At 37.9% G+C, this 72,089-nt stretch overlaps 2 protein-coding genes across 7 annotated transcripts; one reads left to right on the top strand and one right to left on the bottom strand.

Moving 5' to 3' along the window:
- Positions 1 to 1,437: 1,437 nt before the first annotated feature.
- On the bottom strand, positions 1,438 to 10,478 carry MRPL15 (mitochondrial ribosomal protein L15). The gene is made up of 5 exons (XM_081116350.1): positions 10,290 to 10,478; positions 9,086 to 9,240; positions 8,347 to 8,512; positions 5,368 to 5,491; positions 1,438 to 4,664 (listed from the first exon to the last, which is right to left on the bottom strand). The coding sequence occupies exons 1-5, from the start codon at positions 10,395 to 10,397 to the stop codon at positions 4,327 to 4,329; spliced, it is 891 nt and encodes a 296-aa protein (XP_080972476.1). The 5' UTR covers positions 10,398 to 10,478; the 3' UTR covers positions 1,438 to 4,326.
- A 5,637-nt stretch (positions 10,479 to 16,115) lies between these two features.
- On the top strand, positions 16,116 to 71,544 carry LOC308547017 (transcription elongation factor A protein 1). Of its 6 annotated transcripts, XM_081116616.1 has the most exons (17): positions 16,366 to 16,558; positions 17,410 to 17,441; positions 22,513 to 22,578; positions 24,436 to 24,483; positions 26,114 to 26,184; positions 28,664 to 28,737; positions 30,836 to 30,937; positions 32,371 to 32,547; positions 52,362 to 52,424; positions 55,189 to 55,294; positions 57,762 to 57,849; positions 60,998 to 61,143; positions 62,217 to 62,273; positions 63,278 to 63,432; positions 65,131 to 65,277; positions 68,753 to 68,824; positions 70,758 to 71,544. In XM_081116616.1, the coding sequence occupies exons 1-17, from the start codon at positions 16,490 to 16,492 to the stop codon at positions 70,764 to 70,766; spliced, it is 1,482 nt and encodes a 493-aa protein (XP_080972742.1). In that variant the 5' UTR covers positions 16,366 to 16,489; the 3' UTR covers positions 70,767 to 71,544. The 6 variants fall into 6 exon arrangements, with proteins under 6 accessions (XP_080972740.1, XP_080972738.1, XP_080972742.1 ...); XM_081116611.1 differs by lacking the exons at positions 16,366 to 16,558; positions 17,410 to 17,441; positions 22,513 to 22,578; ... (3 more) ...; positions 30,836 to 30,937; positions 32,371 to 32,547 and adding an exon at positions 42,053 to 42,315; XM_081116614.1 differs by lacking the exons at positions 16,366 to 16,558; positions 52,362 to 52,424; positions 55,189 to 55,294; ... (5 more) ...; positions 68,753 to 68,824; positions 70,758 to 71,544 and adding exons at positions 16,116 to 16,212; positions 35,902 to 37,857.
- Positions 71,545 to 72,089: the final 545 nt, after the last annotated feature.

The raw sequence follows: 72,089 nt of genomic DNA, 5'->3' as shown, positions 1-72,089 counted from the left end.
ATTAAAATAATTAAATTAACCCAGGAAACCAATAAACAGGGAATCCCTAGTAATTATTTCTCAGGTGTTAAAGAATCTTTTTGAATGCTTATCAACTCAAGTTTTTCTGGTTTTGGACACAGACCATGTATATTGAAAACAGGCTGAAGCCACACACCAGGAAAGGACTTAGATCTAGATCGAAAGCTTCTTGCTTTCATACTTAGATTTTCAAGTGATGTGAACTCAACAAGAAAAAGTTAGTCTGCCCTTGTTCTCTCCCTCATTACCCTTGGGAATGACCAGCAGTACAAGAAGCACCTTAGGGTCCAATGCTGTTACACAACTAAAATAAACTTGTATCTCCCTGCTATATAGCAACTTAAAGATTGCCTTTATAAAATAGAATGGACAGATCCTGTGGGACATGCCTGTTTTGGCTGAGACCTGCCTGCACAGTTATAATAGTAAAACCAGGATACAGCTGTTAATGACTAAGTCCATGCTCGGCGAGTAAGTGCTATGGAGCATTCCACGTCACCAGGCATCTGTTTCCTGTTTTCATTCTTCCCTTTATCACTCTATCCCAATTTCCTTACACCTGTAGGTCACCTAAGACAGCAATTAAGCAGCTCTGGTGTTTGCCTGTGTTCTTTCCCATCTTTAACTGCTGCTCGGGATAGCTCAGTCATTCTATTTGGAAAGGTAGGGGAAGGGAACCTAAGGTCCCTCAAAAGCACATTCTGAGACTGGAGGGCTATTGCCTGTGTCATCTACCTTGACCTAACTTTCTCCCTCATTTCCAATTAAGAACTTTCCTGTTGAGGCAATACCAGCCCCTCCAAAAGGACACTTGTAAACTGAATCACAAATGGAAAACTCCAGCAGCACAAATAAGTCAAGGCAATAACTGACCTAGAGCGATGCCCCACTGTAACAGTGGGGAATTACAACCTACCCCACCATTCTTTCAACATTGTTTTTGTAACTGCTGACTCTGACTGATGCATAGCATGTAGATAAACAGCATGTTTGTATAAGAATCCTAGGAACTTGGAAGTATCTTCAGAAGATACAGACTGACCTTCAGGCATTCCAGCTCTGGGAGATTTGCTGACCTTCAAACAAAAACCAGGAGGATGCACACTAGGCCATTGTTTGACCAGTTTCAAGGTCCTTATCAGAACGGACCTTGCTGGCCTGCACATAGAGAACTTTTCAAGCCCCTCCTGATTTCATTCTGCTTTTTCTCCCTCCTTGTAAAAACCTCTGCCTGCACTGAGGTAGGAAGATGGGCTTTGGAACAAGTCTCTCATCTTCTCAGGTGGCCGGCACTTGAATAAACCTTTCCTTTCTCACCAGCACCAGTCTGATGAGTTTAGCTTTCATTGTGGCAGGCAGCCAAACTTGGGTTTTGGTTACATCACTTCATGCCAGAATACAGAATAAGATGTGTTTAAATTTAAGGCACTTCATTTCTATGCAAATAGATTAATGTCAAAGTTTTCCTCAGTCCAAGGTAGTATCTTTATCATCATGGTATATTAGAATTTACAGACTTTAGGTCACTTTACACAACTCTTGTATCATACAAAGATTAGGTGTCACTGCATTTTACAGTTAAGAGAGGTTAAGTGACTTGTCTAATGGCCCCTATTTCAAATGGCTTAATAATAGGATACAAAGCTTAAATACCCTAATGAAAAATACTCAGAAAAGGTATCTTTGAAATACATTAAATGCAATAAGCAAATTCAGAATGTGCAAATCTACCCTTTTGATTGGGGAAGAGAAAAAAAAAAAGGACCCCTAACTAAGTGGTTTAGTCACCTCTAGGAAATGGTTCAGGCAAAAATATGGGAATATGGACTTTTACTTTTTACACTTCAATATTAAATCATTTCAAAACAAACATGAACTACATTGTTTTTGTTGTTAATCCTCACCTGAGGATATTTTTTCCATTGATTTTTAGAGAGAGTGGGAGGGAGGGGGAGAGAAAGATTGACGTGAGAGAGACACTTCGACTGGCTGCCTCCTGCACATGCCCCAACTGGGGCCAGAGATCAAACCAGTAACTCAAGTATGTGCCCCTGACCAGGAATCAAACCCATGACTCTTGAGTCCATGGACTGATGCTCTAACCAGTGAGCACAACAGGCCAGGACAGAATTACTTTTAAAATGATCTCAAGTTTTTCCCCAGCAGTGACTTAAAAAAAAAAAATTTAATGTATTCTTCTAACTCTTAGTGACTATCACTGTCAATAAAAACATTTTCTTTGTGGCATTTTTCTTTGCAACCTATCATCTCTCTTCCTCCATACACTATATTCAAATATAACTTTAGAAAAAGGAGGCACAGAAAAAAGTGAATGATTCTTCTCAGATGGTTTCTGGTGCTATGTCATCACTCTAATTCAAAAACATTTGCTTACCAAGATTGACGAATTAACCAACTTACCGACTTTTATAACTTACTGAACTCAGCATTCCAGGATAGTGGATATACTAAACATAAAGTTAAAAAACTCTGCATTTTTCTGTCTATTGTAAGTCAATTAACCTAAGGATTGAAGTGTGGTCTATTCCAAATTAGGTGTCAATTTCCCTCCAGTTATGCAATACATACTCTCTTATTCACCTATCATAACAGAATTTTTAAGAATATAAGCTACCAAAGCAAAGGCTTCAGGGTGCTTTGCAGAAGAAGACTGCATCCAAGTTCTGGCCAATAGGATTTCAGCATAAGTTTTGTATGGCAGCTTTTACAAATCTTCCTTAGAAAAAGCTGAGTCCTTGTTGATTTCTATTTGGATCATCAAGACACACATCTAACTCTAGAGACGAGAGAGCTACACAGGGAGAAGCTATGGGCTCTGAGGCTTTGTGGAGTAGAGCCAGCAATCAGCCCTGAACTAGTCTCAGCACTCCATCTGTGAGAAAAAGATAAACTTTACCTCACTCAAGCAACTGTGATTTGGGGTTCCTATCAATGGAGCCAAAACTAATCCTAACACCCCAACTCTGTCACTTAGGGTCTCAGAAAATTAAAAACATGTTTTTAAATTTGTGCCTATCCTCTGAATTCCTTAGGTGGCTATCACAGAAGATGGTCCTAATAGTGATTCTCTTAAGTTCTATATTAGGAATGGTTTAACAACAAGCCAAACTATATAATCCTAAATTAAAACTGAAATACACTCTTGGTACATAAATTACTTCTTTATACATTGAATCTCAGGTCAGCAGTATACGAGGTAAGTTAACAAAACAAAATATTGCACCATTTAGATTTTTTAATTTTTAAAGAAAATATATAGCTGGGAATCATTTTATTTCTACTGTAGTAGATATAACATACCTTTGAAAACTTAAATAAGCTTACTGACTGCTGAATCTTTTACATTAACTGTGCTTAATTTTCACATTACCAATTGTTTTTATGGCTTATATTCTCACTGAACAATTTTTCAACATCACTTAAAATGACTGAAAAACAAATGTCTCCATTATCTATGAAATAAGTAAATTATATTCATAAGAATTAGAACACATTTTTTTAAAAAAGAATGTTTTCACTTCCCTTTAGTTACAGTTTTTTGTGTGTGTTTTTTTTTAATATATCTGTATTGATTTCAGAGAGAGGAAGGGAGGGGAAGAAAGAGAAAAACATCAATGATGAGTCATTGATCAACTGGGGATCGAGCCCACAACCCGGGCATGTGCCCTGACTGGGAATCGAACAGCGATCTCCTGGATCCTAGGTCGATGCTCAACCCCCGAGCCATGCCCGGCTGGGCAGAACACTACTACTTAGAAGCCATTCACCAGTCTTAAACCTTAAACTCACATCCCACATCATAATCTCCTTAAGTTGGAGGCTTACCATCTTTAATATTGGGTAGCTGGGCTTCCTTGAGGCTACTGATTAAGAGGGAGCACCAACTCACTAGCAACTGTTCTAACCTTGACTAAGCAGGCCTACAAATCAATCTCATCCCATTTACATATTCATTCTGATTTGCAACAATGATAAGACCAGACCTAGATGAAAAGATCATGAAAAAAATCAGCTAAAAGTATTTAAGATATTATAATCTTCCTATGGCATACCACCAGGGAGTTTGTATCTTTGAGATAGAGCCTACGAAATCTTAATTCCTCTATGCAGTCCTACCTTACTACATTTTAATTTTAGATAAAAAAGAAAAGATATGATTATACCGAAAACATTAAGAAAAAAAAGGCATCTGGAGAATCACAAATTAAGAAAATACAAGGAGAAATACATGTTTCATTCCCTTTTCCAGTACTCTCTTCCAACTCTGCTTTCTTGGAAGAGAATTCATGAGCTATAATACTTGAGCAAATTCTCATCTGTAGGTTTTAGAATTTTCTTATCTGCCATATTTACCACCCATCCAGGAGCAAGACCAAAGAAAATCTGCCTTGGATCCTTCCGAGTACTAAGCATTTTGAAGAGTTCATCTTTAGTGATATCAGGTAAAATATAACCATACTTCTTGGCAAGTTCAAGTCTTGCTTCAGGAAATTTGGCAGGATCCGCCAGGTAACCACGATTCTTTGCATCTGTGTAGTATGGGACCAGGGCTTCAGGTGGAAGCATTCGTTTTGGAATGGGTTGTCCCCGCAGAAAGAATGGAACAGGTTTGCACAGAATTTCTAAAAAACATTTTTAAATAAAAAAAAAGATGCAAATATTGGCTATATACATAATAATCTTCTTTAATAATTATTTTCTTTTCATTATTAATTTTTAAATATTACCAAGATCAGAAATTAATTCTAAGAACTATTTTTATAAATAAGTTTGTCTTAAGTAAGCAAACAGAAAATCTTCACTTTCAAAAGTGTGCACCTTAAAAGTCAAAGTTACTCCTGGGTTACCAACGAATAATGAATTTTTTATATGTAGGCTAACATCATATTTAAGCCTCATGTTTAAAAACAAAACCTAAACCTGTTTATGATATACTGGCTGAACTATATTAAAAGAAGATGGAGCCCTACTAGCCACACCACTAAAAAGAAACCCTAAAACAGAAAAACCAAGGTGCCTGAACAGCAAGTTAAAGAACTATGAGGCCTTTTTTTTTTTAATATATCTTTATTGATTTCAGAGAGAGGGAGAGAGAGATAGAAACATCAATAACGAGAGTCATTAATTGGCTGCCCCCAAAGGGGATCGAGTGCACAACCCAGGCATGTGCCCTGACCAGGAATCAAACCATGATCTGCTAGATCATAGGGCGATGCTCGACCACTGAGCCATGCCAGCCGGGCACCATAAGGACTTTTAAAATCCTCATATGGAAGCCAGGGTGAGACAAAGAAAGGGAAGAAAATGACTGCAGAACAAGCTTACCCAGACTTCTTGGATCATAGAAGGCTGTAGTAACAACACCGCCATTTTTTTCAACTGCAGCAATGGCTAATTCTGAAGCCAACTGTACTTCAATATTAATTTTTGCCTTAAAAGTATCAGCACCCTATAATATGTCAAAACAAAGTCTGTTAGTAGATAGTTTGAATTAAAGTAAATTAGTTACGGCAAGCTTCCTTTTTACACTGTTTTCTCCTCCAAAGTGCCTACAATGTAACAGTTATCCCTACTTTATTTATTTTTAAATGTTTTTATTGATTTTAGAGAGAGAGGGAAGAAAGAAGAGGAAGAGATAGAAGCATCAATCAGCTGCCTCCTACACACCCTCCACCTGGGGATCCAGCCTGCAACCGCAGCATGTGTCCTGACAGGGAATCGAACTGGGGACCCCTCGGTGCATGGGACGATGCTCAACCAACTGGGCCACAGCGGCCAGGGCATTTCCTACTCTATTTTTTAATTTTTATTTTTTTAGTCAGTCCTACTTTAAATACCTCTGCTTTGACATCCTATCAAACAACATGAAATTCTTTTACATTTTTTTAGACCATCTTGTTTTACCAATTTTCAAGGATGACTGTACTTTCATTTGATGTATTTAGTAGACACCAATATAACTTCCCAGTACTTCATTAATTGTAGACTGCATAATCCTCGTAACAACTCTATAACAGAATTATTGCTAAACCAACGCCAAAGATGGGGACACAGAAGCAGAGAGGTTAAGTAACTTGCCCAAGATCACAAAGCTAGGTTTCTAATCCTGGGAGCTTAGTCACAAGTGTCTGTGTTCTTAACCACACTGTGCCATAAGATAGAGATAAAAATTTAACTTCCTTACCCCTAAATAAGCAAGAGGCCAACAGATGGTTTAAAAGGGGGACGAGTGGGCTGGAACCAGCAAAACAACCAAAGATCTGACAAGCATATCTTAGCTTTGGAGGGGTCAGTCCCCTCTAGGGAAAAAGACAAAAGAGTACAATAGAAATTTACTTTGCATTCACTACTAACTTTATTATAGTCTCTAAGCTATAATAACAACAAAAATAATAATAAAATGATAGTCACCTAACTTTCCCGAAAATGGTTAATACTAAAAAATGTGGTATTAAACTTTAAAGTTCTGGTTTTGGTCACTTTAGTTAGGATGTGCTATATTTTACTTTAATTTCAAAACATTCTGACAAAAATAAAAAGGTGGTGGAATTACCTTCCCTTTTGTGGTGACAAAAATATTTAGTTAATTTGATGAGGTTGAAATAAGCTGGCTCCCAATCATGTTTCTTAATTATAAATGTTTAATGTATTTTTAAAAATATTTCATCAATTTCAAGATACATTTTCTTGCATTTTTCTTTGTATGATTCTGGTCTGCATTTGTATTATCAATGGCACCTCTGACTCAATAAAACATTTTTACCATATTATTTGTGATTTTCAATTACTATACCATAATTGCTGAACCATTTCCTTACCTTTGGGTACTGGGATTAGTTCCACTGTTTTCAGTGTTATATAAAGCATTTTTAGGATTATCTTTGTATCAGTTAGGGTTTTTCCATTTTTCCTTTAGAACAGAGATTTTCAACCAGTGTACCGCAGCACACTAGTGTGCCACAAAAATTTTTAAAACATGTAATACCTAACTATTTAGTTGGGGGCACTGACCTCTTTTCCCTTAGATTGTTAAATTTCAAAATGACAACAGCCAACACAGCAATAGCCGTCCGGTGTGAATGAATCAAAATTATACCTTTTTTTGTGTGTATGTCAGATCGGCAGAATTTTAGTAATTAGTTTATGTGTGCCATGAGATGAAAAAGGTTGAAAACTGCTTTAGAACATATATTCCCAAATTGGTATTTTTGTGCTGAAGGATAGCAACAGTCTTAATAGCCACTATTTGTTGCAAATCTGAAATCCAGAAAAGGTAAACCAATTTACAAAGCTGTAAATGATGTGTAACGGTACTTATTCAACCACTGCCCTGGTGCAGTTTTCAGAACTATTTCTGCTAGATTAATAGACACTAATTTAAAAACTATTGGGTTGTACCGTTTAATGGCTGATGAAGCCATGGATTTTTCCACAGGTTAATTACATGTGTACTTCCTTATACACTCAGAGTAGCATACTGAGGCTTAGCTATGTATTTGGTATTCTCTTTTCAAATCATTTTATTTGGAACGCTTTATCCATAAGGCTTATTTTTTCAAAGGAATCTTAAAAGGTTTTTCCATAAATACATGCTTCCCTCTAGTGGACACAGCTATATTATTGACATATAAGAAATAGGAACAGTAGATCAACACAATGTACAAGTTTATCTGCTTTTGACACTCCTGGTAAATTACTATAAATAGAAAATTTCTATACTGAAATTAGAATTGGATCTGATTTATTCCTTTCCTTCAAAAATATTAGTTGAGTGATTATCATCAGCCAATATTGAAAATATAGCAATAAATCAAAGTACCTGCTCTCAAAGAACTTACATAATAGTGAGTAAGACAATAAAAAATAAACACATTACTTGGTAATAAATGTCAGGTGTTCATATATTCAAAGAAAAATACTTCAGGCAGGAGAAGGCAGGCAAAGGATGACTGCCGGGGAGGGGGGGCCAAGGGGGAGGTGGGATGTGTGAATGCTCCCTCATAAAATAATGACATAAAAAGTCTTCCTGGTATGATCACATTTGAACAGAGAACCAAAGGAAGCGACGGAGCAAGCTGAATGGATGGATATACAGAAGAGCATTTCAGGATCAGGGACCAGAAGTCACACAATGAAAGAATGCTAGCTTTCTAAAACCACAATTGAGTATAACACAATCACTACTACATACTGGTTATGACAACTCAAAAAAATAAAAATAAAAGAAGGCGCAGTGTTGATTAAATGGAAACCAAGAATAGCTTTCTATGTAACTCCCAAAAAAAAAATCTAATCCAGATTTACCTCCTCTACCAGCTGGACACCATAATCCCTTTTATATGGCTGAATGGTCACACCTCTTCCATTGACAAGCTGGGTTAAGTCAATAGGTTGAGTAGGATCAACTCGACCCAAATCAATAAGATATTGCAGTCTGTTGAGACTCAAAGGTTGATACTGACGTCTGAAGCTACAAAACAACAAAATATAAGTTAAAAAACTCAGTCAAACTTACCTATCTGTAAGTTCTCCAGATCAACTCAAACCTTTGTCCCATGCTTTCCTCCATCAATTCAGGTGGTTTAACAAAATCAAACCCTTCTGAATACAACAAAAACATGTAATACTGCTTGATTTTGGGTAACAAAACAAAACCAGTACCTCCTTTTTTTCACTAAAAGTAACTTACCTCTCTAAGCATTTCACTCATTTACACAAGTAAATAAATTTGTGGAAAATTTAACCCATTATCTGAATTATGCATTATTGGATGACTACTATGGGCCACATTTATATACATATTTTGCTAAGCCTCTGAACAAGCATGAAAGCAGGCATTACTATTTCCATTTTGCAATTCTGAGTGCAACGTGTGGGGTTTTTTCCCTATTAATCCAGGCTAAATTTCATTACCAAAAATGTTTCAGAGGAACAGAAGCAAAATTTGGTTTCAAAGTGAATTTAAATTTCTACCAAGCTATTTTTTAGGTGATTCTCAGTGAAAATTAGAGATTTTTACTTTAAAAAACAAAAGGAAACTTACCTATGTCCTTCATTAAACCCATATTTGGGGATTCGGAGGTAAAATGGGGTCTGGCCTCCCTCGAAGCCCAGTCGGGGCCGGGTGCCCCTCTGCCGTTCTCCTTTATGGCCTCTGCCACATTTTCTACCTCTTCTCCGACCTCTTGGTCGTCTTTCCTACAACGAAAGAAGAGTTTTATGATCTACAGACGCATTTTTAAACATCATGCTTTACTTTTTCACTGTCTATTTTTTATGCCACTTATTCATCCAACCAACCAGTACTAGCTAAAACTCCTAAGTGCCCAGCACAATCCTAGCTGCTCTAATGTCTACACACTCTAAATCAGTCTCTTTTCCCCTGAAGATGTAGCTGATTCTTCTCGTTCAAGTCCAAGTTGTATTTCCAAGGACGGAATGGGGATAAGATTCCATGGCAGGCTGGCACTGAGAAACGCCTAGAATTAAACATCCACAACAAACAATGATACTGGATATTCAAGAAAATGTATTTTGCAATTAATTGTAAATATATAATTGTTACATATATTATTTTAAGATTAACTTACAGAGAAAAATAGTGTTTCCTATCACCTCACAAAAAACAATGTATTGAGTTTTTAAATGACAGTATATCGCCCGGCCAGGCGTGGCTCAGCGCTGAGCACTGACCTAGGACCCAGGGGACCCCGCTGGATCCCGGGTCACGCACATGCCCGGGCTGCAGGCTCCATCCCCAGTAGGGGGCGCAGGAGGCGGCCAATCAGTGACTCGTCATTGATGTTTCTCCCTCCCTCTCCCTCTCCCTCCCTCTCTCTGAGACCAATAAAGATATATTTAAAATTAAAAATTAAAAAAATGACAGTATGTCAACTAACAACTTTTCAGGGCTGTATTCAGTGATTTTTCAAAAAAGACATTTAACCTAACAAATCCAAATCTTTCCCATGAAGACAAAAATAAACTGGAAAAGCACTTTATTTTAAATCCAGTTTTGAATAAGGCAATCGTTTTGTAGTTCTTGCGACTTCGCTCCTTCCCCCTCATTAACTTAATTACGCTTTTAAATGCAAAGCTTATTAAAAATCGGGACCGCGTGGGAAGATTTTCCTCCGAGCAGTCAAGGATCACGGGGGGAAGGGCTCTTCCAGCACCACCCGCAGCGAAAGGCCGCTTTCGCCGCCCTCCATCCCCCAGCGCTTCCGGCACCGCCACCAGCCACTTACCGGTCTCCTGGAGCCTGGATTCGGCTTTAAGTTGGCCAGGCTCACACGGGGCAGGCCCCGGAGCAAGTCCAGAGCCCTGGACCCACCGCCGCGCACGGGACCGGCCATGACCCGCACGGCCGCAACCTCCACGGGCGCCGCGGCGCACCTCGGGGCCCACGTGACCTCAGGGCGCTGCTTTACGGCCGCGGCCCCGCCCCTGTCGTACTGCAGTGTCCTCCGCGCCAGCGCGCCCCTAGAGCCTGGAGTCCGGCTTTTTTTTTTTTTTTGGCCTTGTGATCCTAACTTGCGAGTTCTTGCGTCGACGCCGGGCTCTTCCGCCGCGCGGCGCGTTAGCGACTCTCTGAGCTGGTGTCCCGCCCGCTGGTCCCTTCGAGGCAGCGTCTTCTCTGAGCTCTTCGTGGGGCCCGGAATAAACCAACGCCCTGAGTTACTAGCTTTGCGCTTGGGTGGTCACGTAGGGTAAGATAAGAAAATAATACTGAATACGGTATGTCCAAATAGGTACGGACAACCATTGTATGTTTTTAATATTTTTAACAAATCTTTTTCAAAGGAAATCCTGCGGGCCGGGCCGGTTAAACGCCCTGCTAATGCCGCCTTGAGAAGAGGAGGAAGCCGCGTTCCCGTCCGTGCGGCCCGGACCGCGTCGCTGGGCGCTAACTTCGCTAAGTGTTAATGAGCGTAGGAGCCCTCCCCGGGCTTGCTGAGCGCCCGACCCTGTGCTGAGTCGGCCCCCTTGGATTTCTCTCACCCAACCACCGCTGGGAGAGGCAGATGTCACCCAACCTTCCAAGGCTCGGAAAGGCGGGCCGGCAGCTTGACCAAGGCCTCCCAACCATCGGCCGAGCCAGATTCAAACTTACACCGCCTCCTGGGATAAAACTAGTTCATGTTGGCCCTGAGAAGTTGATGTGGAGAATATACATAGTTCCAGACTGTTCTTGACTTTTAGAAAAGCTAAGGCAACGTGAGTGAACCCGAGCAACCTGAAATCTTGGGTAGGGAGAAGGAGCTCGTTTTTCTAGCTCTGTAAACGAGGCGAACACTATTTCCTTAGTCTCAGAGGGACGGGATGGCAGCAAGGCTCGGGAAGGCTCTCGAAGCCCTCCTGTTTCTATTGCACGCCTGCCAGAGGGACCAGACCTAACACTGCTGGCTTTACACAGCTGTGGAACTCTTGCCACTTCCAAGCATGTGTCTATAGCTCTCCTCCCTTTTCATTGTCCCTTGTGAATATGAAGGACTATGGTAGAATCAGATATTTCTGATTCTCTGCCTTCTGGGACATGGTGGGATTGCATTTCCTAGATTTTTTGTTTGGGTGGGGTCTTGTGAGTAGTTCTGGTCCATGAGCTGTAGGTGGAAGAGTTGTGTAATTTCCAGATTAGCTTTTCATTGCTGGCTGAGACTCTCCAGAATCCCCTTTCCATTTGCCACAGCAACCTACAAGTGTCAAGATGGTGGTTACTCTTTCAACCTGCACCCTAGAAGATAAGCAGCAGAGTTCCTCAGTGGGATTATGATGTCATTGAGAAATAAACCTTTGTTTAGAAAATGCTAAAAATCCCTTTGTAGGATTCAGTTCAAACGTCCTTTCAGAGAGGCAATCCTTGACCACTCAGTCTAAAAAACAGCACAAACATGAGTAACTTTCTAACATATTGCCTGTTTGTCTTCATGGTACTCCTTACTCTCAGAGGTGATTTTATTATTTTTATGTTTTAAATGTTTTGATTGACTTTTAGGGAGAGAGGAAGGGAGAGGGATAGATAGAAAGATGGATGAGAAACATCTGCCACCAGCTGCCTCCTGCACGCCCCCTACTGGGGATCAAGCCCACAACCCAGGCATGTGCCCTGACCTGAAATCAAACCAGTGACCTCTGGGTTCCTGAGTCCATGCTCAACCCCTGAGCCACACTGGCCGAGCTATTTTTTTTAATTTGTACTTATTGTATACATCACCGCCCCCCTCAAAAAGAACTCAGAAAACTCCATTAAAGTAGAAGACCTGCCTATCACTCACTGCAGTATGACCAGACAAAAGAAAAGGGTTTTGAGGTTCTAATTCTTCCATGTTTATGAAGTTTAGGATTATTTTATCAAATTAAAAAAATCTTATTAAGATATTCAAAAATAATTTTCATTAAAGTATAAGTTATTGGGATTTTAATTGGGTGAAAATTGTATTGGTTAATTAATTCTCAGGAAATTGGTAACCTTATAATATTGAATCTTCCTATCCAATTATTTGTCTTTTCTGTATCATGACAGCTTCATACTTTTCCTGATATAGGTCTGGTACATTCTTAAGTTTAGCCAAAATACATATTTTAAATTTTCTATTGTGAATATTTTTTTCTTCCATTAGATAATCTAACCAGCCATTGTTTGTAAGTAGAAAAAACATTCATTTTTGTATATTGATTTAGTAATTGGCTATATTTCTAAATTTTCTTGTTAGTAATTTTTAAATTGCTTTTATTAAACTTTCCCTTTGTATAATCATCTGAAAATAATGATAATTTTATATTTTTCAATTATTATATTTATTTCATTCTCTTTCCTGGGGAAGAGAGAAATAAATTATAGTGGGGCCTTGAACAACACAGAGGTTGGGGGAATGCCCCCCCACCCCAGTAGAAAAATCCACATATAACTATTGACTCCCTCAGAACTTAACAGAAGTCTCTCATCCCTCAGTATCCCATGGGATTAGCTCCAGGACCCCTGTGTATACCAAAATTCCGGGATCCTCAAGTTCCTTATATAGGAACAATGCATAAGGTCAGCCCACCTCATCTGTGCATTCCTGAACAGTATTTTCCATCTCTAGCTAGTTGAATTCTCAGATGCTAAAACTGGAAACACAGAAAGCCAATACAATATTTATTGGGGGGAAAAAATCTGTGTATAAGTAGACCTACCAATTCAAACCCCTGTTCCTCAGTGGTGAATTGTAATTAGAACAGTGAGACTGCGTAAAGAATGTGGAACTTAGACGAGCCTTACAGGAATAGTAGCATTTGGACTTGGAAAGAGGGGAGATGACTGAAACACATCAAACTGAGCTGTCCTACTTCCCACTAATGGAAGTGAATTGATAGAACCGATTGGTGGCTCCTGATATTACATCATAGAAAAATTCATATACAAGTGATCTGGAACATGCTGTTATTTTCTGTATTAACATCACAACTGTCAGCTAAAGACCGTCATTGCCAAATTTAACACAAGAACCCCCAATTTGGGGTGCGGTGAGGGCAGAGAGACTATTCAATGCAAACAGCTCAATTGTGAAACAGCACAACTGGGGAACAGCTTGGATGTGGAACATTTCTGCTGAAGAACAGGTCAATTGTGATACAGCACAGCTGTGAGGCAGCCAGAGCCAGGCAGCCCCAGTGTTACAGCTCTGGTATTACAGCTCCGGGGTCACAGTTCCAGTAAAACAGCACAATCAATATTTCAGCTTCATCCAGAGAAACCAGTCTTTGATGGAAATTGAAAGTGCACTTCACCAAGACAGAGGGGAATCTGGCTTATATAGGGACAAGTTCTTCCCCTGGGCCCCTAATTGATCTGTTCTCATGCAAATGAGGACTCCAAATCCTCACAGTTAGATTGGTCCAAAAAGCACTGTCTTGATTGGCTGCAATGGAGCCTCTGATTGGTTGGTGAAGATGTAAATGAGGACATAGCTGCACAGCTATCCAATTGGACCCGGAAGCCTCAGTCCTATTGGTTGAATTACAATTCCTGGAACTTCTTTATAAGGGTTGGCTCAGGTGGAAGGAACACAATGCAGGCAGGAATTTCAGTGCAGGAGGCAGGCAGTTTAATTCAAGAGAAGCATGGCTTGGGTGAGAGGCCTGGTTAGCAATGGCTACTAGGCTCCGTTAGACACCAGGAAATCCATTAGCCACCAGGAGCCCTTCTCAACAGGTACATTCAGGGTCAACACAACCAAGTACTTAAAAGCCTAAGTGTACACTCAGGTGTGAAATGTGAGTCACATAATTTTCAATAAATCAGTAACTCCAAATTTAAAATCTCTGAGAGTCCACAAAATTCTCAGTACTCAAATCCAAGATAAGAATGATAAGACATGAATGAAACCCCCTGCCCCCAATCCTTCAGCATTCTGGTTATCATGTGAATTTAAATGGAGTGGTTTTTGTTTTCTTTTTTAAGTCTTTATGTTCACCAGCTTCTTTCTGTATCTTGCACTATACTACCTAAGAATTGTATATATCCTTTAAATTTCTCCAGGGAATTGTAAACTCCTAAAGGTCAGAGTGATTCCGTTGTAATTAGCTAATTATTAATAATAGGAAAGGAGCAAAGGGAAAGCCAGATGTTGTAGGCATGTTGTTTGGACAGCTTCACCAGGAAGCTGAAACTTTGCATGCCCCAGGGTACATCAGCCTATTCCACGCAAAACACTGGGGGAAGGGATCCAGCAAAGGGAAGATAGACATGCATGGGCAGTCAAGATGGGGTGACATAGGGAAGGTACTTGCATATCAGTCACACCTGGGAATAAAGATCATTGGCTAGAATGGGTGTGTCCACCTCAAGTGCCCCCAAATTTGGAAATACATAATCTCCTAAACAAAAGAGTTCAATATCTTAGCTCTCTTGTGCTCTTGCCTCACTCTTGACTTCCCTGCACTTGCCAGTATGCCCCAGCGCTATAAGAACTCCACACACAATGGACAAATGGATTGCAGCAGGAAACACAAGCTAAGCTAGCCTGAGGATGGACTGGACACTGGCTCTGATTTTAGCTCTACTGAAGCCCCAGGTACACTTCTATGACTGAACTGAAGGAAATGGGACTTTGGAAACTCAGGGATTTAAATCTGCAGAAATAAAAATCACTCATTCTGTACAAGTCTCAGGAAATTCTTTTTCTTGGGATATCACCAGGATTCCACACCCACTAGCAGCCAGGGAAGATGAGGCCCTCTTCCCTCCATTATGAGCATTTGGCACCCTGGCAGATGTGGCTTAGTTGGTTGAGCACCCTTCCCATGCACCAAAAGGTGGCAGGTTTGATTCCCAGGGCACATGGCAGGGGGTGTGCAGAGGCAGCTGACCAGTTTCTCTCTCAAGCGGATGTTTCTCTCTTTCCCTCTCCCTTCCTCTCTCTCTAAAATCAATAAAAACATTTTTTAAAAAAGCATTTGTCTGTAGGTATTTCTATCTCAGATCCCACAGTGTATTTAATATGCATTGAGATATCCATGCAGAAAAGGGACAGCTAGTCTCACACTTAAATTAGCAGTCATTATCCACCGATCATTAAGTTGTGGAATCTCAGTGACAACTGGATGTTTTCTTTTCCAGCTTAAGTTTTTGTTTCTATGTTTTTATTGATTTTTAGAGAGGGGAAGAAGGAAGGAGAGAGGGGGGAGAGAGAGAGAGAAACACTGATCGGTTGCCTGCTGCACAGATCTGGACCAAACCCACACCCTGGGCATGTGCCCTGATGGGGAATCAAACTGGCCACCTTTTGGTGCACAAGACAGTGCTCAACCTACTGAGCCACACCAGCCAAGGCTCCAGCTTGGTTTTTAAAAGAGGCCAGTCAACTCCCAAACTATACATTGGTGTAGCCCCAAATGGAAATATAGCAAAAGTTCGACCAGCTTCACTTTTCGAAATGAGTACCCCCTGGCTTTAGGAAACAAAGGAGTATGTGCAGTTGGGTACGGGTGGCTTTGGGACTCATTCTTTTCACTTCATTACAGTGATCCATGCGCGGGAGACGACGCCAGGCTGCCGGGACCGCGCTCCCCGCCCGGGCCTGCGCGCGCCTCCCGGGGGTGGCCGGGACGTCGGGCGGGAAGCGGCGCCGCGGGGCGGTGCGCACGGAGCCTGCGGGCGCGGAGGAGTGCAGGCGGCGGGGAGAGAAGGTCAGTTCAGGCCGGGGCTCCGTCACAGCCAATCGGGCGGATGGAGAAGCAGGACACTGTGACGCGAGGGCGCGGGGGCGGGCGGCGCACGACGGGTCCTTCGGGCCCGGGCGCGCGGGGCTGGGGGCGGCGCGGCGCCGCGTGTGCGCGCAGGCGCCTGAGCGCGCGCTCGGCGGGGCGGGCGGGGACTCGCTGCTCTCACGCCCTTGGGCCACGGCCGGGCGCCAGCGCTCCTTTCCGCTTCCGACGCGCGTTGTCAGTCCCGCGCAGCCGGTGTATGTGCGGCAACAGCATGTCGGCTCCGGTTCCCGTCATCGTGCCGGCCGCCCGGAAGGCCACCGCTGCGGTGAGTGGCGGCGGCCGGAGCTCGGAGGGTCCCGCTCGGCCCTCGGCCGGTGACTGCCCCTCGGGCGGGGTCGCCTTCGCCGGCGGGGCGAGGACCCGCGCTTGGGGACGTCCGCCCTGACGGGATGAGATGGAAAGGGGGCCACGTCCCGGGCCCCTGCTGTGTGGCGAGAGCGCTGGGTCCGAGGCCGGGGCAGGGTCCGCCCCACCACCCCAGCCCCGAGCCCGAGCCCTCTGCATTGCGCACCGAGCGCGGCCCCCGGCCCCGGCCCCGGCCCCGGCGGGGAGTGACCGGCGTCGCTGCAGAGGCGTCCTCATCGCGGCGGCTTTGTGGCACGTTCCTGTCTTGGTTGTGGATGCGGGAAGTTAGAAAGACTTTATTTTCTTACCTTGCGTTCTTATTCTAAATTAAAGAAGTTTGGAGATTTAGTGTCGTATGAGACCAGAGGTGCTGTTTTTTTTGTTTGTTTGTTTGTTTTTTCGGACGCTGGACCTAAGGATCTCAAACTTATTTTTATGTCCGGAAGTCCTTCTTGTTGTGGAAAAATTCTACAGGATGAGTGAGACCTTTCGGGGTTTGACTTGAGACCTTGTCTTAGAATCTGATCACTGCACTTAATGTCTGAGTGGGGACCCCTTTCTGTGCTGAAACCCCACATTAATTAGCGTAGGAACTACAGAGAGAGAAGTTAACTGTTTTCGCCATTTAAGAGATGTCTGTAGAGATTAATTAACTTGCTGAAGGAAGTGTTCTGTAGTTCTGGCATCCACCCTAACCACGGCTACAGTGTGGAACAATTCCCCGCGGGTGTGTCTAGGTACAGCTTATTAATTTTCCCTCTTTCCCTCTAGGTGATTTTCCTTCATGGATTGGGAGATACAGGGTAGGTACCATTATTTTAGCAACAGTAATAAAATTGGGTCATGCAACTACCTAAGCAATCAATGGTGTCATATTTAGGAACTCTAGGGTTGTATAAAAAAAGATTGCTGGTATTTCTTACAGTCCAGCAATAAGATACAATCTTTTCATTTTGGAAAAGCCCCAGAATGTCTCCATCATTATCTTGGATTTGTCATTTTTCAGTTCCTGTTTTTGGAACATATTAAAACTGCAAACTCCTCGAGTTGCTGTGGGTATTGGATAGCAGAGATGGGTGGAATGTTTGAGCTTTCTAGAGGGTTAAAATTTCAGGGCAGGTTTAGAAGAACTGGTTGATTTTGATAAGAGAGACAATAGCAATGTACAGCCCACAGCATTCTGAATGAGAGCTTAGATGTTCCCTTAAAAGAAAAAAAATCAGTTGAAGGGCAAGGGAGGCAACTCAAAGATTTGTTTCGAGGCTTATCAAACAAATTTTGTTGTGCTAACTTTAGATAAATGGTTTATCTTTCACTTAGGCTTTTTCTATATTGAGAGGTTTTGTTTTTAATTTAAATCAATGATTATCTGTTTGAAACTTAGGTAAAGTTGTTTTTATAGAATTGTTACAAAATTGTAGAATTGGCAGAAAACTGAAGATAGATAAATTTTGATAAATTAGCCAAAAAACGGTTAAATCTTCTTTACAGGGAGGTGTTGGATTAGAATAATTTTTTTCTTTTTTTTTTTAGATTAAGTTTTTTGTGGGGGTTTTTTCCCTCAACCCCTTAAAACCCCTTAGCCTAGCCCACTGAGCAAGATGGTTTGGGCCACTATTAGGTCTCCCATCTTCTTGGTTGGCGCCTTCTCCACTAATAAATATTTCCTTACTCCAGATTCTGACATTTTGAGTTTTGGCCTTTTGAAGCATTGAGCTCATGAACTTGGGTTCGGTGACACTTGGAAATAGACATCAGAAAGAGACTGGCTAAATAATTACGATCTGTCCCTGCATGGAATGCTGTGGAACCATTGTAAAAGTGTTCCAACCTGCAGAGAATTTTAATTTTTTTTGATAAATTATGAAATTTATTTATATTTCACCTTTTGAAAGCCAGAACGTAACAAATTTCACTTTCTGGAAAGTAATCTTATTAGAAATACATGACGTGCACTTAATACAAGGAAATCGGTTTCCTGGTACCACCAGTGACACGTACATGCTTTATTTGAGCCAAACAGGATATGCCTGGAAGCAAGAGCTGAGCAAACTGAGAAATGACAGTTTGCCTAGATTAAGTTTTAAAGGTGATTCCTAATATTATTTTATGCTTACTAAGTAGAGGTAATGTGACACATACTTAAAGGTCTCTAATTCTGAAAGTACTTAGTGAGATAACACTAAAGAAAAGCTGATTCTAGTTTGGTTCCATGGATACATAGTGAAATTCAGAACAAACCAATCTAACAAGTCACAGTTTATTGTTTAAGATACTTTTGGAGAACTAAAGTACATTTGTCAGGTTAACTTGGAGGATGTTGGATTAAGCAATTCAGTTTTGTCCCGTGGTTGGGCAAAGTTATAATGGCCACCGTAGTGAGAAGGTATTTTAAGACCTACAAGTGAAGCAGGCAACTTCATAGATTATGACAGAATTTATTATAAGTAATTTACTAACTGGAAGATTGGGTCAGAGCAGAAAAGATGACCCAGCAGTCTGCCCAGATTGTGCTCCATTAACAGACGTCTGCCTGTTACAGTACTTTTTAAATAGTATAACTGGGGTACTGGTGACTGATAGGACAAAGAGACAAAGAATCCAATAGTGACAGAGACCATACCTCCTAGTGGTCTTGTGACTCAGTACTATCACCAGTTTGATATTTATCTCGGTTGTCATCTCATTCTGGTTGTTACTAACAAAAATATTTATGGCTACATTTTAAGGAACACAAATAATGATGAACTAGAAAGCTTTGATATGCTTGCTGGGGACAGAAGGTGGTCAAAGGTCACAGCATGAAACTTAAATCTGGGTCACAGATGAAGTTGGTTTTGTTTACATCTATATCTATACAAGTTCGTTGCTATAAAAATGGGCAGCTTTTGTCCTATTTTGTTGAGGTTCTTTGCAGAACCAGCCATAAGGCAGTTCCATTTTTAATATTTTGAGAATACATATAAACAGCAGAAAAGCTCATGTTAAGAGGGAGGCGGAAATTAGAAATACGTTGCTACAAGCCAAGGAATGCCAGGAGCTATCACAAATGAAAAGGCAAAGGATTAACCCTTAGAGTTCTCCGAAGCAGTGTATGTAGCCCTTCTGATACCTTGGTTTTGGACTTCCAGCCTCTTGAACTGTGAGAATACACTTCTGTTGTTCTAAGCCATCTATTTTGTAGTTATCTGTTATGGCAGCCCTGGGAAACTAATACACTTCGTGACTGATGCCTGTTATATGTTTTGCCCTTTGATTTATTTATTTATTCAACAAATACTTAGTGCTGCTACATATCCAGTACTCTTCAAATCCTGGAAATATGGTACTAATTTAAAGAGAGAAAAAAACCCTCACCGGTGTACTCAGTGGTTAGAGCGTCAGCCCATGCACCGAAGGGCTCAGGTGATTCCACTTCTGTGTGTATATTGGAAGAAACCCAAAACACTTATTTGAAAGAATATATGTACCCTTGTGTTCATTGCAGCATTATTTGCAATAACCCAGATATGGAAGCAATCCAAGTGGCCATCCATAGATGAGTAGGTAAAAGAAAAAAAGCTATGGTACATATATACGGTGGAATGTTCCTCGGCCATAAAATGAAGGCAGCCTTACCATTTGCAATAGCATGGATGAACCTAGAAGGTATTATGCTAAGTGAAATAAGTTAGTCAAAGGCAAATACCATATGATTTCACTTATACGTGGCATCTAAAGAACAAAGTAAAGGAACAAAATTCAAACAGACCCATAGATACAGAGAACAGACTGGGGACTGGGTGAAAAAGGTGAAGGGGTTAAGAAGTACAAATTGGTAGTTACAGAGTAGTTATGGGTTTTGTATAGCATAGGGAATATAGTCAATAATATTATAATAACTATGTACGGTGCCAGGTGGATAGTGGAAATATCAGGGGGGAGCACTATGTGAAGTGTATGATTGACTATGCTGTACACATGAAACTAATACAAAATAATATTGACTATAAAGTATAAATGAAAAATGAAATTTTTAAAAATATGTGTTGTTTGGGGTTCAATATCCAAAATATATAAAGAACTCAGTAGCAAAAACCAAATTCAATTAAAAAACGGGCAGAGGAACTGAATAGACATTTTTCCAAAGACGTACAAATGGACAGCTGATATATGAAAATGTGCTCAACATGACTAATCATGTGGGAAAATGCAAATAGAATCATCATGAGGTATCATCTCACACCTGTCTGAATGGCTATTATTAAAAAACAAATAAGTGTTGGTGAGGAAGTGGAAAAAGGGAACCCTTGGGCACTGCTGGTGGGAATGTAAATTGGCATAGCCACTGTGGTAAACAGTATGGAGGTTCCTCAGGATATTAAAAATAGAACTATATGATTGAGCAATTCCACTTCTGTGTATATATCTGAAGGAAATGAAATCACTCCCACAAAAGGATATTTGCACCCCCAGGTTCATTGCAGCAGCATTTATAATTACCAAGACATGGAAACCACCTAATTGTCCATCATTGGACTCCTCATTCCCTATCGATTTCTTTGGATATCCTTTTCGGAAATAAGTTGACCATAAATGTAAAGGTTTGTTTGTGTATTTTCAAATCTATTCCATTGATTTATTTCAGTACCACACTGTCTTTATTACTGTTGCTTGTAGTAACTTTTGAAATTGGGAATTGTGAGTCCTTCAACCTTATTGGTTTTCAAGATTGTTTTGGCTATTTTGGGTCTCTTGAGTGTCCAAATCAATTTTAGAATTGGCTTGTCTGCAAAGCCAGCTGAGATTTTGATGGAGATTGCATTGACTGTATATCAGTTTGGAGAGTACTGCCATCTTAAGAATATTAAGTCTTCCAGTCCATGAACATGGGATGTTCATTTATGTAGATCTTTAATTTGTTTCAACATGTTTCGTAGTTTTCACTGTAAAGTCTTACACATATATACAAACAACAAACACACATGCACTCACATATGTGCACACCTATACAACTCCTAGAGTAATGCCTTGCTCATAGTGTTATATAATTGTTAGTATTAATACTGTTATTAATTTTTCCATGTGTTCTTAACACTTGGGGAAGATGCATTTAAAAATAGAGAGTTAACAGAAAAGCACTTAATGTTTATTTTCAGACTATTTTACACAAGCTTAAGTTACTTTTACTTTATCCTTTAATAGAGGTGACCTGTAAAAAGAATTAGTTATAAGGTCATGTATAAACAAGCAAGAAACTGTACATATGTATAGTATGATCCCATTTTTGTAAAAATCTGTATTTCTTAAGTGATATGCATAGGAAAAATTGGAAGGAAATACATAGGTTAACTTTATTTCTGGTTGGAAGCATTATGAAGATTTATAATTTTTCTCATTCTATATACACACACACACATATACACACAAAAAAAGAATGCTAGTTAAATTTATTTTTTATAGTGTAATAACCATGTGGAGATATCAGACAACTGATTTACTTTACTCCTTTGATGCTTTTTGAAAATATAAAATGTGAATGATCTTTCTTGCCTGATCTGTTAGGTATGTTATAAAGTTATAAAGAGATAAAAATACATTTTGTAAATCCTAAAAATATATTTTGTAAATTCTGTGGAAATACATGAAAGAAAACACAATTCTCTTCAGAAATCTCAAGAAATCATCTTTATCCATAGGTAAAGTTGAAACAGTAGTCTTTGGGTTGTTTCTAGGTTGGTGCTGTTATTTTAATAGCATTGATTGCCCATACTTTTAAGATATTTTAAGGGGCTAACATTTATTCTTACAAACTTTAATAATACTATTCTGTTACTAGTTTATTGGGAATTAAAACAATATCTAATGGCATTGTTCAAATAATTTCTCTACCAGGCATGGATGGGCAGAAACCTTTGCAGGTATCAGAAGTTCACATATCAAATATATCTGCCCGCATGCGTAAGTATTTTTAATCTTTAGGCTTGTGACTTAGAATCTGGAGAGGAATGTTTTTATAGCTTTACTTTTCTAGAAAAGCATTTGAATATAATTAATTTTTATCTTGTAAATATTCAGTTTAAAAATAAAGATTAGAGTACACCTGAAACTAACACAAAATAATATTGAATGTAAGCTGTAATTGAAAAATAAAATTTTAAAAAAGTAAAAAAAATGAAGATTATTTCCCAGCCAGGGTGGCTCAGTTGGTTAGAGAGTTGTCTCAGAAGTTGTGTGTTCGATTCCCGGTCAAGGCACATACCTAGGTTGTGGAGTCAATCCCTGGTCTAGTCAGTCCCCAGTCAGGGCACATACAGTAGGCATAGGCAACCGATCAATATTTCTCTCCCTCCCCCTCCCCTGTCCCCCTCTCCCTCTCTATCTCTACTTCTACCTCTACCTCTAGCCCTAGCCCTCCCTCCCTCTCTTCCTTCCTTTCTCTCTAAAAAGTCAATAAACATATCCCTGGGTAAGGATTAAAAAATAATAATAAAAAGATTAGTAAATTCTTTAAAACTAAAATAATATGTTGTGGACTTTTTTCTTTTTTTTTTCTGGTGCGAAATTTAAAATAATGCTCTCTTGGAGGTAAGTTGAATTCACAGCCAGAAAAATCCTGTTAGATATATAAATATCTATTAAGTTCTAAGAATATCCATGATGTCTGAAGGGGATGGCTGCTTTGTGAGAAATCTTTACTATGTTGTACACTCTCCTAAATTTTATTGATTAGAGGCAATGTGTGATGTGCTGTGGAAAGAACACAGACTTTGGAGTCTGATAGATTTGGTTTAGAATTCTGAAAATGTTTGCGGCTGTTAAAGAACCTAGGAAGTTTTGAGCAAACTCAGCAAAATCAATAAGTTAGGCAAGTTTTTAGGTCAAAGGCTACTAAGAAGCAATGGCCATGGAGAAGACAAATGGAATTAAGTACATGCTCGTAGGTTAGTAATTCATCCTCAGAAGTGGTGGTAGCAGTAGAGGTGATAAATATGAAATTGGAAATGGGTAAAGGAAAAATACCTGAGATTAAGTAAGAAAACAGTCCTCCATTTCCAAGAAACAGAATTGTTGATTATATTGGAATTTATGCTATATTGTTACTGGCCCCAGAACTGAATTTGGTTTGAGGCTGTTTCCCAACCTAGGAAAGTTTTATTTCTCAAATCTTGATAAGATTTCGTTACATCTGAGGTATATGTGTTTCATGACTCGGGAAAATAGTGGTGAGATGTAGTTATAGTGCATTTATTTTTCTTTCCTTTTGTACCTAGTTACATTCAGGTTGTCCAGCAAATTTTTCATCGCAAACTTGAACTGGCTATAATGAACACTTAAACAAAATTCACATTTCTCTTATTTAATGCTCTCAAACAAGCAGATATATAGCTAAGAACTAGAAAATAAGCAAAAAAATGTAATCTGATCATACGGGAATTGATGCTATAGTATCTGTTCAATAAATTGCTCATATCCTTAGCCCCTTAGCCAGAGTTTCATGTTTTATACATTTCCAATTTGTCTTGGTTACTGGTTTTCCTTCTCATGTTTGTTTTGAGAGTGTTAAGGATGTTGAGAAAGGAAAATGTGTTTTATTTGTCAAACTTAGTTCTTTCCAGCTGCTGCTCTGTTTTCAGAACACACTTGAAGAGTATGCAAAACCGAATTATACAGGTGTGGATATAGTGAAACACCTCCTATGTTAAAATCGTAGCATAGTTTTACATTAGCCTCAAGTAATTATCTTTAATGGATTTTATCAGGTTTTATGCTTTGTTACATTATTCTTATTTTGCTGCTTTTTTTCTTTTCATGTAGACCAGTTATGCCTGTAACATTAAATATGAACATGGTTATGCCTTCTTGGTAAGTAAGAATTTACTTATTCAATAAGAACTTTTTATTTTACTTAGTTTTCTTGATCAGGAGTACTTTTGTGTATAACAATTTTTAATTAGCTATTTTTAAGTTACAAAGTTATATAATTCACTTTAAATTTAACCTTTATTTAATTATTTAAGTTTTTATATTTTAGATTCAGGGGTAAACTTCAGGAGCTGCACCAACAGGTAGAGAAATAGTAGAGAATGAGCAAATAGAAATACTGCAGAAAATACCTCCTACCTTTGTTGATTTCAGTAACCAGACATTTGAATGACCCCAGGTGGCAATTACTCTGATTAAGCCACAGCATCTTTACCCTTTAACTTCTTCCCTTTCTGGAGAGTTGATGAGTTTTTAAGGAAACCATTTCCTCTTGGACCCTCTTAAGATACTTTTGCATTTTACATATGCTGTATAGTCAGAAAGTAGAGTAAGTTCTTCATTCTACTGAACCACTTCTAAGCTATGATTTTGTTTCCTGCTGTTCTCTGAGACTCCTGCCACAGATCTTTTCAAAAATGGTGACTATGATACCTGATCAATATTTTCCTTTCTACTCTATTTCATGCCACCATTTTATCTTTTGGGTGACTACAGGATCCAATGTAAATGACTTGTTCACAACCTTGGCTGGCTTGTTATTTCCTTGGCTCTTCCCGCAGTGACGTTTCCTTCTCTCACCTTTGGTCATCCACAGTCATTCCTTGGGCCTTGTCATCTTGAACTGTACCATCTCTGAAGACACTTAATTCAAACCTGATATTAAGAATAATTACTCATCCCTTGAGTTTGCTTCCCTGTTTTTATACTATTTGTTCTTAGACCTCGTAGGACTTACAGTCTTCTGTCTTCCTCTCTACTTGTTCCCAACCATCTCTAACCCATCCCTGCACTTTTTTTATGTACTTTAGATTCGTTGGCAATTTTTACAGGTTCCTGCCTACCTTGGTCTTTGGTTCTTTCATCTTCCCTCTCTGGCAAAATTCCTGTTCAGAACCAAAATTTTGACCTAATATCTCTAGTAGAGACCATAATGAAAGCATATAACCTGATGGAGAAGTAGAAGGGGCCAAAGGAAAGCTTCTCTTGGTCTCTGGTTTGAGGTGTCCACAATATGTGATGAAAAAGTTTTGCAGAATATGGATAAAAATCAGTATAAATAACTGTGTTCAATAGGTATTAGGTAGTGCATGCAAGAGTGACATCATAAAGTAGCTCTATTCCATTAGGTTGACTTATGATGCAACAGAAGAGGAAACGAGTAACTGAAATTGCAAACTTCTTAGGAATGTGGGTTGAGATTCCTACTTGGGTGTAAGATTGGACTAGATAATCTCTTAGATATTCTTATCCTAAAATTATGTGGCACTGTGACTTTTTAACATTAGAATCTGTATCTAGTTGGGATAAAAGGTACTAACAGAATGTTAGATTCACGCATTTAAGTTCGTTGTTTCCCCTCTGAAGACATTTTAATTGAGTTTCATGCTCTAGAAAGTATGTTTGTCAGCCCTTTTTATCCCAACTACCATGAGTTTAGTAAAACATACTTACCAAGAGTAGATAGTCTTAGAATCAAATGGTTCTTTTAAGATTTTGCCTTATTTTTCAGGTTTGATATTATTGGACTTACAGTAGATTCACAGGAGGATGAACCTGGAATTAAACAGGCAGCAGAAAGTGGTAAGTACAGAAAAGTTTTATAAGCAAAAGCATTTTTAATATTTTTAATAGGTTGAATAGTTTTATTGATATTGATGAAATATTACACAATTATCTGAACCCAGGAAGGGGGGTGCTGTTTCCTTCCTTTCTCATCATTCTCTAACTTGTTTGCCGTGATGGCCACATGGACTCACTTAACTATGCTCAGTGAAGGTGAGGTGGACAGGGAGGAATGGCAGTTATTAAACTGTCAGATAATTAATTTTGCTTTGAGTTACATATCAAATGGACAAAATAACAAAATGTTTAATAGTTGTGGCCAGTTATCTTCATTAAGGAGACTTGAAATAAGGATGGAAATAATGATATAATAATGTAATGACATATAATGAAAATTATATTAATAGTTAATTTTAGTGTGGTAATATTAAACAAGCCAGATAATTCTTATAAACCATCTCATTTAACAGTCCTATGAAATAAGTATTGGCCCTACTTTACAGAATCTCCAAAATCCGTTCTCTGGTTAGTATTCCATGCTCCCTTATGAACATGTTAATTTTGCTTATTTTTTGGGTGAAAGCATAAAGAACATGGACTTATTGGGAGAAATCTGGGTTTAGAAAATGCACAGAAACATCCTTTGGTTTTACATATATGTACTGAAATATTTACAAATAGACAATGTGGTGATTGGGATTGACTTCAGAATAATCTGGGTGGTGTCACGCTGGGATTGATGAAACAATCTTGGCTCTGAATTGATAATTGCAGAAGTGAGATAATGTGTACCCAGGGAGTCATTGCACACTTTTTCTATTTTTATGTTTATTTGAAATTTTCCAACATAGCTTAAAAATCCAAAACCAAAACCAGTAGGATCCTTTAAAAAAATCTTTAAAAGAAATTTTTTTTGAACTCTTAAGAACTTCAAAACAGGAAAGAAGTTACATTCAAAACACATTAGATATTTAGAAATATCAAACTAAGAACACTGACTTTTAGGACCATCAGAAAGTCAGTGTTATAGCTTTTATCTATAACACTAAAGCTATAATCCTATAGCTAGGTATTTATAAAAAAAAATAATAATAATAGATGACAAAAACAGGTGTTGGGTATGGGAATGAGTTGTGAGACCCTGTGAGAGGTAGGAGCTGGGCTTTGTGGAGAAGACAGGTGGGCCTGTTGAGTTCCAATGTGAAAAAAGTTCTGTCCTAATGATAGAATTGGCCTATGACATACTTGAGATTTCTTTCCTCTCCAAGGTGATGTACTATTGGAGAGATTAGGCTCAGACTCAGAGCTGGGAAAGAAAGGAGTCTCTGTTTGAGGGCTGAGAGACTGTGCTATTGAAGAGAGAGTGCTCAGGTTAGGTTGAGGGTAAGGTTCCCTTACCCTCGTGCAGAAATTAGAACCTACTACTCCACAACTAACTGCTGCCATTGTAGTTTGTTAAGTTTATCTCAGCAATTGGTGTAACCATGGCATGTAAAGCTTTATGAAACTGAGGGAAAATACTCCCAATAGCACCTGACTGGCTAGCACCTAACATTCACCAAACCCCAACTGCAGTCTCCCCTAAGTAAATCCCTCATAATTCTCAACAGTTCTTTATTTCTTAATTCTTTACTGTTCTCTAGTCCATTTTCCCATGCCCTAATCAAGGTACCTCTAGCTTTTCATACTAATTCTAATGAAGAACTAAACTTTATACAAAAGCAAAACAATTTTTAATTTGGGCATTTGGGTTTTTTTGCAGTGTTCTAATAAACGTGTTTTTGGTTTTTGGTAAAAAGGAAATGTAAAGGTGGAAATTTTAATCTTAAAAAAAATGAAAGTCTTACATATATGTCAAAAATGAAAGAAGATAAATTTTTTAAAGGTGCAGTTTTTCCCAAACTCAGTACTGATTATAAAGAAAAGGAAATTTGAGGAGGTATCAAGTTTTATATTTAATGATGTGTGCCTATAAGAACGTATTTAGCAGAAAGAAAATAACTCATTTGTTTCTTTTACTGGCTATAGGAAAATATAATACTGTTGTTTTTTTAAAAAAATAATAGAATGAACTGTTTAAATATTATAAATCACAAATCATGCAACTTGCTTAACTACTTAAAATTTAAAATTTTTAAATTTTAAACTACTTTTAGGTACAAATGCCTATGGCTCCTTGAAGAGAGAAATAGAAAATGTATATGAACAGAATTGGCCATACATAAAAGAATATTCTTATATTGATGAGAGAAGTAACTTGTTTACAAATTATATAACAAGAAACAATTGAACAGTGTAAGCAGTACGTGTAAAATCTGAGTTTTAAAATGATAATGAATTCTAATTCTGCATTTTAATAGAATGCTTCAAGTTTTTCACTTGTTTTGACCTTTAATATACATGGTATTTTTCTGTCATTAATTTATTTTCTGTTTAAATTGTATCAGTAGCCTTAACTTTGAAAGTGTTAGTAATTTAACTTTCATGTTATTTTTAGTTAAAGCTTTGATAGAGCAAGAGGTGAAGAATGGCATTCCTTCAAATAGAATCATTTTGGGAGGATTTTCTCAGGTAAGATGAAGTTCGGGGTGGTATGTCAGTACCATTAGTACATTTATCTAGAAGTCAGTGGTTTCAGTCCTTTTCTGTGGAGGAGTCCTTTTTCTAGAAGATATTATAGAAACTGATATACTACTTACCTTTAATGCTGAATTTGGTTCGAATGGACTAGAAATAATTATTAATTGAGAAAGTACTTCATACTCTTTTGCTTTTGTAGTTTTCTCTTTTTCAGCAATAGCTTTACCGTATAGATTATGTCTTAAAAATCAATTTATTAAGTAAATTGATTGGAATCTGGAATGTTGACACTATGTAGCCCTTTAAACAAAACTCTGTGTATAGGTATAAGTCCCCTAATATGCGCAATGAGGTAGAAGACAAGGCAATTTCTTCCCTCTTTTTGTCACAGATTCCCACTGGTTGAGCCCTGCAGATTCTCTTGCAATTCCTGTTGGGCAAGATCAGAGTAGGGGCTTCCACAAAGCAACCTACAATGCTGAGGGCGCTGGTTGTCTCACCTAGGCTCTGTTTTCCCACTAGAGGAACTGGATGCTCAGGGAAGGCCTCTCCATGTGGTGGTACACTAGTCTCGAGGAGAGGCGATGAGGCCAACATGTAGCTGCTTCTCTGACCCTTCTAATGCAGTCTGTCACGTTCTCTGTGGTACATCAGCCTCACCCCCACGCCCAAGGATTCTCTCAGTGGTGTCTTGTTCTTGAATAGTTATTAGTTGTTCTTGTGAAGGGTAACAAAGTTAGGAACAACCTTTGTTGCCATCTTGGTGAGTTCATACTATCCTCTTTCTGTCATGTAAAATAGGTTTTAGATATAAATATGTGATGTTTATTTTTGGCATCTTCTCTTTACTCTTTCTTCTACCTCCTATCCTTTCTCTATAGGCACAGTTACCCCATGTTCACCTTATATCCTTATTTCAGCTTCTCATCGTTTGCCATGTCACCCATCCCCAAATTGCTATGGCTTCTAATCTGTAAATTTTCTAAATCAACAACTTAGTGTCAGACAACATGAATTAGGGCAATGTCAGAATTAGGGAATGATTTAGGAGTTAGAATTCAATAGAAAGGTAGGTTGTTGATATAATACAGTAAAAAAATAAGTTACTAATTTCATATTTGTTGAAATTCACAGATAATATACCTTATGATACACAGTGTGACCTAAATATCGGTACAGAAATGAATGCTTGTTTTAAATAGGAAATGAACGTAAGAGTCTGTAGATCTGAGACTTGTTGATCACAGTTTACAAAAACCAACTCCTAATACCTTAAGCAAGAAAATGTTATGAGTCTGTGGGATCACATCAAGGAAACCAAAGATGAGAATGAAGCAAGGCCTCCTCGGGAAATAGTTTTGACTTGGAAAGCCGCCATCACTTCTTCTCTCCATCTTCATCTCTGTTTTTCTTCTCATCTGCTTCATTTGCCTCTCCATCTATAGTTGGCTATCTTAGCTTTTGCAGCCTGTAGTGTTTCCAGTTCTTGAGTTTACATATTACGGTTCCAGCCACACAAAGAAACAGACTGACAGTCACTGATTCCCAATTTCAGAATCCTGGGAGAAAGAGCATGACTATCTCAGATGAGAAAGGGTCTCAGGTCTTCATGTGGCCCAGTGACTGATGGGAATGCATTTCCCAGAATGCAGGGTGTTGTGAGCTGGCTAGGCAGATCCTCTAAAGGTGTCTGCTACATAGTCTTCATTATCTTGAATTACTGTTTTGGAAAATAATACCAGTTTAAGATGAGGTTTGATTTTATACTAAGACACTTCAGAGGAGAAAATAGTAACTATAAATTCATAATGTTCCTAAGGCAGTTGTAAGTGCAGCAGTTAACTCTACTGTTATCTATGTCTTGACTTACTGGACAGTTGCTATGTTCTCACAGTGGTCTTCAGTGTAGAGAATCACGTGCTTTAGGACACAGTGGGGTGTGTATGTATTTCGATTTGTTTGCCTGATTTGATTTGACATCAACCACCCAGTTTGATTTTTTTTATGGACATCATTAATAACAAGAAATCTCATAAGTTGCTGTTAGCAAAGAATGTGTTCCATTGACTTTCCCTGTTTGTCTTTCCAGGGAGGAGCTTTATCTTTATACACTGCTCTTACCACACATCAGAAACTGGCAGGTGTCACTGCACTCAGTTGCTGGCTTCCACTGCGGACTTCATTTCCAGAGGTAGTCTGATTGATACATGCAACATTAAATTACTGAGCTAAATGATAGCAGATAATGTTGCGGGAAGGGTCATTTTTTAAATAAACTTTATATTTTTAGGGCAGTTTTAGGTTCACAGCAAAATTGAGTGGAAAGTACAGAAAGTTCCCACATACCCACTGTCTCCATACATGCAAAGCCTCCCCACCATTGACATTCTGCAGCACAATGGTAGATTGGTTACAATCGATGAATCTACATTGACATATCATCACCCAAAACCCATAGTTTACATCAGTCATCCTTCTTCAAAAAGAATTTTCTTAGACTTTTGTGATGTATTACTATGCTTTATGGGTACACTACATTGTCCTCATTATTGATTACATAGAGTGAAGTAAGAAATAAGTTCTGTTGTCATAAATCTTATATTTAAAGTGTTTGATACATTTTAAGATATATATAAAAATTAGGGCTATTTTTCACACATAGAAATAATATTTTGAATGTTCAGTGTGCTCACTGCTTGATAGCAGATTTCGATATAAAATATAATTTGTATTTTTTTTAATGTTTTTATTGATTTTAGAGAGAGAGGAAGGGAGATGAATAGAGAGATAAAAATATCAATGAGAGAGAAACATCGATCAGCTGCCTCCTGCACACCCCCTATCAGGGATCAAGCCTGCAATCTGGGCACATGCCCTGACTGGGAATTGAATGAGCAACCTCTTGAGTCATGGGTCAGTGCTCAACCGCTGAGCCATAATGTCCAGGCCTAAAGTATAATTTCTAAGTACCCAACAGTATAGAGCAGTATAGTATATAGTACACATGGGAGATGTAGACTTTATTTTCAAATTCATCTTTAGGGTTTTTTCTTTTCTCTATATAGTAACTCTTTGGTTACATAGTAAGTGCTGTTTATTAATCATATTTATTTATTTATTTAGATGAAGCGTGGGGAGAGAGAGAGAAACATTGATTTGTTGTTCCACTTATTTATGCATTCATTGGTTGATTCTTGTATGTGCCCTGACCTGGGATCAAACCGACAACCTTGGCTTATTGGGACTGATGCTCTAACCAACTGAGCTACCCAGCCAGGGCTTAACCATCTTATTTAAATCAATTAAATAAGAACTGACAAGAACATGGTTCAGCTAAAACATACTTCTCATGTCAGGACAATGTGAACAGATAAACAGTAGAATCTGCTTCAAGGAACCAATTCACTGGGAAAACATATGACTGGGTAATCATGTGTCCTGTAACAGTTAGCAAAGATATGAGGAGAGTATATGGATGGAAGGAATTTTATTTCTGTGGCCAAATATAACCTGTAATGTAAGTAATAACATGTTGTATGCATATATCTATCTATAGTTTTAAATGCCTGACATAATGCTCTACACATTTGAATAAATAATACTAGTTTTGTTTTGTTTTTGCAGGGTCCTATCAGTGGTGTTAATAGAGATATTTCTATTATTCAGTGCCATGGAGAATCTGACACTTTAGTTCCCCTAATGTTTGGCACTCTTACTGCTGAAAAGCTAAAAACATTGGTAAATCCAGCCAATGTAACCTTCAAAACCTATGAAGGCATGATGCATTGTTCATGTCAACAGGTAAATGTTTGGAAATAGTGATTATAGAGACGTAATTTGCTTATTTTTCCATGTAATGTTTTAAAATAACATTTGATTGTTGGGCCTTTAAAGGAGTTAGTGAATTCACACTGAGTCATAGGTTATCAGGACATAGATCAAAGTTTATTCAATTTAATGCAATAAACATTCACTGATTTCCTATTACATGCAAACATTGTACATAATTCTAAGACAAAAAACATTCCCTTTTTATTAAAATTTAGAAAGGATTAATTAAAATTAAAAATTTAGTAGGAGGGAAGGATATATATCCAAGTAACTGTATAGAAAGCAAATGTGATATGTGTTAGAAGTTTTTAAGTCCTTAGAAAAACTCAGGAGAGTGAGATTAATTTTATCTTGGGAGGCACTGAGATCATGGTGAAAGAGCTAGATTTTGAACACTGGGTAGGATTTAGATAGCAAGTGTGCAGAGAAAAGACTGTAGGACAGGAAAAGCAAGCTGTCCAGTTGGGCTGTAGTCTTATGAAAAGCTAGGCATCATAGAATAGAGACAGAGGAGAGATTCGATTGTAGAGAGCTTTTATGTTGTGCTGAGAATGGGCTTGTTCTCTAGGCAGAAGACAGCCATTGACTTTTTTTAAAATATATTTTTATTGATTTCAGAGAGAGGAAGGGAGAGGGAGAGAGAGATAGAAACATCAGTGATGAAAGAGAGTCATGGATCGGCAGCCTGCTGCATGTCCCCTACTGGGGATCAAGCCTGCAATCCAGGCATGTGCCCTGACTGGGAATCCAACCAGGATATCCTGGATCCTAGGTCAATGCTCAACCACTGAGCACACTGGCTGGGCCACCTTTTTTTTTTTTTTTTTTTTAATCATCAAAGCAAGATGTAATCTACATTCTAGAAACAAATGAAGCAGAATCCATTAGAATTTAGTGACTAATTCTATGGAATAGGAAAGAAGTGTCAACGAGGCCTATATTTCTAGCTCAGATGATTAAGATGATACCATTCATAAAGAAGGCAGTACAAGCCTGGCCTGGCGTGGCTCAGCGGTTAAGCATCGACCTAGGATCCAGGCGATCAGGGTTCGATTCCTGGTCAGGGCACATGCCCGGGTTGTGGGCTGCAGCCGATCAATGACTCTCTCATCATTGATATTTCTAGCTCTCTCTCTCCTTCTCCTTTCCTCTCTCTGAAATCAATAAAGATATATTTAAAAAAAAAAAAAAAGGCAGTACAAGGAACAGTTTTAGGGTAACAGGAAGGAGATATCCTGAATTTAGTGAACATATAGTGATTGATGTGCCCCCATATCAGGATGGAAATACTTGTCTGAAGCCCAAGCCTGTAATAGAGATTTAGAATAGTTACCAGTATTATTGATCAGTAAAGAGTCACCATGGAAGAATATCATGAGGAAAAAAAGCCAAGGGATAGAACTTTGGGGAAGTTAAAAGGAGTTGCGTGTAGAATTGAGAGTACAGGAGGAGAGACTTTCTGAGTGGATGGGAACAGTAACCCATGAGTCAGAGGATGATTAAGGAGAAATAGGCCAGGAAGAAGCTATCCAATAATAAGGCACCTCAGATGTTTGGGGAGATAGAGCCAAACTGCAGTGGATTGTGTGAAGTAGACAGGGAAATGAGGAAGTAGAGGCAACATGTATAAACCTTTAAAGGTTTTGGTAAAGGGAAAAGAGAGTAGGAAGGTTCTTTTTAATAGGATGGAAGAAAGAGACCCGTAGAGGTAGTGAGGAAAGAGGAAGAAGATGCCATAAAGAGAAGGTAATTCATAGGGGGAAGTCTTAGAGGGATCATATAATTAAGTCCTGAAATGGGTAGCGGTTGCCTTAGAAGAGGTGAACAGCACTTTTGAATCAAGATAGAAGGGGATGGATGGACGTGAACAGAGTGTTGAGGTAGAGAAGAGAGCAGTTGAGAGCCCATGTTAGATCCTCTTAATCTTTTCAGTAAAGTAGGGGAGATGCGGTCGCTTAATAAGAATGAAGGATGCCTGGGTAGATTTGGAGGCTTAGAAAGGCCTACAATAAAAATTGGTGGCTAAGCATTGAGGCAGTTTATGTGAACATTGCAGCTAACTGCTCAACCTGGCTAAATCATTTGCTTTAGGGCAGAGACAGCAGGTCGTTAATATGATTTATCCAGACAGACAAGGGGCTAGGGTGTTACTGAGAACATAGTTGAAACTGTCATAGTGGTTCCTTATTTTTGTACTTGTTGGTCTACAGACTTTCTGTAGAGTTATTGAACAGGTAGCATACCCTACAATTTTCTAGAAGTTCTTTTAAAATAACCTTTTGTTTTTATAAAATCAATAAAAGAAAGGAACTGAAGTATTGAATCCAAAAATGGAGGTAGCACTCGGAGCCTCCAGGAGGGACTGAGGGTCTAGAGCAGGGGTTTTCCAAGTAGACTTTGTATCACAAGGACCCCAGAGCTTAATAAACATACAGACCCTCCCCCCCCCAACTCAGTGATTCTGATTCAGTACATTGGGGGTTGGGGATTGAACTTAGGCATCTGTGTTTATATGGAGATGTTTTTAAAATAAAAGCTCCTTAGATGATTCTTTGTGCAATCACATTGGAGGACACTGGATTAATAATTAGGAGTGGAAACTGAGAAGAGGTAGGACAGTAGAAGGTGGTGTCACAGGAAACTTACAGGACTTTAGAGTGTTGTAAAATAGACCACTTTCGTGCTGTGGCTTTTTTTTCTGATTGACTATAAGGTTGAAGGTTCTCTGCATTGCTGATTTGTCGGTCTGAGGCTAAGCCTTGAAATACTAGAGATGATAGGAAATGAAATGTGTTTGGAGGAAGTGAGACACCTGTGAACCAGAAGTAGGGGTCTTCTAGGAAAGGTTTTTCTGTAGTAAATACTTGGTTATATTAATTTTCATATCTTTCCAGTCCTATCTTAGGTACGCTTTCTTTCTAATGGATTTAGCATTTCATTCTCATAAGAGAATGTTAAAAGCTAGGCTTTTCCACATATGTAGTTGGCATTCATTGTATACTTCCTGATACTTCTTGGTACAGGTATTATCACTTCTAAACCCCCTTCATCCCTCCTCACCCGTTTTATTTGTTCAAGTGTAGCAAAATGCAGACCATTTTCATGGGAGTAGATATTAGATGTGAGCCATCATTGAATGTACAATAATAATCATAGGAAATGATCTGAGCCTCCTTTCTCTGTTATAACTTTTAATTTTATTGTAGTAGTAAAAATGTTGTTTCACCTTATGTACACACACCACAGATTTAGTTAGTGGTATTTTAGTGAGGATTTAATTTCTGATTTGTGTAACTGCTTATTAAATCACTTTATTCCAAACAGGAAATGATGGATATCAAGCAATTCATCGATAAACTCCTACCTCCAGTTGATTGACATCACTAAGGGGCCTTGTGTAGAAGTACACACCAGCATCATTGTAGTAGAGTATAAACCTTTTCCTGTGCCCGATCTTAAAAATTACAATGTTTGCAGTGTTAAAATATTTTGCAAATACACACCAATGACACAGACTAAATATCTTCTTGTAGGAAATTTATGATCTTTCAAATTTCAATACATGTATTTGTATAATATGATCCAGAATATACTAGCATTAAAATAGGTGAAGCAGCTGGCTTCTTTTTCCCAAATTTAATTTGGCAAAATAATAAAATACTGCAACCAGATTTTCTATCACATCATTTGAAAATTTTTAGTATGCTTAATGAAAACTTGTTCAGGTATAAATGAGCAGTTAAGACATAAACTATTTATTAATACTGTGACTTAGTCTATGGACTTATTCCAAAATTACTTAGTCACCATGCAGTATGTGTATTTTTATATATGTATTCAGATACACTTAATGATTATAATACATAAAAAGAATATGGTGTTATTACACTATACCTAACAGTAGGGATACTGCTTCTAAGTGTCAATAAAGAGGAATATTGCTCTCTTCAGTGAATGGCCCTTTTATTTGAGGGACCAGGCTTTTATTTCCCTATTACAATTTCTTTAAAATTGTATTTATTTATTGATTTTAGAGAGAGAGGAAGGGAGAAAGAGAAAAAGAAACATCAGTTTGTTGTTCCACTTATTTTATGCACTCATTGGTTGATTCTTGAATGTGCCCTGACTGGGAATCAAACCCGCAACCTTGGTGTATCAGGATGATGCTCTAACCAATTGAGCTACTTGACCAAGGCACCGTTTCTTAATATTCTATTTTCCTCTCTAGAAAAGAAATTAATCTTTTCTTTTTATCCTTCATAACAGACCAAATGTTGCCTCCTTGCCGTAGACATCTGCTGTCAACACATGCTGTAAATTGACATTCTGAATCACAGACATGGTGGTATTTAAAATGTATTTAAACTTATATAAAGAAACCAAACATCACTTCAAACTTCCTACATTACTTAGTTTTTAAACTGTACTTTAGTCCAAAGTTAAGCCTATACAGTTATTAGAATCTTCAGTCCAGGTAGGGAATCATCCTTTGATTGTATTTTTCTGTAATTAACTCAGAGAATTATTATGTCATATTCTAGTATGTTCTGGAAAACTTAAGACTGATCTTAAAAACTGTAATTTCTAAGGTGATTTGCTCTAGGATGATTCTCCTTGTAGCGTAGAGTTTTAGTTTATGTATGTTTGAAATCAGCTACTGTGGGAAATGAACAGTCCCTTATAAAAACGTGCTTCACTTTTATCTGCCAGTGGACTTATTTGAAAATTTCACTTTAATCAGATGATTTTTAAAAAAATTTTTGTGCAAACATAAAAGTAGCAACTATTTGATTTTAAATAGTTCGAATTTTTAGATTATTGGTAAAACTATTTGAAAACAAATTTATCAGCTATAAAGGTTAATCAAAACTCAATACATATGGTATAGTTACCACACAGTTTAATATGTAGCAGAAATGTATGCTTCATATTTCTGAACTGTTAATTTTCCTTCTGTATTCCAACTGACAAAAACAATGTTGAGAATGCATCTTTATAAATGGGTGCTAATTGGTAATGGAAATAATTTAGTAATGGACCATATAGAATGTTAATAATGAAGCCATATGTTTATGTCTGGATTTAAAATTTTTAAACAATAATTTAATGTCATTTTGATTTGCCTTGATGAATATTAACTTGTTTCAGTTATACAAATCAGCAAGATATGATTTATGGCAAAAGATACTCTGTTGAAATGTGCTGTAATGTGGGAAAATGTAAATCTTTTCCACAGTTTCTATCAATGTGAAATAAAAGTTAATGCTCACTTTTCTGTGACTGCCCTTTTGAGTATTACTTTTAACATTTGGGTTTGCCTTGGAGTGACTGTCTATAATGAAAAGGAGGAAAATGACAATGTAATCACAAGAATATACATTGAGAGAGAGAAATGGAATGGAACCAGGCATGAGAAAAGCTGTTCTTGCTATGCAATTTTAATAAGCTAAAAAAAAAATTCTTAAATTTTTAGCATTCCTAAGCTATTTAAGAAATTTTGTTTAGTGTTTCCTTTTGTCTCATTTTATATAATATTCGTGGAATTTTTAAATTAGTGTCATAAATCAGTTATCCAAATAATTTTTTTTTAAAGAATTTTTTTCAATTACAGTTGACATTCAGTATTATATTAGTTCCAGGTGTACAACATGGTTAGATATTTATATATAATTTACGAAATGATGCCCCCAATAAGTCTTGCACCCACCTGACATCAAACATAGTTATGATGCTACTGACTATATTCCCTAAACTGTACTGTATACTGCATGACTATTTTGTAACTGCAAATTTGTATTTCTTAATCCCTTCACCTTTTTCCACACAGCCCTCCAGCCCACCTCCCATCTGGCAACCTATGTTTGTTCTCTGTATCTATGAGTTGGTTTCTGTTCTGTTTACTTATTTAATCCTCACCTGAGGATATTTTTTCCATTGATTTTCTTTGGAGAGAATGGGGGGGGGAGCAGGAGAGAGAGAGAGAAACATCAATGTGACAGAGACACATCGATTGGTTGCCTCCCACCTGAGCCCCGACCAGGGCTGGGGATCAAGCCCTTGACCGGAAATTCAACCCAGGACTCTTTGGTCCATGGACCGATGCTCTAACTCCTGAGCCTAAATGGCCAGGGCTGTTTGTTCATTTATTTTGTTTTTTATATCCCACATATAGATGAAATTACATGTTTGTCTTTCTCTGTCTTATTTCACTTACCATAATGTACCTTCTAGGCCCATCCATGTTGTTGCGAATGGTATGATTTCATTCTTTTTTTTTGTGGTTGAATAATATTCTATTGTATATAGGTACCACATCATCTTTATCCGTTCTACTTTAAATTTTGATTAAATTCATTGAGCTGATATTGGTTAATAAAATTATATAGGTTTCACGTGTACAGTTCTGAAGTACATCATCTGTTTATTGCACTGTGTGTTCACCATCCGAAGTCAAATCTTCAGTTACAGTATTTTTTTGTAACAGCTTTATTGGGATATAATGAACATACTATGCAGTGCATTTAAATTGTACATTTAAATTTAAATTGTACATTTAACGTGTACAATTCAGTGGCTTTTTCTATATTCATAGAGTTACATACCATCACAATAAGAATTTTCATCACCCTAAAAAGTAACCCTGTGCCCTTTATCAACCACCCTGTGCCAGTTTCCAATTCCCCACTCTTCCTAGCCCTAGGGAAAGGTTAATGGAAACAACCCACATGCCCATCGATGAATACAGAAAACTTGGTATATCCATACAATGCAATATTATTCAGACATAAAATGGAATGAAGTACAACACAGATAAACCTTGAAAGCATTATATTCACTGAAAGAAGTCAGTCACAAAAGGTCAGATATATAATTCCATTTATATGAAATGATCAAAATATTCAAGTCCATAGAAACAAAGCAAATTTGTGGGGGCAGTAGTTAATGCTTAAAGGGTACAGGGTTTCTTATTGAGGTGATGAAAATTTTAAAAAATTATCTGGAATATTAACCCAAAAATAAAAGGCCTTTCAAAGTGAGAGGCAACAAACATTTATTTGAGATAAAAAGAATAGCCAATTTGGAATCATGATTCAGGCAGAAATCCAAATAGTAATCTGGTTAAGAGACAAAGGTGGAGTTATTTAAGAGAAAGGGCCAATTTCATCAATGGAAGGCACTTTTATTGGTGCAGATAAGTTAATGTTATGCTAATTCTAAACAATGTTTGCAGTTTTCTTTATGATAGTCATTAGTCTTGAAATCGTATTTGCTTTCTTGTCTTTGCAAACTTCTTTGGGGCATAAGGTTGCTTTAGGCCTAGTCCAAAGGTTACTTTAACATCCCAAAGGTTTGAGGCCTAAGATGTGCAAGGCACTTCCTCTGGGATAGCAGCCTGAGCTCCATTTTAAAGTGACTCTTCTGTTATTTTTATAGGAACTAGATAGTGGTAATGGTTGTGCAACATTGTGACTGTACTAGGCGCTACTTAATTGTACATTTTAAAATGGTAAATTTTATGTCGATGGAGTTAATTATATCAGAGCCCACAAATTGGAGGTCACTCCAGTGGGCCAGCCCGTCACAAATCTAAACCTGTCAGCCTGCATGAATGGGAAGCACCTGTCAAAAAACCTAACTTACACGAATCACAATGCTCCAATTCCGCTTTAGCTAGCCTACCCTAGAAAACATGACCTGCTAAGGTTGCCTCTCCTCACCTCTATAGGACTTGTTCTTGCCTAAAATCCCTCAAAAAAGTGCTGTCCTGCTTGTGAGGCACTGAACCCTACAATCCATGTGTTGCTTTCCTTTGGGTAAAGGACATTAAACTCATTACTGAATTGTTTTAGTTTTTTTCACATGACAGTGTTATGTGTATTTTTATCATATAAGTATAATAAAATTCATTGTAAAAAACAAAAATGACAGTTACTAGAGTAAATGTATGTGGACATAAACATCCAAACCTGTGGAGAATTTATTTTTTTCAATCCTTACCCGAGGACATGCTTTTTAATTGATTTTAGAGAGAGAGGGAGAGGGGGAGAGAGAGAGAGAGAAGCATCAATATGAGAGCAAAACATTGATCAGTTGAGGGATCGAACCGGGGATCAGGAATGGAAACCGTGACCCTTCCTTGTACAGAAGGACGCTCTGCAGCCAGGGCTGTAGAGGATTTTTAAATATGCGTATTTGAGCCAAACTGACAACATGCTTGGCAGCAAGATCTCAAATGCTGCAGAGAATGAGTTTTGCAGTGTCTTTATACATTGGGATTGAAGAGGGAGTGTAAGGACGAATGCGTGCAGGTGGGAGAAGGCAAGGGGGGACTGCAGGACAGTTACCATCGTGCTCTCTGGAGGGTGGCTTCTCCTCCCAGGGGCCTGAAAAAGAGGATTTGGCATTTCAAAGGCGTGTTAACGTAGATTTGGGAGAGCAATCGATAGGGCTCGAGTAAGGCAAAGATAAACCTATTAAAGAAGTTACCTGCCTGGGGCGTGACTGCGGGTCCTGACCTGCGAAGTTAGGAATTTATGATCGGCTCCCCGCCCGGCGGGTTCCTCGCCCCAGAGCCCCTTTGTCATCCCTAAGTAGGCGGCGGATTTGACTAATGAAGGTTAAAGCTGGTGTGGGAATATGCCTGCAAATAGCACGAGGTGGCAGTAAAAGGAGTGACCGGGCTATTGAAGGAGTCCCTCCAGGATTAATAATACATTTCAGTTGTGCGCCTTGGCTTTGTTGGTCACAAGGCTCAAGGAGGGCACCTCCCTCAGTGACCTTCAGAAACCCAGACGGGCCTTCCTCCTCCGAAGGCAAAGTTCCTGTCAGCTGCTATTCAACCCCGCCGGGTCTCAGTCCTTGAAGGAGCTTACAGACAATTTGAATTTTAAAAAGGAAAAGCTTCAAAGGGTCCAATCCGTATTATAAAGGGCTCTGTAGGGAGACGCAGGGCGGGGCGGTGTCTGTTTCTCTCTCGCTCTCTCGCTCTCTCTGTAGTTTATGTATTTTACTTTTTTAATTATTTTCGTTGCTGTAAGTATCCCAGATGTCCCTTCCCCACCCCGCTGACTCCCTCCACCCTTCTCCCGCCCCTCCCCGGGCTCTCGCCGCTCGACGCCGGCTTTTCCAGGCACCGGCTCCCGCGGGGAACCGCTCGGGTTTCGGTGACGCGAAAGCGGCCCGCGTTCCGTTCTGCAAAGCCGGCTCGGCTCCCAGCTCCGCGGGCCTCCGCAGGTTCCAGACCTTCGCGCTGTCGCCGGGGACCCCGGGGCGGGGGGGAAGCTTCCTTCAGCTTGCAGGCGGGGCGCAGGCGAAGGCGAAGGCGAAGGCGCGCCCCAGGTCGGCCCGGCGGCGCGCAGGCTTCGGCGGCCGCGGGCGGGAAACCCGGCGGCTGGGCTCGCGGGGCGGCCCCTTCCCGGCGATCCTCCGTCGATTGGTAGCGCCTGCGTCGAGCGCGCGGGGCTTGATTGGCTCTGCCTGAGGGGGGAGGAGCCTCCGCCGCCGCCGCCACCGTCGCCGCCGCCGCCGGCTCGGTGTGTGAGGAAGGGCCTAGGCCGGGGCCTGCCGCGTTGGGCTCCCTGAGCGCCCGAGCTCGCGCCCCGCTGCGGTCTCTGCCCTAGTTTCGCCCGCTTCTGGCCCCAGACGGGCTGGGCACGGGGGAGGCCCGCCGGAGCCATGGAGGACGAGGTGGTCCGCATCGCCAAGAAGTTGGACAAGATGGTGCAGAAGAAGAACGCGGTGAGCGCGGCGGGCGGCGCGGGCCGGGCTGGAGGCCGGGCGGCGAGCGGAGGCCGCGGGCACGGGACGCGGTGGGGCTCCGGCCGGCCCGAGGGAGGCTGCCGGCCGGCCCGCGACAGCCCCCCTTGCGTGGGAAGCCGGCGTGGACGGCGCCCGCGTCCCGGAGAAGGAGCCCGGGGGAGGCGGTGCGGTCCCGCGGCCGCGGGCGTTGGGACCGGTCCTTGGTCCTGGGTCCTTGGAAGTCAACTCCTCGTTGGTGCTACCGCGTAATAAGCCTAATGGAGGCCTTCTCTCCGTTTGTTTAGACTTTCGTGGTAGTAAAGCCTCTCCAGTTTAGCTTAGGAACTGACCGGCATAGAAAGTCCCCACCGTTCAGGAGAATTCTTCTCTTTTCCGTGATCGTTGGCTAACAGCTAGAAGTAGCATCAATTAGAGGTTTGTGACCTGCTTTAGAAACATCAAGCTGATAGAGTGTAAAATTCCTGGATCTGATTTTTTAAGGATTAACTTTAACTTCATGATCTCGACTACATACATGTTTGTTTAGCAATTAAAAAGGCCCAAGATGCCAGTGTACTTGGCAGGCTGCTAAACGACTTTTAAAAAGTGGAACTTGTTAGGTGGTGGTGTGTGCAGATCTGAATAAAGAACACAGGTTAATTAGGGTGTACCGGTAGATGGACTTGGACGGACGTCATTGCTAGGTATTAACGAAGTGGTTCACAGTTAACACCAGTGGCATTATCTTGTTGACAATATGTTTATGTGAACATGGTCTCTTGCGATTCGTTTGAGATCCGTCATCCAGTTTCCTCATTTTTGTCTACCTGTATGTACCACTTTCAATCCCTTGTTTTCAGCTAAACTCCCACAGGTGTCTTTACCTGAATTTGTTCCACCATGCTCAGTGCATTTTCCATGTCAATATACCTGAAATAACTTACTCCCATCTGTGAAGTAAATTCCACGTCAAGCTACTGTGAAGGAGTATAGGGATGCTCTGATTTATACAGCACGTTAGAGTTAAAAAGATGTGCAGAATTCTTTTGAGACTCACAACACAGCTGTGATGTATCTTTTTTACAGAATAAGAAACTGAGTCAGAGATAAGTAGTTCACCTACTTAAATTAAGTATTGTGCAGTTTGAATTAAGCCAGGATCCTGGCTTTCTGCCTGACAGCATGCCAGAGCAGGAAGTAGTGTTCAACAGTGAATTCTTAAGACTTCATATTTTGTTCCTCTTTTCTTTTAACAGGTGTACCACCCAGTATTTAATTTTGTACTCTGTTAAACCGTATTTGCAATTTGGCCTTTTAAAGTATTTCCTGTTTGTTTTCTGTTCCGGACATTACTTCTGCCGTTTATTTTTCCTATTGATTTCCCTTTCATTCCTTCCTGCAAGTTGTGAGTTCTGGTTATTTGATAGGCTGAACATTTCTGCTATTTTGTTTAAACTGGAAAATTTTTCTCTTTTCCTGGAGATCCTTAGACTCCCACAATAGAGGGTCCCAGGGAAAAAAGGCAGTTTGTTGGGTAATTTTTCCTCTAACTCAGGTTATAATGTGTAACCTTTAATCTTCTAGCTCATTAGGTTATTAAAAAGTTGTTTTAAATTTACTGATTTTAAAGAGAGGGAGAGAGAGGAAGAGAGAGAGAAAGAAAAAGAAACATAGACCCTGTGGTTCCACCTATCCACGCATTCATTGGTTGGTTACTGTTTGTGTGCCCCTCCACCCCCAATAGAACCCAAATATTGGCATATTGGGATGCTCTAACCAACTGAGCTCCCCAGGCAGGACTCATTAGGTTTTTGTTGTTTGTTTCCTTTCCTTGTAATAGGTGTCGCCTAAAAACAGGTAATTCCTTAGTGGGCAAGTATGGAGAAGTTCAGTTTGTATTTGCCTGCAGTTCTCAAGTTATAAATGCATTTTCAGGTTTTTGGTAATGGGTCTGGGGGAGAATGTGGATAAACTCTACAGATGATTCTCAAATCTCATTTTTCTAATAGTTCACACTTTACCAGTATGAAAACTTGCCCCCCAAAGAAAGGTAAAATGGACTGGGTCTTTTACTTTTTATTTTCTTCTCCCTTTTTTCTGTTTTACAAAAATTCAAATAGGCAAATGAAATAAAGAGAAAGGGAAATGGTCTAAATGAGCACTGCCTCTCCCTCCCAAAGCAAATGTTCAATATTTTAACAAATTGTTTTGATTGTTTCTTTTCTTGTGATTTTTCTCTGTGAGCTATTTTTATATTATGAAAAAGTAAATTTTGCTTGAAAAATGATAGTTGTCCTCTGAACTGACAAATGTAAGTGCTGTTACTGGATGTTGTTTTAATAAAACCATAGGTGTCACACTTAAGTAATAATAAAAACAGCTATTATTTATTGAGCTATTACTCTGAGCCAGGTATTTTACTGAGTACTAAATCTACCTTATCTCATTTATTCCTCAGACAGTTTTGCAAGATAAGTATTCTCCCCATTCTATTTTTATATATATATATATCTTTATTGATCTCAGAGAGGGGAAAGAGAGATAGAAACATCAATGATGAGAGTCATTGATCGGCTGCCTCCTGCACGCCCCCCACTGGGGATTGATCCGGCACCCGGGCATGGGCCCTGATGGGGAATCGAACCCCAATTGCCTGGATCCTAGGTCGATGCTCAACCACTGAGCCACGTCTGGCCGGGCTCTCCACATTCTAAAAATGAGGAAACTAGACCTTGCTGGGTAAGTCAGTTGATTAGAGTATAGTCCTGATATGCCATGGTTGCAGGTTCCATCCCCAGTCAGGGCACATACAAGAATCAGCCAATAAATGCGTAAATAAGTGGAACAACAAATTGATGGTTCTCTCTCTCTTCCTCTCTGTCTAAAACCAATCAATCAGCCCTGCTGGGCATGGCTCAGCGGTTGAGCATCGACCTGGGATCCAGGCGATCAGGGTTCGATTCCCGGTCAGGGCACATGCCCAGGTTGCGGGCTTGATCAATGACTCTCTCATCGTTGATGTTTCTCTCTCTCTCTCTCCCTCTCCTTTCCTCTCTCTGAAATCAATAAAGATATATATATAAAATCAATCAATCAATAAAAAATTTTTAAAAAATAGCCCTAACTGTTTTTGCTCAGTGGTTAGAGCGTTGTGGGCCTGTGGAATGAAGGGCCCCAGGTTCGATTCTGGCCAATGGCAGGTACCTCAGTTGCAGGCTCTATCCCCTGGCGGGTTGGCTCTAGAGCAGGAGGCAGCTAATCATCTCACATTGATGTTTCCCTCCCTTTGCTTCCCCCCCTTCCACTCTGAAAAGCAATGGAAAAAATATCCTGGAGTGAGAATTAAAAAAAATAAAGACTCCAAAGCCTGTACTACTCTGTTTAGCTTCATTGCTTCTCTAGAAGACCCTTGCATCTCTCTCTGCACTTTGCATGGTGTTAGAAGGTTGTTGCCACCAGTCCAGTGCCAACAGAACCCCCAATTTGTGGTGCTTTGAAAGGAGAACCTTTATTCAAGTGAAGCAGCTCCAGTAAAACAGCTCAGTTGACAGTTTGCAAACGCTGGAAATGCAGTCTTCAGTAGAAACTGAAAATGCCCTCCTGGGGGACAAACGGGAGGCTGTCTTAGATAGAGAAAAGTGCCCGCTCCCTGGTCCTGATTGGTCTCATTTCATGCAAATGAGGACTAAATTCTTCCTGTTCTGATTGGTAGTTATGGAGCTGCTCTGATTGGTCGGTTTATATGCAAGTGAGGCTATAGCTGCACAGCTCTGATCCGATGGAGGAGGTTTCAGTCCATTGGTTGAAATACAGTAACAGGAGCTTCTTTATGAGGGTTTGCTCAGATGGTAAGAACACAGTGCAGGAGGCTTGGCAGGTCAGTCTGTGGCTTTTCCCTGAGATACAGTGAGCCTGAGAGGCCTCTATAAACAATGGCTGCTGGATTCTGTTTATGAATTTGGGCCCAATTAACCACAAGGAGTCCTCTGGGCAGGTATATCCTTTCTCCCTGTTGACAGTGGGTGTAATTAAATGAATATAAGACCAGGAAGTAAGGGTACTTACTCTTCCTGGGCAGACAGGTTTCCATAAATACCTAATCAATATACTGATCTACTACTACTACCCAAAATGTTGCCCCATGGGTATACTTGGTCTTAAATAGTATTAGCAGTTTTACAAGTGCCCACTCCTCAGGCCATGATGAACCTCATATGTTATTGACATTTTCGCATATTAGCTGTTTTTCACTTAGCTTTTTTCTTGTCATTATGACTTGAGGCCATTAAGCAAGTCTAACTCCTAATATGGGTTCAAATTCTGACTCTTCTGAATTGTAGCTGTGTGATCTTAGGTAAGTTCCTAATCCTCTCTAAAATGTTTTTCTTGGTGGTAAATTGGAGATAATGTAGTAAAGATGAGATGAATATAAAATTCTTACCAGTGCCTAGGATACGGTGATGACTAAAAAGCACAGATTGTCTTTGTAAGGGATTTTTGGCACTAGGTAAGAACTGAGTTTTCAACTTCATGGAGAGATTTTATGAGTTGTGTTAAGGTTAATTTTTTAATTTAGGCTCAAGCCTGAGTGGAATTAAATTGCAGGGAGATAAATTGAAATTAGATGTTAGAATTTCATAGGAGCTGGGTTGCCTGAAATATGTAGATTCCTAAGTCTTATCATATCTGGGTTGAAAAAAGAAGCTTTGATTTCCATATTAGGGTTAGATTAATTAGCATAAATAAAAATTTAGAATGACTACACAATTTTTATAGCAGTTTTATTGAAATATAAAGTTCACCCTTTTCAAGTATACAATTCAGTGGAATTTAGTATATTCACAGATTTGTGCAACTATCCCCACTATCTAATTTTAGAACATTTTAATCGCTCCAAAAAAGAAACTGTTACCCAGAAAGTAACCTATTAAAAGTCACCATATCTCCCCCACCCTCCCAGCCACTAATCTGTTTCTATCTCTGGATATCTATTCTGGACATTTCGTATAAATAAAATCATACAATATGTGACTGGCTTCCTTGGCTTAGTGTTTTCAAGGTTCATTCATGTTAATAGTATATATCAGTACTTCATTCCTTTGTATTGCTGAATAGTACTACTATTAGTACTAATAATGTACTGGTGGGTTTACCACATTTTAGGCTCTTTCCATTTTGACTATTATGTATAATGCTGCTAAGAACATTCTTGTACGAGTTTTTATGTGGACATACGTTTTCATTTCTGTTCCATATGTAACCCAGGAATAGAATTGTTGGGTCATATAACTATGTTTAACCTTTTGAGAAACTGCTAGACTGTCTTTTTTTATTATAACCATTGTAGTGGCTGTGAAGTGGTATCGCACTGTGGTTTTGATTTGCATTTCTCTGATCACCAATGATGATGAACATTTTTTTCATTGCTTGTTGGCCATTTCTGTATCTTTGGAGCAATCTCTGTTCAAATCCTTTGCCCATTTTTAAATAGAGTATTTGTATTACTGAGTTGTAAGAATTCTTTACATTCTGAATACTAGACCTTTATCAGAGATGGGATTTACATATATAGTCTGTGATTCTGTGGATTGTTTTTTCACTCTCTCGATAGCATCTTTGGAGGTAGAGAAGCTTTTCATTTTGAAGGCAAATTTATATATTTTTTCTTTTGTCACTTGTGCTTTTGGTGTGGAGTAATTTGAGATCACATAGTAAAATTATAATTCCTAGTTTATAGTGATGTTGTTGGGCTGTAACTCAAATATTTATAACTGTTCACTTAAAAACAAAGAACAAAAAACATCTTGCCTGGCTGGTGTTCCTCAGTGGTTGAGTGTGAACCCATGAACCAAGAGGTCACTAGTTCAATTCCTGGTCAGGTCACATTCCCGGGTTGCGGGCTCAATCCCTATTTGGGGGCATGCAGGAGGCAGCCAATCAATGTTTCTCTCTCACCGATGTTTCTATTTCTCTATTCCTTTCCCTTCCTGTCTCTTTGAAATCAATAAAAAATATATTTAAAAATTTTTTTTGAAAAAAACATTTTCATTTAAAAAATTTTGAAATCTCATGATTCTTACTAAGAAGTGTTTGAGTTGATTGAGCTTAAATAATGCTCACTTAAAATGCTGCCTCATGGCTCTTTGAGAGTTATTATTATGGCAGAAACAGATAATTCTTTTTATATTTTTGTGCCCCTTATCATCCATCTCCTGTGTGTCAGGCACTCTGTTTTCATACTTCATATGTGTTGTGTTACCTCCTATGACCATTTTAACTATTTGACGTCAGTGTATGTGCTCACCTACATATAAAGAAGCTGAAGCCTGAAAAGGACAAATAACATTCCCAAGATCTTATAATTAGGAAATGACAATGTATAGATTTGAATCTAGATCTGTCATATAGATAGCCCATCTTCTTAACAGTATATTCTATTTTGCTCCCTTCTTACATCTCCCTGAGAAGGATGTTTGTATCCTATATAGTCTTGTATATACTGAATGCTCAGTAAAGTTTGAATACCATATTTTGTAGAAGTACTCATTTCCATTGATAGATAGGAGTACCAATGGTGTAATAAAGTAGTGTAAGAGTTGCTGTTTATTTTTCAGCCAGTACTATGAACTAAATTTGACTCTGGCAGTTAAGGTAGAATCTTTCTTTCTCTTGCATCATTATCTCTAGGAGATGCTGCAATCTAATAGACTTGACCTTTCGAGGCAGGTGATGAATGAGAAAAGCTAGACTGTGGTTTCTTGTTTGGTAATGCTGTTCACCTTGAGTTCACAGGGCAGAGTTACCACCTGTGGACCTATGGAATGGGAAAGAGCAATGCTGTAAAGGTCAGGAGACAGCAGTTCTTGTCCTTTTGTAATACGCATCAGTATGACCTTGGGCAGGTCACTTTCTTTTTCTGAGTTGTTTCTTTGAGGATTTGAAGAAGATGCTCCAAGATTTATTTGTTTTTAAATTTCCTGAAGTCAAAAAGGGTTTCTGTCTTGCTCACTTTTGTATCAGCAACACAGAGCAGAGCTTGGTACAATACTAATGAGTGTTTGTTGAGAGGCAATAGAGTGTAATTTGACAGAACTGCATAGATTTCACTTTTTCTAATTAGTAATCATGTGACCTTGTGCAGATTTCTTAATTTATCTGGGCATCAGTTTCCTCATCTGTAAAATGGAGATAATAAAATTACCTGCTTCTGTAGGGTTTATTGTGAAGATGAAATAATATATGTAAAATATTTAACTCAATACTTGGCACATAGTAACATTCAAAGAAATTGTCACTGAATTAATATGTGATGATCTGTTTTATGTCTTTTTCATTTTGAGCATAGTTGTTTATTTCTTAAAGAAGCTTAATTGGAATATTAGAATACAGTGTTGTTATGATAAAGGTCATAGGTTTATCCCACGAGGATTATTTAGCTTTTTTTTCCTTCCATAGCCTGTATCTCTAACGCCTGTCACCAAAGAGATCTGAGTAAAAAGGAAGAGTGTGATGAAATTAATGCAAATCTGTTGCTGCTACTTGGAAAACAAATCTTATGCCACATTGCTGATGTCTTGGAAGAATCAACTTTATGTGTGACAGACAGCATTATGGAAGCCTGAGGAGGGAAATCCTGCTTTTTAAGGGATTCCTAAAAGTGTGATTTTTTAAATCTTTCTTCCTAATTGATCCTAGGTCAGAAATGGATCAGAAAGTCCATAGAGACCTGGGTAGAAGAAAAATGTCCATGGTAAATAAAGGATACAGGTCCACAGTCTCTTAAAACCTTTAGAGTCTGATATATTTGAGAATTCCAAATTTTTCAAATTTTATAAAGTAATTTGGTACATATGTGGTATTATTACATAATATCCTCATCAAGGTCTGGGCAGTTTCTAGTAATCAGACATTAGAATTTCTATAATGAAATGCAATTTGAGTAGGGTAAGGAGAACATAAATAGCTTTATATCTGTTGACATTACATGTCGCTGTCAAATAAGTATTGAAAACCTATGAGAAATTTTTTGGTTTTCAGAGGTTTTTGATTTAGGGATCTGCAGATACAGGATTAAAGACCTTATTAACGCAAAAGAATGTCATGCCTATAGAAATGCTTGCTTGATAAATGTAAATTTAAAGTCAGTGTTAGCTTTCTTTAGCAACTATAATTGTTTCTTTTTTTTAGTTGCCTCCAAATAAAAATAATTTATCGAATTTTAAAATCAGAAGTGAATCATTAAAATCCTTTATAATAATCCGTATCATAGTTTCTATTGAACTAAAGTTTTTATTTGTGAGGTACTGGGTTAAATTAAAATGATGTTGTTTGTTGCTAGAAGAGAAGTAAATACTGTTTTATTTTCCACAGCCAAGTCCAATATCTGTCAACTTTAAATGGAAAAATTATGTGACTGGAAGCCTTTACTTGATTTTATATTTAAGAAATATAATACCATGAGATTCCATGCTTGTTTCTTCCTGGGGGGTGCATAATGAGAGACACACTCTGGGGTTTTCTCTTTTCCTGGGGTATCTGTGTTTCATTGATTCATAAGGTACCTAGTTTTCATATTTTAACGTTTCAGAAAGTAAAATGAGTTATATGTATTGTTGTCCAGATGGCTGTTAGGATATACTTTCACAGGCAGAACATCAAACCCAGCATCAACATTTGCATAATGGGTGTCATCATGGGCTTGGAATAAAATCTGAGCGCCATTAGTGGAGTGCTCTTTGAACTTCAAGGAACCAAATGGTTAAAAAGCAGTGAGGGTGAAAACAGTTAGCTCTATGCACTACAGAGCCAGCTAAGAGCTTTTGATTCTTTTATGGATTTTATGAAATGCTGCATTACTGATATTTTTGATACAGCTTTTTGTGGGGTAAAAACATCAAATCTGATTACAAGAGAGCAGAATTCCTTCCTCACGCCCTGCCCTTCCCTCACCTCACCTCTTCTCCCACCCTCACTGGATGCTTGTTTTTAAAAAGTCATGTTAATAAAAACATAAAAGCAAAAAATATATATATTAAAATCTGAGTCAAAAAGTGATTCATAAGCATTGGAGTCTGAATGCAAAGTAGTTTTAGAAACAACTGAGGCATTTTGTTTTGCTTATGTTTTTCTCTTTAGATATGTGAAAGGTAATATAAAAATTCCAAGTCTAAAAGAATTCTTTCAGTAAACAAAAGTAAACAGAAGTGGTAAGAAAACATTGTCATAATTTAATAATTTTTTCTTGATTAGTATATAGAATATTGATATGTCCAAATATAGTACATTAAGTATTATACTAAATACAGTATGATTAAGTGAATGAATTAGATTAGATGAAATATGGTAGATTAAATATATCAAATTAGGATATTTGGCCACAAGCTGTAAGTATTGCTGTTGCTTCTCATCTAATTCCATCCTTCCCTCCCTCTCCTTCTCCTCTCTATTTTTTAAATGTTTACTGCATTTATTGGGGTGACATTGGCTATTACCATTCCTCTTAACTTTTGGTGCTTTGGCAGTGTTCTTGTGACAGACTAGTGAGATACAGAGACATGAAAATTCTAGTAAAGAGATGCCCTTTCCCACTCTCCCTGTTTGTGAGTGAATGCTAAAGGTGCTGAGCATCAAACGCTATTCCCAGTTTCTCAGGGTTGGCTCCTTTGTCATGCAGGTGCTCTCCATAGAAATTAGGGGGGTGTTACAGCACTACAGTAAGAAATATATTTTATATTTCTACTTGGGACACATATAAACAAATACTGTTGAAAATGAACTTTCACAAAACAATATTTAACAAGTGCTGGTCATAACTCAGTAAATGGATTTTGTGATCCTCTCCTGAGTTTCAACCCATATTTGGAAAACTCTCTTTTTCTCTATTATACATGTGTGTGTATATACATGCGCACGTGTGAGTATTTACCCTTCTCATATGAATAAGTGAGCCATATTGAGTTGTGGATAGGAAACCGTAAATTTAAATCTCTAGTTAGTTCTTGCTTTACTGTCTGGGAAATTCAATATGAAATTATTTTACTTTATAGGCTGGAGCACTGGATTTGCTGAAGGAACTTAAGAATATTCCCATGACCCTGGAATTACTACAGGTATGTACTGCTATCTGTCATAATTTTTGAATAGGTTATTGTCATAAAATACTGAAATGTCTTCAATACCAATACCAGTTTTTTGTACTGTCTTGCTATATTGTAAGACATTATTGATTTCGATTTTTTTCAAGATAGTAACATAAATCAATCTACTAAGTTACCATTATAGAAAAATGTCTTTCTCAAGAATAAAGCCCAGATATCCAAGGTTTGCATTGGGAGAAATCTCACTGTGAAAAGAGGATGGACTCTTGGCCCTGATGTGATCTCCCAAGATTTTACTTTCTTGGTCTGTCTTCGGTAGCTTCTGCCAGCATGAAGCTAGCTAGCCCCAGGTGAGGATGGCAAGGTGCTGCTCTTCTCCCTCTTTTTGCACTGGTCAACTGTGTATGCAATCAGATGTCTAGTAGACATTGCCTGGATTCATTACTAAAGTCTTTGACACTCAGCTATCTTCATCAGCTTCCTGGCAGTGGATCACCACGGGCTTCTTTAGAGACACAGGCAGCTGCAGCTGTCTCTCAAATACCTTGTGCTGTTCTGGGACAGGTGTGGTGCACTTATAAGAGCAATCCAAGCCCATTTCTCCAAATGCCACAGCCTTTGGGTGCCTTAAGGCTTGCAGATTTCTTTGTTGAATCTCACTGTAGTAACGTGCAAAATGAGGGTGTTAGCCAAAGGTCTCCCCAAACTAGATTCTCTTTCAACAACTCCTCCCATAGGCAACCTGTCAGTGTCCTGGGATCACAGAAGTCAGATATACAGCCCTGAAATTCCTTAAGGAAGGAGCTGCTATAAATTTCTGAACTTGCTAAAAGGTCCCTTTGAAAGACAACTTGAAATAGAGTTAGTGCAAGTGACAATGGCTGTCAGTGCAACCCTCTAAGCTTGGCTCCCAGTCGCTCCTTGGCAGAGAGTTAGATGCATGTCCTTTGTGGGTAATGTCTCCTCCTGGAGTGTTCTTTTCTCTTTCATCTCCTTTTCTTCTAAGCTTCTGGAGAAGCGAAATGAAGTGATCATTCTGGGAACTGCCTTCTCTGTTGCATTCAGATCTCTGGAGGTGTTTGGGAAGCTCATTGTAGAGTTGGGGAATAATCACTCAGGGGGCCCTGGCTGCTCCTCCCAGCTTGCATTGTCATTGCTGCTATTCCCCATGGAGGGAGGGTTAGAAGTCTTGGGACTGCTGATCATACCAAGGACTACTGTACAATTAGTTGGGTACATGACATAGTGGGGAAGGCAGAAGGCCTGGAAACTGCTGAGAGTTTCAGCAAGGCGGGCTCCTCCTGAGAATCTGACTGTGGAGACCTCATCCACGTTGGACCTGTCACTTCCTGAAGAGTCGCTTCCTGACTCCCTTTCTTTAGGCTTTTGGCTTTCTAAATGAGAGTCAGAATCATCCAAAAACTCTAGGGGTGGAGAGCACCTGTCAATAACTGTCCTTCGGTCACCCTTGCTGTCACTACTTTCCTTTTGCAGAGCTACTCCTCCCCAGCACAGCCTTTTCCTCTTTTAAAAGTATTTTCTTCACTAAAAAAAAGTTCTGAGAGCATCTTATTTTCGGTAAGCAATAAACCACTTCCTGTGGATTAAAAAATAAAACCCCTCAAAACAATCCCAAATCATTTGGGGGCTTTAGACATTCAGAGTTCCCTTTTTATAGATAACATTTTTGTTATGGAATTTTATTTGCCATACTTGGCTTTCCAAGAGATACAATAACATAGGACCCTCCGACTAAATACATATTCTAAATTCTTGAACAAAACTTCTGTTCTCAGTCTTTTTGTTGAGTCATTGAATAATTTGGAAGGAAGCCTTAAGTACCCATTTATTTCTCTGCCTTAAAGTTTACAGCAGGGATCTTTCTTTCGCTTTTGTCACCACTGAGAATTCTTGTTATTTTTTTCTTCCATAGACCATATGTTTTGAAAAACTATCTACTAAAAACCTGAACTTACTAAATAATTTGCTGTTTCTAATTTATCATCCATAAAAGGCCTGTCAACATTTGTGTTCTTTGAGCAAAATTTGAAAATCATTGATATGCTGAAAAGAGCATGGACTTTGGGGGGGGTGGACACACCTGGATTAAAAGCCTAGGTTTGCCAGTTACTAATAGTGTAATGCTGGGCAAGTTATTTATTGGTACTTCCAATCTCGTCATCTTAGAGATAGGGATAATGACCTCACCCTTGAAGGGTTGCTGGGAAGATTGGAAAATATGGATGCACCGAGCATAATCCTGGATACATGGTATTACCATGTTAAATTGTCTATATTCTGTGACTTAAATTTTAATGCCTGTGATTATATGCTAGTTTCAGGCCCAAAAAATTTGCTTTTAAACCTTTGTAGATGGCAGTATTTGGATATACTCATTATAAGTTGCATTAGGTGGGCTAGGGAGTAATCTTATATAGAGAAATGTATTAGTTATGATTGTTTCACCCCATGTTATGTATAAGTACAAACATTCTATACTTTATTCTTGTTTCTTTCTTATGGAAAGACAATTTTATTTAGAAGTTAACCAGCCTTATTACAGTAGCAAGTTAATATGCTTGCAGATTTCTGTGCTAGGAACCTGAATCCAGTGTTTGATCTGAAGTTGAATGCATCTTAAGTCTGTAGTGTACTGTTATATTTGAAGTTTTTTTCTACTCTCAAATGGACACAGGAATCTGAGAAAGAAGAAATTGAAACACTAAATTGTCTGAAATAAAATTGATTGTACAAGTATTTTGTCATTGCCTTGTAGTCCACAAGAATTGGAATGTCAGTAAATGCTATTCGCAAGCAGAGTACAGATGAAGAAGTTACATCTTTAGCAAAGTCTCTCATCAAATCCTGGAAAAAGTTATTAGGTATGATTAACCTTCCCTTATATATATTTATAATGTTCTGGTTTATTCAGACATTTGGTTGTTGCATTTTTTCTGTATATTTGCCATACGTGTTTTGTCACATTCTCTGTCTTTTTCTCTCCATATGTACTCACACTCAAATTATTTTTTTGAACCATTGGCGAATACGTTGCATCTATCATGCTTTACCCTTTATTACTTATGTGTCTGTTTCTTTAGAACAAGTTTATTTTTTTATGTAAGCATAATACAGGAAATTCAGGAAATTTAACATGAGTACAGTACTTTAATCTACAGGGAATATCACTTTTTAAATATATATATATATATATTTTTATTGATTTCAGAGAGAGGAAGGGAGGGGCAGAGAGAGAGAGATAGAAAGATCAATGATGAGAGAGTCATTGATCAGCTGCCTCCTGCAGGCCCCCTGCTGGGGATTGAGCCCGAAACCTGGGCATGTGCCCTGTCCAGGGATTGAACCATGATCTCCTGGATCATAGGTCAATGTCCAACCTTTGAGCCACGCTGGCCAGGCTAAAGCTTTTTTTTTAGAATGTTGCTAGATTTCTGGAGGGTTTACTACTGCTGCTACTAGGTAGCACAGTTTTGAATACTTAAGATATGCCAACCATTGACCTTTATAGTGCATTTAATCTTCCCAACAATCTAGTGTGCTAGGTGCTATTATAATTCCCATTTTATGATGAGGAAAGTGAGGCACTGAGAGATTAAGCACTTTATGCACAGTTGGATTGGGTTCCAGTAGCTAGGCTGGGATCTGTTCACAGTAAGTCTGGGTCCAGAGCTGGAGCACTTCCATGTGGCTCTGCTATATTGCCTGCAGCATTATATTCAGATAGTAGGAATGTTTTTAAGGCTGTTGTACTTACTGCTCTGCTTTCTGAAGGTATTGCGCTAACTTATACTGTGCTGGAGCAGTGTGTAGGATCAGTTTTATTGCTCTTCTGAGAGCTTTGGATCCTTGTTAGATAGTATTGCATTGCTATATCACTTTCAAATGCTTTCTACCCTAAATATTTCTTAGTCCTTGCTATATTTTGTCATTATTGATCTTTGTTTTCTTCACAATACTATACCATCTTTATGTTTGGGGGGTCTTCCAGGCGAATTATAAGAATAACGGGGCAGAAAAATGAGTATGTGAAAACTAAAGCATACACTTAGCATAGGGTATTTGAATTGTACTTCAGGTTTGGTAACCCTAATCTTGTATGAGATAAGTTCTAGAATTGTGATTTGGACCAACTCTTTCAGTTACTCGTTGAGATTAGCTATTAGAATTATCTGAGGAGCTTAAACATTTTGATGCTCATGCCTCACTGCCAGAGATTTGGGTTGAATGGCTCGGGATGGGAGCTTGAGCATGATGAGGATATGCTTAAAAGTTGCCTAGGTGGCCTTAATATACAGTTGAATATATGTTCTTATATATTCTATACAGAGAGATGTGGAGAATTGAATTATTTGTGTAGCTCTTATTACTTAGGTAGGGATAAAGATGTATGCAGTAGATACAAACATTTTCTGAACCCAGCTTCAAGGCTGTTTTGATTGATTTAAACATGAATGTTTCTTTCCAGTGATTAAATATTGCATTGGCCCATTCTATTTTCGGTACCTTATTTCCCAGAATTTAATTGTTCACCTCCTTAAGTCTTAAAACTTGAGCACTCTCTAGTACTTTACATATTACTTAAGATTGAGGAGGTACTGGGTAGGTTTTTACTAACCCTGAAGTACTTTCTATGAAAATGTCTTTGTTGCTACCCCTGAAACATTTACTTATATTTTGGGTACTGCCTTAAATTTTTTAAAAATTTCTTTGTTGTTGAAAGTATTATAATGTTCCCCTTTTTTTCCCCATTGACTCCCTCCACATACACACCACCCTCCCTCACGCTACCCCTCCCCCCCATCCTTCCACACCATTTCTGTGTCCATGGATTATGCATATATGTATATAAGTTCTTTGGTTAATCTCTGCCCAGCCCTCTCCCCCACCCCCATCTTCCCTCTGAGACATAGAAGCATGGAACAGACTGACGAACCACCTTAAATTTTTTGACTTCATGAAAAATTAAAACACCATTGCTATATATATATACTTTGCACTTTCATTTTTATGACAGTGCTCCTATTTTTTTCCATATTCTTTTCTTCCCTTTGTATATTTTTCCTCTCTTTTAGGTTCCATTGGCATACGAGTGTGTGGTTTCCTCCAAATGGGGGTGTTTATTTGGGAATGCTGACTGAGCATTCATTGTGAAAAATACCCAAATGCATATGATAAAAGAGTAGCTTACATAAATTTTATTTACCTGTTGAAAACTTGGGATTTTAGATTTTTTGTTTCGTAAATAGCCTGATAACATGCAGTAGTTCAGTTTTTGAAGTTTTTTTTTTAAACAAATGCTAACAACTTAGGGATTTCATAAATTTTTAGATGGACCATCAACTGATAAAGATCCTGAAGAAAAGAAAAAAGATACTGCAATTACATCACAGAATAGCCCTGAAGCAAGAGAAGAAAGGTATTGCTCTTGGGAATTCATTTATGTTGAGAGTCTTGGTTTTACTTGATCGGCACCTCCTCCTTGCTCTTATGACCCCATGTCTGTACTCTTCTGCTTTCTAATCAATTTGAATTAGCCCAAAATTCTGAAGTTTCTAAGAAAACTTTTTAGAAATTTAAAAGAGAGTTAGAAGACACGGCATAACTAGAAGAAATTATTTACAGTGTACTGAACAAGTTTAATTGAATGGATTCTCTGGGATAGTGCTACTAGAATTGATAGTGAAGGTGCTGATTAGGGATTCAAATGGTTTCATCCTCTGTTTACATTTCTATTTCACACTTTTTATTTTTTTGGCCCTGGATCTAATTTTCCTTTTTATGTTTTTATTTCTCTTCCCAATTTAGCTGTTTGTTATCACAACTGAAAATGTGAAGTTCAGTAATGAAGGGGTCAGATTGTTTCTCAGATCTTAGGAGTGCTTTGCATTTATTCTTTCCTATCACAGATAATGAACTGTGATATCCAGCACATTGACGTAAAAGGCGAGGGATTCCTAGTAGGTTAAAAACAGTTCCTCTGTTCTTGGGAAGCTTGTAGTTCAACACTTGACATTGATTTTGGGCAATAGTTCTCAAAGTGTGGTCCCTGGAAGAGCAGAGAACCTGGCAATTTTAGCAAAGCAAATTCTTGGGCTCTACCCTAGAACTACCGAATTGGGAATTCTGGTAGTGGGTCCTAGAGTTAGTGCTAACTAAACTTGATGATAAAAGAGGTAAGCTAGATGTAGGGTTAAACACCAGTTGTTAATAAAATTTATTCAAATTTTTTTTTTTGAGATAATTTTAGATTTTTAGAAAATTGTAAGAGTGATACTGAGAACTCCCTACTTCCTCAGTATTTATATGCATATTACAAACACACACGCAGATGAACTGGTGTTATTTTGAATAAAATAAGTCATTTGTAGCCCGGCTGGCTGGCTCAATGGTTGAGCATCAACCTTTGATACAGGAAATCGTGGTTCAATTCCTGGTCAGGGCACATGGCTGCATTGCAGGCTTGATCCCCAGTGAGGGGCATGCAGGAGGCAGCTCATCAATGACTCTCTCATCACTGATGTTTCTTTCTATCTTTCTCTCCCTCCCTCTCTTTGAAATCAATAAAGATATATTTTAAAAGTAAATAATTTATAGACATGTGCCCTTTATGCCCTTAAATGCTTACTACATCAATGTGTATTTTCTAAGATCAAGGACATTTTCTCACATATCACCACAATAAAGCTACCAATATCCAGAAATTAACATTGATGCCTTTTTCTCATCCACAGACCTTATTCATATTTCAACAATATTCCAGTGTCTTAATGCAAGGGAAAAAGATTTTTCCAAAATATTATTCAGGATCACACTTTGCATTTAGTTATATCTTCTTAGTTTCCTTTATCTGGAGTAATTCTCAGTGTGTCATTGTCTTTCATGACCTTTATTTATTTTTTAAATATGTGGGGTTTTTTTATTTCAGAGAGAGAAAGGGAGAGGGGGAGAGAGAGATAGAAGCATCAATGATGAGAGAGAAACCCTGATAGGCTGCCTCCTGCACGCCCCCTACTAGGGATGGAGCCTGCAACCCAGGCATATGCCCTGACCGGGAATTGAACCATGACCTCCTGGTTCATGGGTCGACACTCAATCACTGAGCCACACAGGCCGGGCCATGACCTTTATATTTTTGAAAAATACAAGCCATAATTTATAAATTTTTTAACATATACTTTCACTTACCTAATTTGGAGACATCCAGAGTCACCAATTTAATGCCTTGATTATAAAATATAATCGAGTCACCCGGGCGTGGCTCAGCTGTTGAGCATCAACCTGGGATCCGGGAGATCGGAGTTTGATTCCCGGTCAGGGCACATGCCCAGGTTGCAGGCTCGATCCCCAGTAGGAGGGCGTGCAGGAGACAGCCGATCAATGACGACTCTCATCATTGATGTTTCTATCTCTGTCTCTCTCTCTCCCTTCCTCTCAAATCAATAAAGATATATTTGAAAAAAAAAAAATATATATATATATATATATATAAATGTACGGTCAAACCTTGGTTCTTGAACATCTCCCATCTCGAACAATTCTGTTTTCTACCAAGTTGTTCATGGCAGAATGTCTTGGCTGTGGAACAGAACTTTAGTTCTGGACCTGACAGCCCTTTCATGCTGATACTATACAAAGTCATCATAATACAAACCTGTGTGCAGACAGTACTTTGGGAGTACACAGAGAAATCTGAGAAGGCTTCAGGAAGGAAACAGCTAAACTTAGAAGATATGCAAAAGGGTCCTTTTGCCCATATTGATCTCATTGTGAAGTTTGACAATAGATTATGTTTTGGAGAGAAGGCAAGGAGGTATCTGCATGTAGTAGTGCAGGAGTTAGATCTATGGAGAGTGACTGATTTTAGTCTTGGTACAGGTTTATGGCAAATATCTCTAATGTGAGAAAAGTTAACTGAAACCAGTCAAAAAAGTATTTTGGTTAGAATCTAATATAAGAAGCAGTTGAAATGATTAGGTTGACTGGGAAGTTGTTAAACTGTCCTGATTAAGTGATGATTCTAGGGAGAAATTAAGAGACATTTTTATATTCTTGCAGCTCATTTCTCACTACACTTGTTTTTCATCCTGAAGGGGATGTTTTAAATGTGAACTCATTGGTTATCTAATTAGAATAGGGTTTTCAAACGTTCCCCCCCCGCCTTTTTTTTGTTTGAGTGCTGTCATGTTCCCAGTTGCCATCCCTTCACCCCTTTTCTCATAACCAAGAGCTTTGTTTCTCATTTATTTTATTGAGCTGTGATATGTATCTTCTATATTAAAATATTGCTTAATTTTTAAAAGGAGAATCCAGATAAAATGCTTAGTTGGTTTTAAAAAAGACACGAGACTTACCTTTCCTAAAATTTCAACTTTTTAATTGATACATAGACAATTTTTTTAAATGTAAGAGTCACTGTCTCACTTATTTAGGCCAAAAAATTTTGTTTTTGGTGAGTGATAGTAATGATGTTACTTTGAGTTTTCCCTGACGTGTGTATGTGTGTGTGTGTGTGTGTATATGTATATACTTCATTTATTTTTGGTGTGTGTGTATGTGCATTTTAGTAGCTCCAGTGGCAGTGTAAGCAGCAGAAAGGATGAGACGAATGCTCGAGATACTTACGTGTCGTCTTTTCCTCGGGCACCAAGCACTTCTGATTCTGTACGGTTAAAGTGTAGGGAGATGCTTGCCGCAGCTCTTCGAACAGGAGGTAAGTTTAGTGTATGTTATTTCAGTGCTCAGTCCTTTGGTCATCACCACTACCAATGCCACGTGGATATTTCTGTTTTACCAGTGGCATCCCATTGATAGCTGACCACACTGCTTAGCTCAGGGAGTAGTTGTTGTTAGGTGGAGTTACTAAAGGCGGGGAGGTATAGGCATACTGAGGCCTCTGCTTATTACTTTATAATTCCAAGAAATAGATTCCTTCTAATATATAGATGTTTCCCAACTTATAGTAATTTAAACCTTTTTTCACAAATATTCTTCCCTCCCCATCTCCCTATAGACAGTTAACAATACTGTATTTCTGTGCCATTGTTAAATGTTAGTGTGACATATAGTATATAAGTTTTATATCCATAATTTTATTTTCTACTTTTTTAAAAAAGGAAATGAGATCTTGATTTATATGGGAGCTAAACTAATTTAGTTTGAAGGTATTTTTTTATTATGAAAAAATTTGGCTTTAAAATGTCATATACAAGATTATTTACTTATCATCTTAAAGAAATTCATTTTTTTCTCTTATACTGACGCATAGTTAGTATGATCTACTTTTCTCTTTATTCTCCCCTTTCTACTTTGATTCCCTTACTATCTTTTTATATATTTTTCTTTTTTCTTTTTATTTCCTCCTATTCTTTTTAATATTTGCATAGGATTCTTCTGCCTGTGCCCATACATGTACTAGGCAGATGCAATGAATGGTTTCTTTGCATTGAAGCCTGAATCACAGGACACAAGACAGTTCTTTCTATAACTTTTCCTACTCTCTGCTGGAGCCAGCCAGGCTGTATGGCGTTGTGAAGTGAGGAATTACCTCTAGTCACTTGCTTCCCCATTCCTGAGGGATGAAGAGCACTGGACATTAGGTGAATGCAGAGGAGGAGTCCAGCGGGTGGTAAAGAGACCAGATTCTAATGAAACTAAGCTGAAAGGATTCTTTATGGAAGGCAAATGGGGTTGAAGAAATAGGAATGCAGTTTAATTTACTCTATTGATTTTTTTTAAATATGTTACAGTCACTTATTCTTGATAATTCTTTGTGTCTTTGTTTAGATGACTACATCGCTATTGGAGCTGATGAGGAAGAATTAGGATCTCAAATTGAAGAAGATATCCTTTGTGTCTATGTGCATAATTGTTTTAAGTAATCTGCCAGATTAATTACAAATTTTTCTTTCTGTATAAATCTGTTCTATTTTATTTGTATTCTTCAGTTTCCATCTTGATTGTATTGTTCTGATGGCAAAGGAGAGGGTCATCCATGCCCTTTTTATTCTTTCCCTCTTCTTGACATTCAAAAGTAAGGACATGGCATTCATAGTATTTTTATTCTTTTGCCATTCAAATGAGAATGTAGCATCTCAATTGAAGTTCTGCAAAAGAGCATGGAAAACACATACTAGTAAGTGTGAAATAGGATTTCACACTTGGGGGAAACTGAGCAAAGCATACACAGTCTCCTGAGCTCATCCCGGGGAGGGGGCACCATGGAAAGGGCTCTGGGAGAGGGGCTTTACATGTAGGTACGGGGAGCAGGGCACATTTAGGTGACAGTGTGATGGTGAGGAAATAGCCTTGTAAGAGAGGGACCTCCTCAAGGGCTCAGCCTCTGCTGTGGCCTATTCCTTTGTGAAGAATCTGCTAACCTAGCTTTTTGCTGAGCTGGGGGAGGAAATGAACCTTCGGGGCCACCATAAATGGTCTTTTCTCATATGATCCTCAAGGGAACTGTAGTGCTTGAGACTTTTAGGATCCTTCTTGGTAAAATTCAGATTTGGGCAAGTTAAAGCTTGTATAATAAGTTCAAGCTCTTTTTCAAACGTTTTCTAACTAAGATTGAGTGCCTGAGTTTCTTTTTGAAACCATTTTAATTTGTGTGCTTCTGGCATTAAACATTAAGAAGAAAGCACTGTTCGTTCACATCCTAAAAGTATAATCACTATTATTTGCCAGTTACAAATCAAGGAACCTGGTAGAAACAGAGCCTTGTTGTTAATATAAATTTGCAACCGTTTTTGTGAGTTGCTTAGAAACTGAAGAAATTCTAATTTTGACAGAATAGAAAAATTAATTTTACCTTTATAATTTAACCTTTTTTCCTTAATGGTCTATACCTATATATCAAGAAATAAGGAATACAGACATGAAATACAAAAATAGAGTACGAAGTAGAATATCAAATCTTAAGGATGCAAAGAATCCAAATTTAAGGAAAAATGTACTGTGTGGGAATATTCCCCCTGACTTATTTGCTAGAATGACGGCAGAGGTGAGTATATCTGAATACAACATTTCCATGATGTGATTCCGTGATGTCAAGTGTAAAGTCTGTTTAAATCATAAAGTGCTATCTAAATACTACATATATAATAAACCATTATTAGCTATCCTGATGTATTTGTTTATACAATATACTACATAATTACTTAAGGACATTGAATCTTTTGGCATCAGAACTTTGTCCCTCCCATATGATTTTCCCATAAATCATTGTATGAAAACAAAATTGATTTAACTTATGGATTCATGTAAAATCGAAGAATTGAATTTCTAATTGCAAACTGACTTTGAAATCTCTAAGCTTTTTCTATGGTTAAACCCTATAAAATTGATCACATCTTACTGACTTCTTTAAATTTATAGAGAATGATGGGAAAAAGGAAATTCAGAGTTGGCTGTTTATAGACATAGCTATTCATAGATAATAGATAATAGCTGTAGCGTGTCTACAGTCTCATTATTTTCTTAAGTATCCAAGAGAGTGAATTCTTCTTTCTATATAGCTAATAAAAACTGCTTTATTTTTAAAATTCATTTTTTGAAAAACTCATTAAAAATTACTTTAAACTTTGACAAAATAGAGGACATAGTGTAATGAAATCCCATATATCTGTCACTCAGGCTTCAAGTATTTCAAGAATTTGTGCCCTTTCGTCTATCCTTTTTCCTTTTTTCTTCTTTCTTCTTTTCTCATGAATTATTTTCAAGCAAATCTCAGACATGTTCTTTTACCTCTATATACTTGAGAGGTATCTTTAAAAATATATTTTTCTTACATAATGTCATCACCACTTACAGCAAAGCTATTGATAATTCTTTGGTATTATCTAATGTCTAGTTAATAACCTTTTTTTCCGGTTGTACATTTATTTTGTATCAGGATCCAAAGTCTACACATTACCTTTAGTTTATGATTGTGCGCGCGCACGTGTGTGTGTGTGTGTGTGTGTATTGAAAATTTCTTCTACCCCTACGCCTGCTTTTTTCTTCATGACACTGACATGTTGAAGAAACCAGTTTATTTCTTCTGTATCCCACAGTATGAATTGTCTGTTTTTCCTCATGAAGTTATTTAACTTTTCTGTCCCATTTTCTGTTAACCTGGAAGCTAGTTCTATAGGCTTGACTACATACGAGTTGAACTTTTTTTCCTGCATAAATACTTCATAAGTGGTGCTTTTTACTTCATATTGTATCACATCAGGAGACACATAATTTCTCGTTGCTCTGCTCTTAGCATTCATTATGAGATTCATCAATGAATTTGGGTACTGACAATCTGTTCCTCCATTTGTAAAGTTCTTTGCCTTTTCATCTAATGTGTTATCCATCCACTGATGATCCTTGCCTGAATTGGTGGTTTTATTAGGAATTGCGAAATAGTGGTTTCTAAAGTTCTTTCATCTTCTTTTACATTTATTAGCTAGATTTCTTTGATAAAGAAGCACTGTCCCTTATAAACTTAGGCTTTACTCTGTTGGTTTGGGTAGGAAAGGCGGGGTAAATGTGTAATTCTTTCCCTTTAGTTAACAGTTATCAGAATGAAGAGTTGATGTCCTAGTAACTGCCAGTGGGGGCTTTAAAAGTTGATTTTGTTTCTATTATTATTAAGCTAATTGAGCATAAAAAGCATTCAAGATATATTAGAAGACACCCATAACTGAGTATTATGCCACCTTCCTAACAGGAAATGGCTAGTGATGAGCTCAAAGAGATGCGGAAAAACTTGACCAAAGAAGCCATCAGAGAGCATCAGATGGCCAAGACGGGAGGAACCCAGACTGACTTATTCACTTGTGGCAAATGTAAAAAGAAGAATTGTACTTACACACAGGTTTGTGCTTGCTTGTAGATTTTTATTTTTATGTTAAAAATGCTTGCAATTTCTGTTTCAAAACAAGTAGTAATAATGATAATGACCAGTATACTCTGATATTTTTCAAGAGGAAATGTGATCTCTTAAGTGTAAGAATACTTTCTTAAAACTAACAGATTCCAGTTAATTGTGAATAAGTTGATCTGTTTATACTTTCATGGAAATTGTTACTGTGAAAGCTATATCAGTTAAGCAAAATTTATAATATAGAATTTAGTAAAATGGCTATGTTTTTCTCTAAGTTTAATACGCAGTTGATTATTGGTTATTACGTAAACAGGTTATCATTCTTTTTACTTGGCAAGCTCTTAGAATTTAAAGAAAGTTCTTTGTTATTCCTCACATAGAGTGTGGTTACTTTTAGCTTAACTGGCTTCCAAATGTTTATTCTTTTTTTGTAACATATTGATGACCTTTATATTCATATATGATGTGACTAACCTTCCTTTTTGTTCTTGAACAGCTTAAAAGAGCCGTGTTACAGTTATTTTAGTTATATGTGCATATGTGAAAATGATGTTTTATCACTCACTAATTTCATTTGTATCTATACTCTGCTAAATCAGAATTTTCCCCTGAAGGAATAACTTACTATTGTGTTTCAGGTTAATAGAGATATTTAGGGAATTTAATTTTCTACTTAACAGAAAATTAAGCACTTAAAAAATAACATAACTCGCTTGGCCAGTGTTCTCAGTGGTTGAGCGTCAACCCATGAACCAAGAGGTCACTTTTTTGATTCCCAGTCAGGGCACATGCCCGGTTTCGGGCTCAGTCCCTAGTAGGGGACATGCAGGAGGCAGCCTATCAGTGTTTCTTTCTCATCACTGATGTTTCTCTCTCTCTCCCTCTCCTTTCCTCTCTCTCTGAAAATCAATAAAAATACATTTTAAAAAGTTTAACGAAAAAACATTTCTAAGCTCTATACAAGTTGTAGGAAAGAACCTTTACTTTTTTATGTATAAAAGTACTATATTTGCAACATTAAAAATCCAAAAGGTACAAAAGTTTAATCATGAGTGTAAAATTCCTCCTAGGATGACTAGTTTGTTGTGTGGCTTTCTACATGTTTTATGTATATATTTGCAAACATAAATGGTTGGGGTTTTTTTGCACTTTTCTAGACACATTGGTAGCATAGTTTATAAGCTTCTGCCACTTTTTAAAGGTGCCTAATACTTTATTTTCAGATATACTTTTTTAACCAATCTAAAGTCTTTTACCTTTTTGAAGTGTTTAATTTAGTCATAGTTGTATATCTGATATATACTTTATTCAAAATGCAGTAATTGTTAGAATTTAGGTTCTTGCCCCCACCCATCTTCCTCTTCCTCATAACTTAATTAAACCAAAGAATAACTTTTAACTTTAATAATGCATTGTCAAATTCATTCAGGAGTGTATACTTTAAAGAAATAAACTTTCTGTTTTTGAAACCTTTGGTTCCAATAACATCAGAAATCTATGATCTCGTGTAGATAAAATCTTAAAAAATCATAATAGCTTATTTATTTATTTTTGCTGAGTTCTCTTTAATTTTTTAAAATTTTTAATTGTAAAATACACATAACTTAAAATTTACCACCTTTATCACTTTTAAATATACAATTTATTAGTACATTTATAATGTGCCAGTCTCCAGAACTCTTCCTCTTGCAAAATGGAGTCTCTATACTCATTAAACAACAATTCCCCATTCCCCTTTTTCTCCAGCTCCTGGCAACCACTAGTTCCTGAATTTGACTATTCTAGTTAGTCATATGGATAAGTGGAGTTACACAGTATCTGTATTACTTATCCATTCATCTATTGATGGACATTGGGTTGCTTCCACTTTTGGGGGTATTGTGAATAACACTGCTATGAGCTTGAGTGTACAAATAGCATCTTTGAGACATTGCTTTCAATACTTTTGGGTAGATATATTCAGAAGTGAGATTGTTGCATCATGTGATCATAGCAGGCATTATGACCTGTCACAAACAGGTCATCCTGCTCAACCATCCAATACCCTCAGAGGTCCACGTGGGTGACCTTGGCCAGATAGAGTTCATGAAGGTACCATTGTCTGTGTACCCATGGCGTATTTCACGTAGCCTAATGCCTCCAGATTCATCCGTGTTATCTCAGATGGCAGGATTTCCTTTTTTATGGCTGAATAAAATTCCATTGTGTGTACATGTATATATATATATACACACACACACACACACACACACACACATACATACATATACATATACATACATATATATATATATATGCCACTTTTCTTTATCCATTCATTTGTTGAAGAACATTTAGGTTGTTTCCATTTCCTGGCTATTATGAATACTGCAGTGAACATGGGTGTGCAGACATCTTTTTGATATACTGATTTCATTTTCTTTAGATAAATACCCAGAAGCAGGATTGCTGGATTATATAGTAGTTCAATTTTTAATTTTTGTTTTTTACAGCTGAGTAGTATTCCATTGTGTAAATGTACCACAGCTTTTTTGTTTTTATTTTCAATTTTTTTGAGGAACCTCCATACTGTTTGTCATAATGGCTTTACCAATTTACATTCTGACCAGCAGTGTGCAAGGGTTCCCTTTTCCTCACGTTCTCATTAACATTTGTTGTCTCTTGTCTTTGATAACAGCCATTCTGACAGGTGTGAGGTGACATTTCATTGTGGGTTTTCTTAAAAATGTATTTTTATTGATTTCAGAGAAGAAGGGAGAGGGAGAAATAGAAACATCAATGATGAAAGAGTCGTCAATGATATGCTGCCTCCTGCATGCCCCCCACTGGGGATCGAGCCTGCAACCTGGGCATGTGCCCTGACCAGGAATCAAACCTTGATTTCCTGGATCATATGTCCATGCTCAGCTGCTGAGCTACACCAGCTGGGCTCATTATGGTTTTGATTTTCATTTTCCTGATCATTAGTGATGTTGAGCTATACACAGATCTTGTATTTCTAATTGCCATCTTGGAATAGATAAGATACCAAGTTTCTAGGTCATAGGAAATGGATATTTAAGACTCTTACCTTGTTGCAGTTATATTTGTCAGAATGAAATATGCTTAATTTTCATCTTTGCTAATTTGTAAGAGAAAATTGACATCTTTTAACATTTCTGTGCTTAGTGATGATTAAATTTTTTCATATTTGTTGTTTATAAAAAGTATAAGGTGTGACATTAGATGATTTCCCACTTACTGGGATAAATTAAACATGAAAAGACGAAGAAGGAAGGACTTACAAAAATGAAGTTTGGAAATGTGTGTTCTTCTGACATTAGCTTTATTTGAACTTGTTTCATGCTGTTATATATTTTATTATGGCACCATTGTGGTTATATACTTTCATGTAGAATGTTCTTATTTAGGTTGGACTTTTTATAGTATTATAAAAAGTAATATTTTTCACTTGATTTTGCTGCAGGTACAAACTCGTAGTGCTGATGAACCGATGACAACATTTGTTGTATGCAATGAATGTGGAAATCGATGGAAGGTATGGCACCTTCTTGGATTCATATTTTACTATTTATAATAGAATGATTTCTTCAGGTCTTTTCATAAGCCTATCTAGATACCTAGGTATATATATATGCTCACACTGTTTAGTACTGTGGGAGTCTATGACTAATCATTTGTAATGGAATATACTACTTTGTACTATGTTAGAAATAAAGAATGTTAACTTTCCTTCCTTCATATTATTTTGGTGCAGGAATAACAGGATTGAATCTTATGTTTGATAATTGTATCACAGTCCTATATATACCATGCACATTCAGTTGCTTTGACTCTTTTACTTCCAGAAAATCTGCTCATATGTAATTACTTCTCTTCATAGATTTTGTTTCTGGAAAAATTACTTAGTTGAAATCCAGTGTAATGGTGTTAGTGTTATTTTAGAAATGATAGATTAACACTGTTATGGTCTGGTAGGCTTTTCACTAAGCCGTCAGATTGCCTGTAAAGTCTTGAATTAGCCCCACACAAGCAAGTTTATATTACTTAAATGGTTCATGTTTGAGTGATTTTTGTGAGCCGTGGTAGTATAATTTAAAATTGAGAGAAGGATTACATATCCTCCTAAGCTCGCTCTTATTGTTATAGATATGGGGATGTTAGGGTGGGGGTTGGGGAGGCTCACATAGTAGGAATATAGTCTTTGGGGCCAGATAGGTTTTTAGCTCCTTTGCCCCTTACCCTTACTGAACCCTAATTTTATCACGTATCAAATGCAAATAATACCTACATTACAGGTTGTGGTGAGAAGTAGTGGTAATATATTTAAAGTGCCTGATAATTATTGGTGTTCCAAAAATGCTGACTTTTATTCATTTTTGTGAAGTTGGTGCAAGATTCTTTTTTTAGTTACACTACATAGATGTTTAGGTTTGATGTTTACTTTGAACTACTCACATAGGTCAAAGCATTTTCTGAAAATCAGAAGTGAATTAAAAGTCAGACAATGGGGGCATGTCCTCCACAAATATGGTATGGAACTTTGGCCCTCGACACTATTTTAGGGGTTGAGACCAGTACCTGTTTTATTGTATATAAAGACTTAGTTCTGAGCTTGGAAAATTTCTGGTATTGAGAGCGTCTTCATGGTTTGAAATAGTGCCTCCTGTCCTGAGCTGGCAGAAGATTTCACATTGGTCTAAGAGGAATATTCACTCTTCTTTTTCCAATCCTATTGAGCAAATCTGGCTTTTCCAGATAGCTCTCTTAGATTTGTTTTGCATGATGGATTATTAACTTTATTATTAGTAGTAGTATTGTGTATATAACTATTTTGAATACAGGCAGTTTGCAGCATAAGTTCTGACATAATACCTATTGGATTTAAGAAAGTTCATTTTAATGTAGAAAGCTGATGCCTAGCATGGCTTACTCTAGAAGTTCAAATTTGGATTTTTTTTTTAACTGAAAACATTAAGAAGAGAGATCTTTTTATTATTTTAAAAATTAAATGTACCGGTATAACGTTGGTTAATAATATTATATCACTTTCAGGTGTACATTTCTATAATATATAATACATCATCTGTATATCGCATTGTGTGCTCACCACCCAGAGCCTAGTCTCCTCTGCCATCATGTGTTTGACTCGCTGTGCCCTCTTCCCCCTCCTCCAGAGAAGGTTACCCTTCTCTGGTAGCCACCATACTGTTGTCTGTGTCTAAAAGAGAGGTTCCTGGTTTAAAAAAATTTTATACTATTTCTTTAGTTATATATTCTTACTGATTCTAAGTTGGAGAAGTCAAACACTTAAGGTAGGTGATTATTTATATCTGAAAAATACAGCGTCTTTTTAAAAAAATGCCTCTTTCTTAGCAATATAAAGTGTATGCTGTGTTAAATGGGGGAAAGGATACACCCTGTTGTCTGTATTTAAAAGTCTCACAAAATATTTCTTCTTTTTTTGACAGTTCTGTTGAATCAGAAGTATTGGCAAAACGTCTGGACCATTGAGAAAATGGATTTTGTAACTAGCTTTAAAACTACGCCAAGGAACTAGTTTTTCTGCAAATCAGATTTTTAAAGAACATGCATCCCTTGGGTTAGTCTTTGTTTTTGACATAGCCACCTTCCATAAATGCCTTCTGTAGTTTCAGATCAGTAGGGAGACTACATAATAATTGTATGGTATCTATTCCAATTTTTTTTTTCCATTTTTATAAGTAATTGATATTAAACTTTTGGCAATTTATTTTTACCTTTTTTTCTTCTTGAAGGAAAATTACCTTTTTTCAGTCTGAAACAAACACAGTAGAAGTGTTATTCTTCTCAGTTAATACATAAATGAAAATTACATTTTTTTCCCTTATTGGCATGTACCTGCAAATATTAAAGGAGGAGAGAGGTAATATAATTATAAGTTTATTAAATGTGGTGTATACTTGACCAGCTTATCTAAATTGTACATAATATTTGAACTAGGAAATGAAATTGTTTTTAATTATTATATTCACAAGCCTGGGATAATTAGATATTATTTTGCATTTGTAACCGTCATCATCATTTCTTGTAATTTCTTGTACGTGTTTATTACTTCTCCTTAATAGATTTTACTTTTGGAAACATGACTTGACTTTGTTGGAATCAATTTGGTTTTGTTGTTTATTTACCTTTTTGACTTTATAGTATTTTAGTTTTGCAGAACACTGTTTAGTTTAGTAGGCTTTTCATAAATCCCAGCACAGGCAAAGAATGAAAGTATCTAATTATTTTCCCCTCATAGGAAGACATACTCGGAAGGAAATGTTAGCATTTTAGTATAGTATAGTTATTATAAATAGTTCATGACTTGATTTTGATTGGGAAATCTGTACTGGCCAAGGATTAAGTTTAAGGATTATATAAATCTTCCTATATTGAGGTTGATGGAAAATATTTTGTCCTGAGTCTAATAAGCTGACTTTTTCTGTTATACAATTAATGAGGTTGTTGAACAAACTAAATATATGGGCTATAATGCAACCCATTTTACAGTATAGGTGTTACAATTAAGTTTTACTTTTTGTTTAAGTGTGTACCACTTATTCTTTTAGGAATAAGAAAAATTGATTTTCACATAGGTTCCTTAAGATATGCTTGCTCTAGCATATCTTAAAGGCCACTGTTACAAAGTCCACAACTTATCATGCTAAATCTGTATTCTATCAAACACCTACAGAAAGACCTCAGTACATGCTTTCACTCCCCTTTGCTCCCATTTTCTCATTTCTTGTTGGAAATCTATTTGATGTAATACAGAAGAC

This window comes from Miniopterus schreibersii (genome assembly GCF_964146895.1).
Source record: "Miniopterus schreibersii genome assembly, chromosome: 17".
Lineage (NCBI taxonomy): Eukaryota > Metazoa > Chordata > Mammalia > Chiroptera > Miniopteridae > Miniopterus > Miniopterus schreibersii.
Note: the sequence above shows the minus strand (reverse complement) of the source record. Positions and strands in the feature narration are given on the sequence as shown.

What these genes read in the sequence shown, in the direction of transcription:
- MRPL15 (XM_081116350.1), bottom strand. Translation starts at nt 10,397, where the DNA reads ATGGCCGGTCCCGTGCGCGGCGGTGGGTCCAGGGCTCTGGACTTGCTC. An exon ending in ATCCAGGCTCCAGGAGACCG is followed by an intron (nt 9,241 to 10,289) that starts GTAAGTGGCTGG and finishes CTTTCGTTGTAG; the next exon opens with GAAAGACGACCAAGAGGTCG. An exon ending in GTGTCCAGCTGGTAGAGGAG is followed by an intron (nt 5,492 to 8,346) that starts GTAAATCTGGAT and finishes GACATATTATAG; the next exon opens with GGTGCTGATACTTTTAAGGC.
- LOC308547017 (XM_081116616.1), top strand. Translation starts at nt 16,490, where the DNA reads ATGTGCGGCAACAGCATGTCGGCTCCGGTTCCCGTCATCGTGCCGGCC. An exon ending in CGCAGCTCTTCGAACAGGAG is followed by an intron (nt 61,144 to 62,216) that starts GTAAGTTTAGTG and finishes GTCTTTGTTTAG; the next exon opens with ATGACTACATCGCTATTGGA. An exon ending in AGGATCTCAAATTGAAGAAG is followed by an intron (nt 62,274 to 63,277) that starts ATATCCTTTGTG and finishes AATGGTCTATAC; the next exon opens with CTATATATCAAGAAATAAGG.